The sequence below is a fragment of the Cebidichthys violaceus genome, unplaced genomic scaffold (genome assembly GCF_023349555.1).
Source record: "Cebidichthys violaceus isolate CVI_PGR_0920_01 unplaced genomic scaffold, fCebVio1.0.p SCAF_19, whole genome shotgun sequence".
NCBI lineage: Eukaryota > Metazoa > Chordata > Actinopteri > Perciformes > Stichaeidae > Cebidichthys > Cebidichthys violaceus.
In genome coordinates, this window is record NW_027176361.1 from 11,388,090 (window position 1) to 11,459,116 (window position 71,027).

General features: G+C 43.3%; 4 protein-coding genes across 9 annotated transcripts in view; 1 reads left to right on the forward strand and 3 right to left on the reverse strand.

The window, feature by feature from the left end:
- The first annotated feature begins 13,960 nt into the window (after window positions 1-13,960).
- peli3 (pellino E3 ubiquitin protein ligase family member 3) lies at window positions 13,961-23,865 on the forward strand. Its single transcript, XM_068713652.1, has 7 exons — window positions 13,961-14,042; window positions 14,322-14,519; window positions 16,106-16,235; window positions 17,057-17,158; window positions 18,554-18,778; window positions 21,848-22,036; window positions 23,021-23,865. The coding sequence occupies exons 2-7, from the start codon at window positions 14,347-14,349 to the stop codon at window positions 23,618-23,620; spliced, it is 1,419 nt and encodes a 472-aa protein (XP_068569753.1). The 5' UTR covers window positions 13,961-14,042; window positions 14,322-14,346; the 3' UTR covers window positions 23,621-23,865.
- Window positions 23,866-28,378: 4,513 nt separating this feature from the next.
- rab1ba (zRAB1B, member RAS oncogene family a) lies at window positions 28,379-40,247 on the reverse strand. The gene is made up of 6 exons (XM_068713655.1): window positions 39,964-40,247; window positions 35,897-35,969; window positions 35,713-35,808; window positions 34,038-34,133; window positions 33,623-33,754; window positions 28,379-31,387 (listed from the first exon to the last, which is right to left on the reverse strand). Exons 1-6 carry the CDS (start codon window positions 39,975-39,977, stop codon window positions 31,193-31,195), a joined length of 606 nt encoding a protein of 201 aa, XP_068569756.1. The 5' UTR covers window positions 39,978-40,247; the 3' UTR covers window positions 28,379-31,192.
- Window positions 40,248-40,607: 360 nt separating this feature from the next.
- On the reverse strand, window positions 40,608-53,614 carry si:ch73-40a2.1 (tyrosine-protein kinase receptor UFO). Of its 2 annotated transcripts, XM_068713653.1 has the most exons (15): window positions 53,450-53,614; window positions 52,109-52,143; window positions 50,502-51,120; window positions 49,003-49,158; window positions 48,333-48,665; window positions 47,468-47,657; window positions 46,469-46,560; window positions 45,644-45,757; window positions 44,583-44,663; window positions 44,393-44,485; window positions 43,342-43,463; window positions 42,489-42,598; window positions 41,845-42,004; window positions 41,612-41,748; window positions 40,608-41,150 (listed from the first exon to the last, which is right to left on the reverse strand). In XM_068713653.1, exons 1-15 carry the CDS (start codon window positions 53,553-53,555, stop codon window positions 40,817-40,819), a joined length of 2,682 nt encoding a protein of 893 aa, XP_068569754.1. In that variant the 5' UTR covers window positions 53,556-53,614; the 3' UTR covers window positions 40,608-40,816. The 2 variants fall into 2 exon arrangements, with proteins under 2 accessions (XP_068569754.1, XP_068569755.1); XM_068713654.1 differs by lacking the exons at window positions 48,333-48,665; window positions 49,003-49,158.
- Window positions 53,615-60,187: 6,573 nt separating this feature from the next.
- The window catches only part of ehbp1l1a (EH domain binding protein 1-like 1a), a 36,637-nt gene continuing 25,797 nt past the window's right edge, over window positions 60,188-71,027 (reverse strand). The window contains exons 9-24 of one of the 5 annotated variants that reach the window (XM_068713657.1): window positions 69,876-71,027; window positions 69,739-69,793; window positions 69,299-69,508; window positions 68,441-68,989; window positions 65,604-67,970; window positions 65,310-65,403; window positions 64,995-65,161; window positions 64,851-64,899; window positions 64,261-64,764; window positions 64,110-64,161; window positions 63,894-63,937; window positions 63,680-63,791; window positions 63,297-63,396; window positions 63,033-63,106; window positions 62,177-62,291; window positions 60,188-62,039 (exon numbers count right to left, since the gene is read on the reverse strand). The exon at window positions 69,876-71,027 is cut by the window's right edge and continues 2,225 nt beyond it. In XM_068713657.1, coding sequence (XP_068569758.1) covers window positions 61,946-62,039; window positions 62,177-62,291; window positions 63,033-63,106; window positions 63,297-63,396; window positions 63,680-63,791; window positions 63,894-63,937; window positions 64,110-64,161; window positions 64,261-64,764; window positions 64,851-64,899; window positions 64,995-65,161; window positions 65,310-65,403; window positions 65,604-67,970; window positions 68,441-68,989; window positions 69,299-69,508; window positions 69,739-69,793; window positions 69,876-71,027 — 5,738 coding nt within the window. In that variant the 3' untranslated portion in view covers window positions 60,188-61,945. Of the gene's footprint in view, window positions 62,040-62,176; window positions 62,292-63,032; window positions 63,107-63,296; window positions 63,397-63,679; window positions 63,792-63,893; window positions 63,938-64,109; window positions 64,162-64,260; window positions 64,765-64,850; window positions 64,900-64,994; window positions 65,162-65,309; window positions 65,404-65,603; window positions 67,971-68,440; window positions 69,026-69,298; window positions 69,509-69,738; window positions 69,794-69,875 lie in introns of all 5 variants that reach the window. The other 4 variants (XM_068713656.1, XM_068713658.1, XM_068713659.1 and 1 more) reach the window with 4 other exon arrangements.

Consider the following 71,027-nt stretch of genomic DNA (forward strand, 5'->3'; position numbering starts at 1 on the left):
ACACACACACACACACACACAAAGTAGCAGCAAGGTGGTGCTTTGATGTTATTCATGATCCAACAATACTGTAGCTTTGCTGAGTAATGAGTCATATTTGTAGCTTGCTGGGGAGATGACAGTGTTCGGCATATGGGCCTAAACATACTTGGCGATGTTGTGATACGGGGTGATGCAGATATGCGAGGCCGGAAATATGTAAAACCAGATGGTACGATCGGTGTCGTCCACCTCTGCATTAATGGGTGTGTGATGCAGCCGGGGTTATTAGATTCATATTTAATGTCGAGACGATGTGTGGGGGATTGCCTGTCTAGAAGACAGCTGTTAGCCTGAAGTGATTTATTCTGACAAGTTGGGGATCAAATTACAATGACTTACAATCTTACTCAGAACTGTAGCATTAAAGTTGTCACATGTACATGTGCCTGAAATAATGAAAAAAAAGGCCAATAATTAAAGAGCCTGTGTGACTTTTGACAGAGGGAAATAACACAATATTCCTTATTAATGAAAAGGTGTATTGGTTCACAATAAACCACACCTTTGTTCACTTCAATACACTCAGGTGATTGGTTGCTACAGCCTCAGTAGGTCTGGTATGACCAGTGGGTGACTAATGCTATCTGTTAGCGTAGCTTAGCTAGATGTTGCTACATAACTGAACTGAGTCTTCTCTTCTCGTTCCTCTGGTCACGATAAAATCTTTCACGCTTACAATGATACATTTACGAGATTTATTTTTTGAATAAAGTTCTGCTTGTATCTGTTTTCCTCAGCCAGCAGAAACACGAGACAAACGTCGTAGCCTCCATCGCTACTGCTGCAGGTGGATACATTGTTCTGAGCCAAATTACTAACTTCACGATCAGAATTTGAGCAATTTGGATCCGATAACGTTCGGAAAGTCTAGAAGAGCCGTACTGTTGAAGTATTTTATGCCTATTCAAGTTAGCACGGGGCTAAATCAGAAGTTAGCCAGCTTGGCCAGCGGGAGTCTGCGGTGCATTTTTGGCCATATTGTCCAACTCTAGATCTAACTGACATGTTGAATGTATCTATTTTTTTTAATTAAAAAACCTACATTCAAGTGAGTTGCCATGTTTGTTGGAGTATTTCCGCAACCAACCTGATGATCAGTGGAACCTCGTTCACAACCAGGCGGCAACCTCCGGTTCTGTCGAGTGAAGCTGATGTTGAAGTGTCTTAAAGCTGCATTCTCTCTAGTGTCCATCAGGGGGGCGACTCCTCTGGTTGTATAGAAGTCTAGTCTAAAATGACTCTACTTCTCTTTTGATTTATTCCCTCAGTAAACATTGTAAACATGAGTTTATGGTCTCAATCTCTAGTTTCAAGTCTTCTTCAATACAGCATGATGTTCATTTAGTACATTATGGTCCATTTAGAGTCAAACAGACCATAAAGCAGGGTATGCTTTAGGGCGGGGGGCTACACGGTGATTGACAGGTTTGCTGCCGCTACATCTCTACGTCGCTCCTCCGCATGCTAACTTCTGTTCATTGGCTGCAAAAGAGAACAACATGGCGACAACCGTGATCCAAGATGGCGACGGCGAAATCGCCAAACTTAAGGCTTCATAACGGCGGTCCACAACCCAATGAGTGACGTCACGATGACTACGTCATCTTATATACAGTCTATGGTCAGAACACACATCAAGCCATACAATAAGAAAGAAGGAACATGCTCGTAAAACCCCCTTTTTAACACATAGTACCTTTAATAGCCCTTATATCTCCTTAAATTATTGTTTTAGAGGCCTGATAGTATGAGTACCACTTCAAGCAGTGACCAGTGATGGTAGTAGAATGTATTACTACTTGTAATTGCAGTAGTAGGTCACTAATACTCTCTGTAGTTGTAGAAGCGGTAGCAGAAGTTTTCATGATAAGCCTGTAGCATTAATACCTATTATCACTAGATTTAGCAGTAATAGTGTCAGCAATAGTAACAGTATTACCAGTGCTGCTAGTAGAAGTAGATGATGTAGTAATAGTATTAGTAGTGGTGTTCTAGTACTTTAGTACCATTAACCTCAGTGATAGTAGCAGCAGTGCTAGTAGCATTAGCGCCATTTATTCAAATCAACAGTAGTAGTATTGTTTGCAGCAGTAGTAGCATTAGCATAAATAATAGCAACAGTATCTAGTAGCAGTAAGGAAATCTGAAGAAACAGTTTTTAACTGATTCTTTTCAATTGTAGAAAGATCTTGCAACAGAGTAAAGTCAAGCAAAAAGAGATCGGATGCAGTTTGGTTCAAAGAGAAGTGTGAGCTATTATTATTACTAAGTAAGTAATAGTATGACCACCATAAAGAACTGGGTAGGGAGGTGAAAAGAATGGAAAGAATTTGATTCCCAAACTTCAATAACTACACCCCAGATCATGTCCAAAATGAAACAAGAGATGTTGTGTGTTTGCGTGTGACAGAGAGATGAGGTAACTCAGGCAGCAGCCCACCTGTCAGGCTCTCACGAAGCCCGAGGGGTCAAACTGAGAGGAGGCGAGGCGGCAGTAACAAGGGAGGGCCGATTTAAAATAACACCGAAAGAGTTTTGAGCTGCTGGTAAACTGTTCTCATTTCAAGCTCATTTCAATCTGGAGCCAATCGTCTTTAAGGGCGGTGACGTTTTTCTTCGCCTACTCAAACGTTTTCGTTTAAAATGCACATCACATGACCATTCATGTGAACTGGGCATGCCGGTGTAAACAGGAAGAAGACTGTCTACTCTGCAGCTGGTTGCAGAATATACAACGGCGTATTATTGTACTCCCTATAATAAAAAGAAGTAGAATAAGTAGAATTGATATTTGTTGATACTTAAGATCTACCTCTGTCGTTCACACACGTGAAACAGACACTTAAACAGAGACAGATTTAGTGGAAAAAACATTAAAAAATGAAGTTACAAATCAAAGTTTTACTATTTTACGGGACATTTGGTGAACTTGTCTCACTCGTTTCCCCTTGGTTTTGTCGTCGTCTGTTTTCACTAGAGCTGCAACAATTAATCGATACGTTTTCAACTATTAAATTAATCGGCAACTATTTTGATAATCTAATGGTCAGTTTGAGTAATTTTTTAAGAAAAGAAATGTCCACATTTTCTGATTCAACCTTCTTAGTTGTGAATATTTTCTAGTTTTGTAACTCCTCTGAGACAGTAAACTGAATAATGTTGACATGTGGACAAAATAAGACATTTTAAAGACGTCATCTTTGGCTTTGTGGAAACACTGATCGGCATGTTTTACCATGTTCTGACATTTTATAGACAAAACAACTAATCGATTAATGGACACTGAAGATAATCTTTAGTTGCAGCTCTGGTTCTCCCACTAGGAGCTCTGCTGGGTGGCTGGAAGTTCCTGTTGTGATGGAGAGCAGCTCTTATGCTTTGTTCCTTTACAGTTTCTTAAAAGTTGTGCGGAACAAAACAAGCGAATCAGGGAGCGAATGTCGTGACCTAACCAGGAGGCGAGCGTGGGGCGTCATTGTTTTCAATGGACGCCGTTTCTGCCCGTCCAGACTAAAACGCAACCCTGGAGTTTTCAAACTAAAACCGAGCGGTGTGGACACGTAGCAAAAGCTATAATTTTCAAAACAAAAGCGTATTAGTGTGGAGGTAGCCTGAAGGAAAGGCAGTTTGTTGAGGGTAGGAAGGCTCCATTAGCGGTCGTCTGAGGGCTAGCAGTTGAATGTTGATGTGTTCAATGATACAACACTGGTGCTAGCTGGTAACGCTAACACTAGCAGCCAGTTCATCTTTAACCACTTGCCTTATGTTCTGGAATTGTTCTGGAATTGCATAGTTTAAAAAAATGCTGACTCATTTCCACTTGTCAGGATTACAAACAATGACTATGTTTACATGCACACTCATATTCCACTATACATATTCCGAATAAGACAATATTCAGAATTTGATGTGGTTCATGTAAACATATTGTGTTTGGATATTCTGAATTAGGTCTTGTTCTGAATTGAGCATTTCCTGATTAAAACATGGGGGATATTATTCAGGTTTTAGGAGCATTCTTTCGACATACAGCACATTCAGAATATGCGTCTCAACAGGGTTTCTGCGGCACTTTGCGACACACGGCCTCGTCCCTGTTCACCCCCACAAAGCAACTAACCAATAGTTTGTAAAGCTTAAGTAGAGATGCACGCCCAAAAGAAACGCCCACATTTCTGGTCAGAAGGAGAAACTACTTTTAAACATTATGAACGACTTGGATATCAGTAGGTTTTGGGATATGCGGAAATATGCGCTGACCCTTTCAAGAAGGTGGCTGAAGGAGTGAAAGAGGGAGTTTTGCATAACATTTTTAAAGCAAAGAAGCAAAATGGTACAAGCGGTTCGGTCCGTGTCACTTTTTCCATAGTTGGATGTGATAAACGGCGTGTTAGGGCATCGACCCGTCCAAACACAGCCGATTCACCGACCTCGGTGATGAGGATGCACCATTGGGTCATTTTACGTTAGTCGGAATATGCACGGCTGCATGTAAACGGGACTATTAGTGGAATATACATTTTCTGTAGCCAAGTAATCAGCTTATTAGGAATATTGTCTTTTTTCGGAATAAGGGCAAAAAAACGTGATTTTTGATGCGTTTAAATGTAATGAACGACGTTCTATAAGAGAGCCTGTAGCACCCGGCCGTCATTGGTATCACTCAGAAACCCTATCCCCGCGAGCAAACGGTTTGTCCCTCCATAAGCACAAAACCCTGATCGTGACCTTCAGAGAGCCGTGAGGTTGGTGGTGCGTTTGCTTCTCTGTCAGCTGTTTGCATCTCTAGTTGACTGCCTTTTGAATTGCAGCGAGTAGTGCTTAATGATGAGAGGAGAGAACAAAGGGGAGGGTTCTTAAACGTTTCCCGTTCGCTTTCATCTCCACTGCCAGGGTCAGGCCTGTCTGCTAACAGGGTCATGTGAACCGGCCTCCTTTGATATTCAAATAGAGCCGGTGAGTGCTACAGGTGCATTCTCTCCGTCTGAGCGTTTCCCCATTGCTTTTTTTTCTCTTCTCATTTCCTATCGCCTTACCGCGTCCTAGAAAGCAGGGCTATTTAGGAGCAGACAGGACTGCAGGATGCATACTCCATCACAGCATAGCAGCAGCCACACACACACACACACACACACACACACACACACACACTAATACAGTATCTCTATTGCTAGATGCATAATACATAATCGGTTTATAAACATGAATAAAAATGTATGCATAATGTAGATTTGATTAAAGGTTTGTGTTAAGCTGCTATAATAGGGTTATATGATGCCGTTTGATTAATTACAATTATAGGAACACTGTTGCATTTTGGGACCTATTTCTGTTTGACATCTGGTGCCTATTTCATACAAAATGCACAAAAACTAGTTTGTGCGTAAAATGAAGCGCTTTGGCTAATCCTACAAAGCGGCTAACTAGGATGCTACAGACTGCACCAGAATGTAAACAATCAAAATATGAATAATGATATTTCCATTTTGTCTTGGACTTAATGACCTTCAAAACTAATAACTTTACTTTGTTTTTAGTGCTAATGAGCAAATGTTAGCATGCTACCAGTCTAAACTAGCATTTTCTTGGTGAACGTGTTAGCATGCTGACGTTAGCATTCAGCCTAAAGCACCACTGTGCCAAAAAACAGCCTTGCAGAGCGGTCAGCATGGCCGTAGGCTCTTAAGCCTCGGTTATACTCCCAGAAGGACGTATATACGAACAGCTGCCGACACAACGGACACCTAGTTTTGTTTATTAATTCCGCACGGAGGAAGCATTCCACGCATACGCAGTAGATCGCTGCCACTTGTAGCAAAGTGGCAGTGCTCACAAGTTGGCAACCTCCGGTTCTGCCGAGTGAAGCCGATGCGGAAGTGTTGCATTCTCTCTAATGTCCACCAGGGGGCGACTCCTCTGGTTGTATAGAAGTCTAGTCTAAAATGACTCTACTTCTCTCTTGATTTATTCCCTCAGTAAACATTGTAAACATGAGTTTATGGTCTCAATCTCTAGTTTACAGTCTTCTTCAATACAGCATGATGTTCATTTAGTACATTATGCTCCATTTAGAGTCAAACAGACCATAAAGCAGGGTATGCTTTAGGGCGGGGCTACCTTGTGATTGACAGGTCCCTGAGTCCCAGAGTCGTATCCGGCGTCTATATGTCGCTCCTCTGCATTCCATATATGGTAACTTCCGTTCATCGGTTCTAAAAGACACAACATGGCGACGGACGTATTTCAAGACGGCAGTCAACAAACCAATGGGTGATGTCACAATAACTACGTCCACTTCTTGTATGCAGTCTGTGGGCAGTGTCTAGAAGTCAGCGTGGTCACAACAAATTGGCGGCAGCACAGAGCCTAGAACACCTGCTGATGACAGAATTGACGTCACACGTTGAGGACCCTCGGTTACTTGCGGAAGCAGAAAGACTTTAGTCTCGTCATTTGTAAAAGCTTATGTGAGTTTTTTTTTCTTTGTTTTATCTTAACAAATCAATAGACAGTGAAGCATCTATCTCGCCAATCTAATTTCCAGTCGACATGGAGGCCCCAGCAGTTTGTTAGCAACAGTTCACTTGTTCGTTGTTTTTTTTGACGATTAAAGCAATATTCAGAGGCAAATTTATGGATTGTACACATGAAGTTCAGTTTAGTCTGCTAGTCATGAGGAGCCTGTAAAAAGCAGTTGTATACGGTCTCCTGTGTCTCTGGAGGGAGATTTCTAAAGTCTGAATAATAATAAAAAATAATGATGTCATCAGGGGTAGCTTATCTCAGCTTGGGCTTGAGACTACACATATATGGGTCTTTGTTACCAACTGGAGGTTTGGAAGACATGGAAGGTTTCATCAAAGTGTTGCATTATGGGACATGTAGGATCCAGTGATTTGGGACTTGGCGCGTGATATATCGGCCTCCGTTCCATGCATTTTCTTTATATGTGCCTAGAGACAAAACGGTACATCAATCTCATTCACACATTGCAATTTATCCATCACCATATCTCATAGACGTAGGTAAAAAGTGTTTGATTTAGAGGTCTGGAACTAGATTAGACTCATCCTATAAATATAAATAGGTGAATTTAAGAAAAACACTGAATGGATCTAATTGTAAGCAGAAAGAGAAAAGTGAAAGGAAGGCGTGGAGGCTGGGTTTGGTGGTGGGGGAGGGTAACTGAGCCGTTCATAACACTGGCTTGAAGGATTTGTACAGTTTGTGTTACATAATGTGGAGCAGACATGCTCTCTGGCTCTGTAATGCTTTCACATATCAAAACAGAAGCAACCAGTCTGTGTCTGATTTTGTGTTTCACACGTACATTTTTGATTGAAAAAAAAACAATCTGCCTTTATTGGTACATTTTACTTAAATGTAATATAAACCTCTCTTTGTAATTAACCAACCAAAAGCACAGTCTCGGTTCCAAGAATACATGCGGAGAGGAAAATCTTTATTTAAACAGGTTGAAGATGTAAAAATAGTGTGATGAGTTCTGTCATGAGGTCATAATTCACTGCAGAGTTCATTTGTCAGTTGGAGTATATTTAGCCCTCTGTTCATTTGTTTCTGGAGGAGACAAATTTGACTCTTCCTTTTTTTTCTCTCTTTCGTTTCGTCTCTCTCTCTCTCTCTCTCTCTCTCTCTCTCTCTCTCTCTCTCTCTCTCTCTCTCTCTCTCTCTCTCTCTCTCTCTCTCTCTCTCTCTCTCTCTCTCTCCCACACACACTCCACACACACTCGCCCTGCCCCTGCAGTGGGTGGTGAGAGAGAGTGAAGGAGAGGGAAAGCCAGAAAAAGAACAACAAATGTCCAAGAAAAACAGGATGGAGGGGGGGGAGGGGAGGGGAGGGGAGGGATGGGGGTTTGAGCTCCAATATCAAAACCAACCATGATATAATAGCATGCATATTTTGCATCCTCAAACGGTCCTGCCTCCAAAATGTAAAATCAGGATCAATATGAAGACCTGTTGGTCTGTGTTTTTAGCATTCTCTGTGTCAAAACATCCAAACTGCATCATATCCACCGTGGATATCCTCATGGATTCAGTCATATAATCTTTTTAAAAAAGATAATCTATATATTAACCGAGTTACAGAAGCTAGTGAACAGAGGCTGGACAGGAAGTGATGTCAGGACTTCAGCCCCTTATGTGTTGAATCATGGTCTACTGTTGCTTGACATCATTGGTTGACATCATTGACATTTATTTTACTCCGTCTAGCTTATTCATTCATTTATTGTATTAGTATTATTGTAATCAGCCGACAAATAATACGGAAAAATAAATACTAAAGATGTTTTTGTTTTTTTTACCCGTCATTTCAATTTGTTTTAATATTATTTAAAGGTCTTAAAGGCTGATTCAAAGGCTTATTAATACAATACGTTATTTGTAAAATTCAGCGAATATCTCCTCACGGTCAACTCGCTATCCTTTCCGTTGAAACAGGACATTTCGTTACATTAAAGCATGATTTGGAAATTATAACGACTATATCTTTTTAATAGATTTTGAGTTTAGGACTGGAGTACCGAGACAGCGACACACACACGGTAGCGGTGGGGCTCGCACTACTGTATGTGTGTGTGTGCGTGTTCTTTTGATAATTAACGTACAGCTTTTAGATTATGTATTTATCAGGGAACGGAGAAAAAATGTTGAACGGAGTCACGACTCTAGAGACTAGAAATCCAAGCTGAAACAGCAGCCTGTAGTTCTTCTTCTTCTAGAAAAAGCAAATTAAAACAACAAAACATTTATAGTAAAAATATAAAGTGTATAAGAAGTAATACTTAAGAGATCCTCATTAAACATGTTTGGTTGTATTCAGAGAATATCAGGTAATATTGAATTTTTTTAAACACTTATTGGTGTTGGCCTCGCCGTGTTGTGCAGGGTTTTGTGACATTCCACTGTGGTGTGTGGTGCTGTACCGCTGCGATACAGTGTGTGATGTTGCGTTGGTTGGTTGGTTGGTTGGTTGGTTGGTTGGTTGGTTGGTTGGCTTTGCGTGGTTTACGGGGCGGTGTTATTTGCAGTGTGTTGTGTTGTGTAATGCCGTGTGTGAGTGTGTTTAGCAGCAGCAGCAGTTCCTACCACAAACCCTCCAGCCACTCCACTCTGCTCCTATGGACTGCATTCCCTTTATCTATCTCTCTCTATTATTCTCTCCTTCCTTTGTCTTCCTTTGTCAGACAGCTTTTCTTTGTTTCTCTCTCTCTCTCTCTCTCTCTCTCTCCCCTCTCTCTCTCTCTCTCTCTCTCTCTCTCCACCCCCAGGATGTGGCTGTGGGTTGATTAGAAAATGCGTGGCACAGAACAGGCAATCCATCACCCTGCCAAAGCACGCCACTTCCGCGCATGCGCTCACTCCTCTTCCTCATTTCCCTCCTCTCTCTTCATCATCCACACAGATCGTCCAAGCTTTGGTCTGTGTGTGTGTGTGTGTGTGTGTGTGTGTGTGTGTGTGTGTGTGTGTTTTTTCTCCAGAAAGACCAGCAGCATCTCACATCAGCCCCTCCTTTCATTTTATTCCCTTCACCTCTCCTTGCCCTTCAAACCCACTCCTCCTCTTCCTCCTCCTCTGACTCCCACCTCCTCCTCCGTCTCGTCTAGATCCACTCATCCACCCATGACAGTCATGCCTCTTTTGCTTTTATGGATTATCCTCATGGTGAATCTCAGTGAGATCATTGACAGTGCAGAGACTGAGAAAAGTGCAAAAGAAGCGAGGGGGGAGCAAGTTCACAGTGATGTATTGATTAACCTCTCGCATCAGACGGGAGCTTAATCATTTCTCTGTGATATTGCTGTGGCGATATATCTACTTTTTTAAAGCTGTTTTAAATCACCTTTATATTGAAAACCATTGACAGACCTTCACCATTGGGCTAAGACCTTTTATCCGCCTATCTTCTATGAAGTATGTCAGAGACATCCGTCAGGACGGTTTGTTTCATTCCTGTACACATCTGTGTGTAACAGGTTTGTCTGTTATCAGTTTAAACTAAGCATAGACTGTATAATAGAGGTGGACGTAGCCACTGTGACGTCACCTTTTGGTGTGTGGACTACCGTTTCCAAGCCTGCAGTTTGGCCCTTTGGCCGTTTCCATCTTGGGGTCTCTTTTGCTGGCAAGGTGCATGGCTCAGCGGGGCCATCAGCTAACGCTAGCTAGCTAGCTTTGGTTTGCAAGGTGAATTCACGTTAGCTGTGATATTGATTGGAATGTTAATTTTGTAAAACGAGAAACATCCTTAAAACAAAACCAGAATAAATGAACAGCTGACTCTCAGAGTGTCTTTTACGACCAAAAACTTGAAAAATGCTGTGGTACCAACCTGTCAATCACAGTAAGCCCCGCCCTAAAGCATACCCTGCTTCATGGTCTGTTTGACTCTAAATGGACCATCATTTACTAAATCAACATCATGCTGTATTGAAGAAGACTTGAAACTAGAGATTGAGACCATAAACTCTAATGTTTACAATGTTTACTGAGGGAATAAATCAAGTGAGAAGAAGCACATTATGTTGTTATTTTAGTGTGGCGGAAGCTTTAAATACTACGACACCCATGAGTCTCAGCTCGCTTTAGAGAGGAGGCTAGTCAGGGGCGCAAGTCAGAGCTGTAGCAAATTTAAAATACTTTTTTGACAAAGTAGAAATGTCATCATGTCGTCCAACCACATCTAAAGACAAAAAACAGCTTCCAGGTGGCCACATCTGAAGGCAGTAACGGGTCTCCAGACGCTGTAAGACAAATTGACAAGCACTACGTTCAAAGATTACTGAGGCCTTTAGTGGCTAATGCAGCAGCATTTTAAGCTTGGTGATTGTATGTACCGAAATGCAACTTGGGAGTCGAAGTTAACTCCTCTCAGAGGCTTGTAGCTTGTTACTATAAACGTGTTTATAGTAACAAGCTTAGCTAGCAGCTAACTAGCAACAATTTCCTCACTTTTGTCAGTAGCAGCAGACGCTACCATTGTTAGCCTCCCTTTGGAGATTCCAGCAATATCTAAAATAAACTTCCATGCCAAGATGATTTGTTAATTGTAATGTCACTCCAGGGACCCTGACATGTTTTTACCCATAACTCCCCAATTGGATGGGACACTGGCCTTGTCTTCTGTTCGGGATGCACCAAGCCAATCTCCGGATTGGTAAAAACTCCCTATTCCCTAATTGTCCTAATAGAGACCAAATTGCAATGGTGTTCGGATGATGACGTTTGGCATTTAGATTTTACAATGAATAATTTTGAGGCTATAAATACATTTATTTAGTAAGGATCTAGAGGGCCCTGGAAGTTCCCCACAATCAATACAGCATTCTGCCAACCAGAGCGAGCCCCCCTTTCTATTTCCTCTCTATTCGCTATATCTTCCTCTTGCTCTTATCCTCTCCCCTCTCCCTTCATTTGCTTCTGTCCACCCAGCCTCCCCTGATTCCACTCTGCCTCCACCTCTGCATCGCTTCCACTGCTCAATATCCAGCCAGGGCAACAGAGAGATTGGGTAATGAAATGGCCACTGGCTGCCTGGATCTGCCTCCTGCCGTCCGTCATCTGATTATGAGGAGGTATTCTCCTCATCGGGCCCCATCAGATGGCCAAAATTCGATCAGGCCTAATAACGGCCATGCAGTTCACTCACAAGTAGTCCCTGTGGATTGGTTTGGCGCGGATGGTGATTGAAAAGGACCGTTCCTTAATGCTGACACAGAAAAAAAAAATCAAGACAGGAAAGGAAGGAAGCTTCCAAACATGGGATAGTATTTTCAGTATTATTACGTTCACACTCCCAGGATGATTATCTAATCTGCTCAAAAGGGAGAACAAAGCTTGTAAGGCTTTGTCATGCTTTTGCTCTGCTCGCTTTCCATCGTGTAGGTGGTCTCGCCTACTTTTGATTAATAATAGGCTTGAGCATTAAGAACAGGCTTAGAACCTGTATGCAGAGACGGGGATTGAGCTTTGTTTGACTTGTGTAAAAGGAATGTCATAATGTCCACATAGTGACTCATACTGTATGTGGTAGAAATGATCCCACTCTTTGGAGCATAATATTCATATTTCCTCTACTCTCTTGCCAGTTAATTAAATGCTTGTCAATGACATTTTGTTGTTGTATAATGGATATATGTTATCCCAAAAATTTGATATTTATCTGGTGGTTAGCTGCAAGACTCTAAACGGGACTAGCTTTCTTGTTTCCAGCACTCCTCTCTGGGCTCCATATCAGAAACCAGAAGTCCCCAGGTGTAAATCATCACCACGGGTAAAATTGCACATGCATCTTAAAGTATGAGCAGGGTTCATAGATGCGTATCAGTTAATCTGCCTTTGTGGAAAAAGCTGGATCGCTTGCGCCTATCCAATCATATTAGGAAGGGCCGGCTGTTCTCTTGAGGCCCTGGGTCAGCAAACAGAAAGCACTTCAGTCACATAAAGAGGACGACAATTACCAGAAGAGCCAACGTCACAAAGGCTGGAGCCGGCCAACCGTCCTGTGCTGCAGCAATGACACACATTCAGCCGCTTATTCCTGAATTACATTTGTTGGCTATTTTGAGGAATTTTCACAGGGATGCAAAGCTAAAGGTCTGGAAGTGACCGATATATTAACATGGTCAATAGATAGAGGTATGGAAGTGATCAATATATTAACATGGTCAATAGATAGAGGTCTGGAAGTGATCAATATATTAACATGGTCAATAGATAGAGGTCTGGAAGTGATCAATATATTAACATGGTCAATAGATAGAGGTCTGGAAGTGATCAATATATTAACATGGTCAATAGATAGAGGTCTGGAAGTGATCAATATATTAACATGGTCAATAGATAGAGGTCTGGAAGTGATCAATATATTAACATGGTCAATAGATAGAGGTCTGGAAGTGATCAATATATTAACATGGTCAATAGATAGAGGTCTGGAAGTGATCAATATATTAACATGGTCAATAGATAGAGGTCTGGAAGTGATCAATATATTAACATGGTCAATAGATAGAGGTCTGGAAGTGATCAATATATTAACATGGTCAATAGATAGAGGTCTGGAAGTGATCAATATATTAACATGGTCAATAGATAGAGGTCTGGAAGTGATCAATATATTAACATGGTCAATAGATAAAGGTCTGGAAGTGATCAATATATTAACATGGTCAATAGATAGAGGTCTGGAAGTGATCAATATATTAACATGGTCAATAGATAGAGGTCTGGAAGTGATCAATATATTAACATGGTCAATAGATAGAGGTCTGGAAGTGATCAATATATTAACATGGTCAATAGATAGAGGTCTGGAAGTGATCAATATATTAACATGGTCAATAGATAGAGGTATGGAAGTGATCAATATTGTAACGGGTGTAGTAAGGACCCAGAAGCTGGCCAACAGTTAACGCTGGAACATAGTAAACAATGGTCAGAATTCTTAACTTATTCTTGTAAGTAAATCACATTAATAGTTGGGCTGCACCAATCGGCCACCGATCGAAACTGGACAGTTTTCAGCCGATCGGCCGACAGTTTCCTTTTCAGATATTTTGCAAGTCATATATACACTTGTGTGCCTCGTGATAGTTTTAATCGGCACACAGCAGCACAAACAGTAACGCCACACACACACACACACACACACACACAGCCACACACACCATTTCGTCCTTGTGAGTGAAGAAGACATAAATTTGCCACAACCAGCTTGTCTGCTGAGTCCCTCACTATCACGGTCCTGCTTTTAACGGAGCTAACGGCGAACATTAGCGTAGGTTACATTGACTTGCATTGTGATGCATTCAAGCTATTCAGTAAAAATTTGTATTGGGCTAAGGTAAATTAAACGCCATCGTGATGTGTTCAAATGCAATCTTGGAGAATGTTTTTTTTTTTATTTCCTAATTATTGCTGGTTTTATGGAAATAGTTACTAAGGATAACTATACAACTCAACCAAAGGTTTCCAAGGTACCCGCTGAAACACGTGGTGATCTCATTATGACCTCATTTTCCCACAATCTATGGTTGTAATTAATAATGGATACAAGCTGGGTGATTATGATGTCATTTATTGACAAAACTCGTCAGAGCTGCACTTTATCTATGATAAGTTTGACCCCAAAACCATCTCAATTCAAAATATGTTTATAACGATATAATGTGATTATGTAAATGTAACTTTTCCCATCTCTCTCTCTCTCTCTCTCTCTCTCTCTCTCTCTCTCTCTCCCTCTCCCTCCCCAGCAGCGAGCCCCAGTTGTGGCCGGTGGGCATGGTTTTGGAGGGCAGCTCAGAGGCACTGTGTCCCCCCCCATCTCTGGAGCTGCGCCCGTCCTGCAACAAGAGCCAGCCCTCGCCTCCTCTGGGCTCAAGCTCGCAACCCCACGACGGAGTTTTCCCTGAGGACAAGGAGCCCGTCAAGTACGGCGAGCTCATCGTCTTGGGGTGAGATATTGAATTGCCAATCCCTGCTGAAGCGCTTTGTGTTTAAGAGTACGAGCTTGTGATATTCACGTGTGAGTTACAGGAACCCTGAACCAGGAACCAACGTGAGCCGGATCTAAGTTATATTCAGTCTGATTGGGTAAGGTAGGGTCCCGTTGTATTGCTAGGGACTCTGGTCTGGGTGTGTCCTTTGGTTCCTTGTCCAAAGACATCTAGTGTCTAAATCTCAAGCGCTGCCCTGTCACCAAGGTCTCAAGTAGACCCGGACTGGGTCGGGTTCTGGGAACTAAGATTAGGTTGAATATAAGAAGCAAGAGTGAAAGGAGTTCATTTGACTCACACGCAACGATACCATTGACACACTGAGCCACGGTGTAAGCCTAGCCTCCAGATAGACATGTTATACATTGCACATGTGTGTGTGTGTGTGTGGTGTGTGTGTGTGTGTGTGTGTGTGTGTGTGTGTGTGTGTGTGTGTGTGTGTGTGTGTGTGTGTGTGTGTGTGTGTGTGTGTGTGTGTGTGAGAGAAGACTATTGTCTCATAGGACGGTATGACGCTGTTACAGCCACAGACATATGCTACCACTCCTCGGCTATCGATCCACGGATGATAAACACTGGGTGGATGAGGAGAATGGCTTGGTTCACTGTCAATTTGATCGCAGAGAGAGGTGGGGGTGGGTGGGGGGTGGGTGGGGGGTGGGTGGGGAGGGGGGGGGGGGGTTTGGCTGCCACCGACATTTTACAACATCCATCCAATCATGGCCTCTCTGTGGCTGGAGAGTGTTGGTCGTTCTAAATGCAGCATCATATGGAATACTCAGGGCTGGTGATACCGGATCGCTCATCCAACCTGAAACAAATCCAAGGATGTTATATTTTGACTTCCTGTGGCATTAGACGTTTTAGAGAGCGTGACCAGTTTGATGCACATCTAAGTGAACACAATGTTCTTTATAAATACTAATCTAGGTTCAGGAAATCTTATTCCAGTCAGCCCTTGTTGACCTGACTGATCAATTAAATATGGACATTCGATGCAGTACATTGTATTCCATAAATGTGAGGCTATTGGGTGTGATAACCTAGCTCAGCAGTTAGTTGGTTGGATTCTTACATGAGTAATCATATTCAGTGTGTAGATATTAATGGCACCTTATCAGATCCAGGAGTGGTCACGTGTGGCGTTCCGCAGGGATCCATCTTGAGAACCAACAATGAACCTAACAATCAAAAAAGTAAGGATCTGCCCGTAATGATACAATTTAAATGTTCATTTACACACACACACACTGATGGCGCAGCCTTTGGGAGCTATTTGGGGTTCCATATCTTGGCCAAGGACACTTCTACATGTGGACTTAAGGAGCCGGGGCTCGGAATGCCGATCATCATCCAATTAGTGGACGACCCACTCCACCTCCTGAGCCACAGCTGCCACAAATAGGACAAACAATTCTTAATGCTAGTTTAAAAAAAACGATTGAATTTGGACAAAGTGAGTAAAAGATAAAGCATGTATCATCCATGTAACCCAGTTATCAGCATTATCACAATTAAGTCCATTTTCTTCCTGTGCTTCACAGGCACAATGGGTCGCTGGCCAATGGGGACAAGGGTCGCAGAAGAAGTCGCCTGGCCCTCTATAAGAGACCTAAAGCCAACGGGGTCAAACCTGATGTTATCCACAACGTCTCAACCCCTCTGGTGTCAAAGGTGAGTTCACAGCACTGATCAAGACAGTTCAGGGTGTCACTGAAACTGAAGAGGTGTTCTCCCTGACCCAGGTAGAAAGGAACCAGATTCTATATTTCAGGAAACAAGAAAAATTGATTGAAAAAGGTAATCCGTAGTGAAACTGTCTATTTCTTCTGTAACATTGGAATCTAACACTGACGTATTAGAGTGAAGCTTAGAATGTTGTGATATATTATGATGTCATCACCCTTAACAAAAGATTTTGGGTTATTGTGGTTATAGAAATGTACTTTATGGTGCTGTTAGATTGCTGCTCGGCCTATTTTGCATATAAACATGTTGTGAGTTTTGGAACATTTATCTTTTTTGAATATTTGTTCACGTTTGGACTTGAATATTAGTGGAGCCTTATCTTTATCTGTGAAGAAATATCTACAGAAAAATCTGTAAGAAATTAATAACTTATGAATAGACATGCAAGAAATATTGATTTTAATTTTTTGTTTATTTATTTGTTTTACATGTTATCCAATGCTTCTAATTAACCAGAAGGAAACAAACCTAAAGACTGAATACCAGTTATTGGCAGTTTGAATACTGGTGTATACTGTTAATATAATGTACATACATATTGTAGAAACAGCAGTGTCACACAGCACCATGACACCAAATGATCTCTCTCATAACAATAAATCGGCTGATGATATGATATCAGTCATTTCATGTAGCGGTAGCGTCGTCCCTCTAGAACAGGAAACGTCCTCTGCCAGATTGTGCTGGAGGCCAGACCTTCAGCTCTCCTTGTCATGTGACCTGGATAATGTCTTTTCCATTGGCAGGCACTCAGCAACAAAAGCCAGCACAGCATCTCCTACACACTGTCACGGAGCCACTCTGTCATTGTGGAGTACACCCATGACACCAACACAGACATGTTTCAGGTCAGTGTTTGCACACACACACACACACACACACACACACACACACACACACTCCATGCCAACATATTGTAAGCTATTTTGTGAAAAAAACTCAAAGTGAACTTGAGTTCCTCCTGGTAAGCAGTGATGCAGCGTTTGTGTCCGGGGCTTTTATTGTGAAAGGTAAGAACGGTAGAAGTAATGCCGCATTCACGTGGAATGGGGCACTTTTAGTGGCTGACGGCAGGACGGTAGAATTAGGCGAGGCTGTTCCTTTGTCTCCCCGATTTTTTAAGTGTTCAGTCAAACAGTAACTGAAGCTGTCGGGCCTGTAGAGTCAGAGAACAGCGGAGCAGAGAGGGCATCAGGAATGAAGAGGAAGACAAAAGACTGAGGAGATCAAACATGCAGGAGAAGATGAGTCAGACCTCGTCTGCTCTCAGTAGCTCACAGTTGTTTTTCCAACCACCTTCTCTCCACTTCAAGGAGATCCATACAAAGCCGTGACTCCGGCAGACACGATCAACATGTCTGTCTGTCTGTCTGTCTGTCTGTGTTTAAGGGTCATGTCACCCACATGGTCTATTCTGTCCATGTTTATAGACATGCTAGATATGTTTCTTCCTCCGCCTGGATACTAATATGTATATGCTTCATATTACGCTGCTCATAGTATTGGAAAATGACATCAATGACGTCCTTTCTTCAGTTCAGCGAGACATTCAGCCTGTTGTTGGGTACATTTCTTTACAACTTTTTGCAGCCTTGGCCATCAGCTCCAACAGCATTGTACACAAAGAAGTAATTACTGGGTTCTTGGAAAGCAGCAACATCTCCATTGGTTGCTTTTAGACGGCTAGTGTGCGCGTAGGCGGGAACAGCTTCCGCTCGCTGACGATCAAGTCAGACAAATGTGGACGTTTTCACAATCTACTGATCAACTTTGAGCTACTTTGAGTTTGTGATCACTTGTCTTGAGTAGTCGTTGTTGCTGAACTGTTTGGTTTTTCTGCGCGTTGCCAGAACTGATGGCCAGTGCTACAAAAAGAAAACCCAAGAAATGTTTCAGCCTAGTTGTAATGAACTGGAATGACTTTAGGTTGTTATTGGTGTTGGTCCTGGTCAGCCTCCTCAATCATACTGTTTCTAATTGGGGGAGGTGTGGAGCCTATTCACTGGATTGTAGCCAATTAGTTATCATCAGGGGAAACCGACCAAATTGAAGAAAAAGTAGCTCAAATGATCTCAAAAAGCCCAGAACTATCTTTACACACTGTAATACCAAATAGCATTGAGGGAAGCTACTGATTCTGTCAGTGACATGGATGATGTAGTATCTGAGAGACGACCACCGCTAATAAAACCTGCATGGGTCGTTGGGTTATGATATCGATTCCTCTCTCTGGGTTCTCTCAGATCGGTCGGTCCACAGAGAGCATGATCGACTTCGTGGTGACGGACACGGCGGGCAGCAGCAGCGGTCAGGGCGGGGGCTCAGCGGGGGAGGGCGGCGGCGGAGGCCAGTCGGCCCAGAGCACCATCTCCCGCTACGCCTGCCGCATCATGTGCGAGCGCAGCGCTCCCTACACGGCCCGCATCTACGCCGCCGGCTTCGACTCCTCCAAGAACATCTTCCTCGGGGTGAGTGTTCTTCCCCTCGTGGGCGCCAGGCCTCTCCTGGCAAAATACCCGCTCGGGGACCGGTAACCACGGCAACCGTGGTGAGAACAACATCAGGGACGTGACTGTGCCACCCACGGGTGACATCATAGCTGTGAGGACGGGTGTCAGTGTATGTGACCTGGCCCAAGGAAGCCTGGGAGAGGAAGGAGCAGTGTTCTCCACGTGTGTGTGTGTGTGTGTGTGTGTGTGTGTGTGTGTGTGTGTGTGTGTGTGTTAATATACTGCTTCTGGTCATATGTAACTGTCTCCAGCTATTGGAGATGTGTCAGTGAACATACATCATGTTATAACATATAGTGCATCAGGACATACTGTACACTGTATCTGTGTTGCTCTAACTTATTTAGCTCCTCTGCTATGATAATAGATAATTGAGATCTGTTTACGACCGGCTCGCTCATTTCTCACCCTGTTGGACCTATTTTTAGCGACCCCGAGCTCTTACTATGAATAGAACAATATTATCATAATCGGTGGTCAAAGCTACAAAATTTAACCCCCCCCCCCCCCCCCTGGAATGAACCAGAATTACCCTGAAATAGCCATTTATGAAAACCCCATCTGAATATTGGAATGGCATTTTAAAAAAAAAATTCCAATGAACTAAACAGAGAGTATTTATTTCCCCCTGTACTGTACTCAGTTATCAGACTCTTTGATATAAAAAGCTTCTATACCTCTGCGGATAGCTGGCAGGGCGGGGCGGTCTAAAACGTGACATCGAGGGGCACCAAAGCCACGCAAGCCAATAATAGCCTCATGATTGCATGACGTCATCCCATGCAAGATTCATCAGGAACCCCGACAACTAGGCCAGCAGTCAGGGAGATAACATCAGCAACCAGTGCTCAGCTCAACACACACACACACACACACACACACATCATGACGGAGGCTTGTATAACTCCACCAGCCATCAGGACGACATTCACGCTGATGTATGGAACAAATATTGTCCTTTTTTATTAAAAGTCAGGCTCTGAGGTTCACCTCTGAACTGGTGGATGGATGGGATTATTGTGTCATTGATAAATAATGCATGAGAATTTTCATCACTTCCTCCTCCGTCAGACCCTTCCGGTCCCGAGCTTGGAGGAGGAAGTGACACGCATTTCCTCCGTCACACACTCTGAGGCTGTGATCACATGATGAGTCCACTACATGAACTGTGTCTAAGAAGTGGACGTAGTCATCGTGACGTCACCCATTGGTTTGTGGAATGCCCTTTTGAAGCCTCGAGTCTGGTGATTTTGCCGTCGCCATCTTGGATCACGGCAGTCGCCATTTTGTGGTTTTTTCGCAACCAATGAACAGAAGTGACCATATTTGGAGAGGAGTGACGTAGAGACGGCGTATACCGCCGTATCTTTTGGTTTAGTTTAAGGCATTCATTTTAAAGAGATCCGCTTTTCTACGGTATATACCCACCTAACAAACAGACATTTGGATCCACCTCTCGCAAATTGGAATCAAATTGCATACCCACGCACCAGGGGTTCACACAAATAATGCATGGAGGTACTCCACCTAATGCAGAAGACACAAGCCGGGCATTTGAGTTCAGCGGTACCATCTTTCTGTGCTTCAAACAAAGTGCAGTCCAACGATCCCACCCACTCTACGCTGACACCCAGCTAATTTGAAGCGCACCGAGGCCTTTCGTCTTCTTTATTAAAGCAACACGACATGACATTTATCCTCGCCGCTGCTTTCTTCCTGGTCTTCTGTTTTATTTCTGACACATATGCAGCCTCAGGCAGTGTGTCCTGCTGTCTGCCATAGTGTCTTCTCTGATACTATCAGCGTAATGAATATACAGGCAGGGGATTTTCAAATGCGAAAAACAAAGATTTTGCCAAATTGTAATCAAACACACACCTCTGACCCCCAATAATACACTGCTAGCTACTACGACCCATACGCTAAACAAGTTTAGTTTTTAATTCATTTCAGCTCTGGTTTTGGTCTCCACCAAAAATATGTGTCTGTTTAGCTGCTAAATGCTCCACTATGTTAAACAGCTCGTCTCTAAATGTGTCTCGTCTGTTGTTTGCTGCAGAGCAGGTAGAGTACAGTGGAGATCAGAGCTTTTTTCGCTTAGCTAAGCCGATGAGTGTAGGAGACTGAACCCTAACAGCACATTCGGGACCCATAAAAACCAAAACAATGAGCCGAAAGAGGCTAAAAAGAAAGTGCAGAGTTGGTGATAATTCGTCTTTACGGGTTTGTCTTTACAAGTGACACCTTTCACATTACACAGCCATTTGACCCAATGCTCATACGGTGTAATAAGAGCAGCTTTAAAGGACCCATGTGTAGGATTTAGTTGCATCTAGCAGAGGCTGCAGATTGAAGAGCCAGTGTTTGGTTTGTCCATTCTGGGCTACTGTAGAAACATGGACGTGCTTCCTGTCGACATATGAAGGGCTCATTCTCGGCTAAAGAAAACACAACGATTCTTAGTTTCAGGTGATTATACATTATGAAAACAGTTATGAATATTATGTTCCATTTCTGCTAATAGCTTCCCCTAAACGCTACACACTGGACCTTAAAATTTGCAAAAGGTTTTTTTAGCCTCACACATTAATGTTGAACACATTCAGTGAAATTCTTCTTTCCTCCAACAGCTTCAAAGAACTTAATCTCCAGGCGTTTCTTTTACAACTGCCTCTGTCCTTTAATAGCTTTGTTTTGTTTTCTAATGAAGCTACACACTGCAGAAATTTGCTGTTTCATTCCATCGGAGCTAATTTGTGTTCATAATACATCCTTTCTTTCTCTCAGGGACGGGTTCTTTCTCAAGCGTGGGCGCATCGCCGCGCATTAGTCAGTACAGTAGTCATTCTGTACTGAGCTAAATATAGCAGCAGAGAACAGCAACGTCAGCGGTTCTTCTAGCCAGCCACCTCTGACATCTACCTCCACTATCATCCCTCTGTGCCTCTAACTTCTACGTCTGCCTGCTCCGTGTGTGTGTGTGTGTGTGTGTGTGTGTGTGTGTGTGTGTTGGTGTGTGTCTCTCAGGAGCGCGCCGCCAAATGGAGGACGTCGGATGGCCTGATGGACGGCCTGACCACCAACGGGGTGCTGGTGATGCACCCGGCGGGGGAGTTTGTGTCTGAGCCCGCTCCGGGCGTCTGGAGGGAAATCTCTGTTTGTGGAAACGTCTTTGCCCTGAGGGAGACTCGCTCAGCCCAACAGAGGGGAAAACTGGTAAGATGAAGAGGGCTGACGGAAAAATGAGCTGTACGTTTTCTCCGATATGGTCACAAAGTTTGAAGTTACTAAACTTGATATGACCTGCGGGGATGAATCTGTAGAAATTGCTTCCTTAATGTAATGTAAGGAAGTGAACATCCTGGCTGTCCTATATAGACTTTGCATTACTTTAAAGAAGGTAGGAAATGAAGTCCTCTATAATGCTGTAGAATCTTGTCCCTTTTCCCTTTTGGTGTGAACTTCAGCAGGGGACAGTAGCTTCTGGATTTGGAATCAATTCGTCACCACTTTGTCCTAGACATTTCCTGACGGGACCCGAGGTGTTGTAAACCGCGCTGTTATCGCGAACGTGTGAACTCCCTCGATGCCAGCATGATCACATTGCATCATAAAAAAAAAAGAAAAGAAAAGTCTTCGCTGAGCTTTCCTCAGACCTCCCACGATAGGAGACACTTATACCCCAAACGTCTGTAGGTCCCTGCTCAGGGGGCAATGGCCACTGACACTCATACGGCCCGCCGCCACTTCCTTCAAGTTGTTAGCTGCTCACCAGTATACCTTCATTATGTCATGTGCAAATTTAACTTGACGGGGAGTGGGAAATGCAGTCTTTTGTATGAAGTGAGTACAGCCGTAGGAGAGCTGCTGTAAATGACCGTAGACGTAGAGAGCCTCGTTGTCGCCTTCAACCACGTGCAAGAAGTCAAACTGTCACTGGGTACCATTCTTAATTGTCAATTTGATCTGTAAATGTGATGCGTACGTGTTGATGATGATGGCATTTTGAGGGAAGCCACTTACAATAGATGAGTGTCAACAGTCTGAACCATAACTAGTGCAGCACAGTGCCATCATGTGGTGGTACGGAGGGGAAGTTGTCCCCAGTTTAACGAACCCTTCCAGTGTGGCCCATAACCAATCACTGTGTCTTCTTCTTCTCTTTCCCCTGCTGTTTCCATCTTCTGTTCTCCTCTCGAGGTGGAAAATGAGTCAAACACCCTCCAGGACGGCTCTCTGATTGATCTGTGTGGGGCTACCCTGCTGTGGAGGACCCCCGCCGGACTGCGCCACACCCCCACCCTCAAACAGCTGGAGTCCCTTCGCCAGGAGCTGAACGCCGCCCGGCCCCAGTGTCCCGTGGGCTTCAACACCCTGGCCTTCCCTAGTCTGGCCCAGCGCGAGATCGTCGACAAGAAGCAGCCCTGGGTCTACGTCAACTGCGGCCACGTCCACGGCTACCACAATTGGGGCTATCGCAAGGAGAAGGGTCCCGCCGGCCCCGGGGGTACGGCACCAGCCAGCACCGGGGAGAGGGAGTGCCCCATGTGCCGGCGAGTGGGCCCCTACGTGCCGCTGTGGCTGGGCTGTGAGGGAGGATTGTACCTGGACGCCGGGCCGCCTACTCACGCCTTCTGCCCCTGTGGCCACGTATGCTCAGCAAAGACAGTGGTGGGGTGGAGCCAGATCCCGTTACCCCACGGCACCCACGCCTTCCACGCTGCCTGCCCCTTCTGTGGTACCTGGTTGACAGGGGAGCAGGGCCACATCAAACTCATCTTCCAAGGCCCCGTCGACTGAGGACACCCGGGAGCCACAAGTGATGGTGGACCGGTGAAGAGGTGGGACGCGCAGAGTAAAGGTCGCGTGCTAGAACAAAAATCTGAACACTCAAGTGTTGGACGAAAGAGGAAGCACCGATGACAAATACAAGAAAAGGACAGCTGACATGATGAACTGAATGTGCCATGCAATTATAGATTGCCATGGCTTTAAATGGAATATGAGGTGTGTGGAGAATATGTAAATAAATTGTGTTGAAATGAGCAGGCGTTGAGTGATCTTTTGTTCTTCTTCCCGTCACATCATTTGACTGCACGACAGCAACGCTATAAAGAAACAAAAAACACGCTGGAAGCCGACTCAAACGAAGGTGAAAACAAAGGCGAATGGTAAAATGATTACCAAAACTGTCCAGTGTAGAGATCGATCTCAATTTAAAGGTGACCTGTGGAATCTTCTCGTAAACAAGCCTCTTAAAAGTATTTTAAACCCAGCATTGTTTACGAGCTCGCAGTCTTCTTCTTCACTGTCTCTGTTGGCGTACTGCAGTATATCTCGGTGTGTTTCTGCCACCTGTTGACCAGTGGAAAGTGTGAAACCATTGGTAGGACTCGTGTGTGTGTGTGTGTGTGTGTGTGTGTGTGTGTGTGTGTGTGTGTGTGTGTGTATACACTACAATACGGGGACCCACTAAAAAAAGCTGCATAGAGTGACTAGTGGTCTAGATCTCAACAGTGAATCTTGATTCAGGAATTATAACATCTTCACCATGACAGGTGTAATCTTTATGCTCTGCGCGTCAAACCAAAATGATCCCAAGAGTTGGGAGGTGGATTCAAAAGTACAAAAGAAAACAGCTGTGTTGTTGTTTTCTTGGGCCATTTCTACTACATCAACCATTCCTTGATGTGCGCGCAACATTTTCAGGTATACTCTTAGCACACAACTCGGTGATCGCAATGCTACCATAACTGCTAGAAATGATTTTTGAACAAAAAGACGCAAGTTGTTAAAAAAAAAAACGTTCTAGTCACAAGGCTGCTCTACATATCTCCATCAGCTGCAGGTTGCTGGATGAACACTGGACGCCTCTCACCCTGGGAGGAGCCCCTCTCACCGGCACGCACGCCACACCGTGGCAAGCTGCAGCCTCCACGGAGTGTCTCTAAGCCTTTGCTCCCAGTTTGCAGCGCCCCCATTGAGCTAAAAATAACTCAAGGTCACCGAGCAACCCGTGCCTCCCCATCGTGGGGGGGGGTGACAGCTCAGGAGAGCTGCACGTCACCTTTTCAACACCTAAGGAAATGTTGAAAACACTGACAAAACCTTCAATTTGTCCAGATTCGAGAGCTCCACAAGGAGCCGCACCGTTACACACGCCTCCAGCGCTTGACGTAGGTGCACATGGTTGCATCTTCTGGATCGGATGTGAGCACATATTGCTTACCATGTGATATCTGCTGAAAAGGTCGCGCTGCAGAGCGGATGCAGAGGGCAGCTGCGATCCCACCCAGAGCTGCCGCAGGGTTGTTTTTATTTGTTAAATCGGTGCCAGACCCTGGTCAAATCCAATGTCAAGTATCTCTTCATTTGCCCTCCGTTTGACACAGTGATGTACTACAGCCCAGCTGCCCACACCTACACATGATCTGCTGGGTGTGTGTGTGTGTGTGTGTGTGTGTGTGTGTGTGTGTGTGTGTGGTTCTTTTAAACGCCCCATGGGGAGAGGCAGGGGTACAAATCAAGGGTGGCCACCATGTGGATGACAGGCAGCCGGGGGAGATCTACAGTGTGGTATGGAGAAGATGTGCTGTACGTGTGTGTGTGTGTGTGTGTGTGTGTGTGTGTGTGTGTGTGTGTGTGTGTGTGTAGGAAACGTCCCTAATGACTATCGACAAAAGGACATTGTAAATCATAACAATTTTAGATATCAGTCAATGCGCAAGATATCTCAAGTACTGGCCGGGTTGACGTCAGATCTGGGCTGCATGGTTACGGTCTCATCAGGACCGTAATATGGAGCTTTTGTGGGACTTGATGTGGAAGTTGCCAGGTAGCAGCTCCCCCTGCTGTCGAACACAGTGTCTGTTTCCATGCCACCACTAGGAGTCGCCAACATGTTCACAGCCTACACCTGCTTTAAAATCATTTCATTTTCACATTTTCACGTGTTTTATTACAGGGGGGTCAGGCCGTCACTTTGCAACCAAATATCAAGTATGGATTATTATAATGGGGAAACTTTTTTTTATTTTCATTTTACCGTTTTATGATGAGGGATTTTAACACAGAAAGTGACCCAAGAAAACCATTTCCCACAGTCACACCTGACACCACAGGGCTCCATACGTAGACCTAGAACACAATCAGGTAGAAATGCAATATATTTCTATGGAATCAGTGAATATTAACATTTAATAAATAATTGTTGTGCTTGGGCTCTGCTGCCTATATAAACACCATTCTTCACAATATTATACAATTACCTTTGACCTGTAAAGTATACTGTAGAAAATAGTACTATTATTAATTTTTTTAATTTAATTAAATTTAATTTCATTCTGAAACAGGCTACATTTTACTAAAGCAACAATAAATACAATGTTTATTTGTGTTGTCTAATAGGTATTGGTAATGTTTAGGTTCAAAATATAATGTAGCTTATATTGCTTATATTAAAGATGAACCAATTATAGCCGGCCTCCATGTCCCCAATCCCCTTCAGCAGCTGGGCCCTAGAAAGATTAACTCACTTTGTTGGAACTCATATTGTCCCAGAAAAAAATGAAATATTGTTATTTTAAGACATTTTTTATGCCACATTTTGGGAAATGTAGGATCCAGTGTTTTTGGAGCTTGACCTGTGTCATGGACTCCAGTCAGGATATGTCAGTCTGTGCCAGCTTCATTTTTAATATCATCGTTGTTTTTGGAAGTGTAATTCTAAAGTAACCCTTTACAATCTCCAAAATGTTTATTCCAGATTTATAGAACCAAAAGAAATCATATGATCCTCAAATTCATTATGACAGTTTCACACATTGATCACATTAGACTTGATTATCATCTGTTGGTATAATTGGTATAATTACTTGATACTAGCTTCTTTCAGATTCCTCACAGTCTACATATGTCCTGTAGTTCTTATCTGTCCTCGGTGTTTTGTTCAGAACCAGTTTGACTGATGTCCAGCAGCTGGTCAGAGGTGATTCTACAGCCGTGCATTAGAACCAACGTAGGTCCACAGTAAGGATTACAGCGTCTGTGGATGGTGGAAATATTTGTAGAAAAAAAACGTGATATTCTATTATTGTTAAGGTGGCAAATTCCTTGACAAAATGTTTCCTTGTAGATTCGTGGAGTATAATCATTTTTATTAAAATTATTGATATATATGAAAAAAACATTTAGAATCGCAGCAGGGAGACAGAAGATGAGCCCAGCGCTTTTTTATTACCAATGTATTCAACAATATTATAATATATTTATATTTATTTGCTGGTTCAATCTCATAAATGTGTGAATATTTCCTATAAAGTGACCACTTTCATCTCTCTGATCCCCCCCCCGATGAACCCATGACAACAATACCAGACCAGCTCTCGTGTTGACGTTGATCTTTTTCATCATTTTATTATATATAGTATATTTATAATATGTACAGAAAGAAAAAGAAAACAAAAACATGATCAAACTCAGCAGGGAGACGGCACCAGAGTGAACAAGCCGAACAGAACAGAAGACAGAAGGTGAGTCGACAGGCGAGCTCCTGCTGAACAAACAACACCTAGTGAGCGCCTCCATGACGCCTTTGAACAGCGACGGACAACGTGTGCAAATGACGTGGAAAAATACCCCCGTTCAAAACCGAACCCATACAAAAAGTGAACTTAAGGAGAAAAGTGTTTCGTTTCATCAGAATCACATTCATAAGCAAAAGCCCCACCCTGCGTCTCTCTCTTTGACCCCGCCCTCACAGGAGACCCCGCCCTACCCAGCGCCCCCTCATACTTCTGTGGACTAGACGACACAGAGTAGCATTCAATGAACACATTAAAACCAGTAGAATAGCAAGACTTGTTGAAACAAAGATTTAAAAAAGAAAAATCATCAAAAAAAAAGGAAATCAGTCATCAAACCCCAAAACATCCGCTATGTGTGTGTGTGTGTGTGTGTGTGTGTGTGTGTGTGTGTGTGTGTGTGTGTGTGTGTGTGTGTGTGTGAGAGAGAGAGAGACTCGAGTGTTGAGTTTCAAACGATTGCTTGTTTTGCATCTACTCAAGTGAGACTGCCGGGATGCCAACATGTGTCCAAAGAGCTCAGGAATGTTACATGCTAACCCCCCCCCCCCCACACACACACACACACACACACACACACACACACACACACACACACACACACACACACACACACACACACACACACACACACACACTACTGGTTCCTTCCCTCACCCTCAATTTCAGATTCCAGTCCTGCACAGCAAACAGCATCTCTAGTTTAGCTCAACAGGGCTGAAAAACACAAGGCTAAAAATACATCTGTTGACAATAATGCCACCAGTCCCAGTCCCACACACACACACACACACACACACACACACACACACACACACACACACACACACACACGACTCGTCTCCAGGTGATGCTGACGTCACAGTGCTCAGTCTTCTGACCGAGCATCAATCAGTGACACGGCGTCACCAGTGTGTGTGTGTGTGTGTGTGTGTGTGTGTGTGTGTGTGTGTGTGTGTGTGGGGGGGGGGGGGGGGCTGCTGCTGTCGACACGATGTGGACTCGTCTGTGTTCAGGTCTCAGGAGAACTGTGTTGGTGTTACAGGCGGAGGGGCGAGTCGGGGAGGATCTCGAGGAATTCGTCGAGTTGCAGTGAGGGGGGGGGGGAGGTGGGAGTTCATATCCGGTCAGCAAACCAAGACCAGTCAGTCCCTGAACCTCCGGAATGCCCGCCCCCCCCGAACATAACCCGAGTGATGAAACCGACTACGGAGCAGCTTCTGCTCAGCGTGGATCTCCCTGACAGATAACAGAGACCAATAGAAGAGTTCTCAGAAGGCCCTGATGCTACTTCAGTACCGCATGTGGATCCTTTAACCATTTTATCCAGAACCTCAGACTGACGAGGCCTCATAGAATTTTGGACTTGGGTGTGGAGGCCCCTCTGAGGGGGGGGGGGGGCTCTCCTCACATTCCTTCAAGTTCCCCTGGAGACAGACAGCTATGAGCCGCTTCAGAGCTCCAGGCACGTAAACACCGTTACCACGCCAACCGCATGGCCTGTGTCTGATCCAAACAGAACCTCAAGTCCAGTTCACATAAAGGTCTAGAACAACTGCTGCAGTTCGCTCCTCTCAAGTGAAATAACATTATTCTGCTGAAAGATCTGTAAAAAGACGGTAAATGGAGCTTGAGTTGTGAAACACCTTTCTGAAGACGCGTCTAGACAGAGGACAGAGGACAGAGGACAGAGGACAGAGGAAGTCTTCCAGAGTCCAAATGCAGACAGGCGTGTTAAACCAGCGCTCGTGTTGAATGTAAAGGCCTCGGCATGATCCTCGGACAGCGTAAACACACTTCCTCGTTCGTTTGAACCGAGTCATTTGTGTTACGGACTGAAATGTAAGAAGGAAAACACAAGAAAGGACAAAGTGGAACACTAAAGCTTCTGATGCACAGAAGAAGAGGGAAGAGGAACCCCCCCATCCTCACACACACACACACACACACACACACACACACACACACACACACCACGTCTCCTCCTCGGCTTCATCTGCAAAAAAGAATGTGGTGACGTCACATACGGAACACGAGAGCTTTGGGTTATTGTAAAAGTTCTATCAGGAGCATCAATGAGAAATTAAAAATGAAAAAAAAAATAAAAATAAAAACCACGACGATAATAAAAGTCATTGTAAGATCAATGCAGGATTTTGCCGATCCTTTCTCTTTAAGTTAAACTGAGTGCCCCCCCCCTCACTGTTCTTCATCTGTACACAGTGTTATCTGCCCCTGGACTGTAATATGTAGTGTGATTCCAGGAAGTGGCTGAGCTTAATGTTATGCTTTCTTTTATAGATTAAATGAAGACTACAAAACAGAAAGACTAACAGCGCATATTGCAGCTCTCACAACCACCGCCTCCAGCCCAGCTCCAGAGAGCCTGTGCTCCTGTATGTGATCTCATTACAGGTTCAGACAACCTCCCCCCCAGCATGTGTGACGGGAACCTTTTCAGACTAAACCTATTTATTTCAGCTGAATCGCCGCAAAGTACATCTGCCCAAAGCGTTTCTGTTTCTGTCTTCAGAGGGAACAGCGAGCCGGAGAGTCAGACACCAGGTCAGGCTACCCCGTTAGCGTCTAGCTGGCTAGCTAACCGGTTAGAAGTTAGTCCGCTGCGGCTCGCTAACTAGCCGCACGACTAACTCACGATGCTGCCTAGCTTGTTTCTGGAAATGCATTCCGCTTTGCCGCTTTAGTACACTACAAATGAAATGCTTGCCGGATTTTCTAACAGCATCTAAAAAAAAAAAAAAAAAAACCCACGGTGCACCTTTAACCCGACAATCAAGCTCACTGAAAGCAGCGGTTGGCTAAATGTGAAGAGCTGTAAAAGAGTTGTTTTTAATCACTCGACTGCTTCCGTCTTCTGTAAACAGAAGCTTAGAAAGGTGCGTTCAGACGGGACGGGACGTGCAAAGTCACTGGGAAGTCTTGAGTGGGCATAAATAAGATTTTACCCACAGCAAGAGCAGGAGATCAGGTATGTGGCTCAAATTCACCTGAAAGACGTAATGCGAAAAGTCCCGTCTGAGCACATCTTAAGAAAGTGAGCGTGGAGGCTGAGGAGGAGGAGGAAGCTCACCGAACGGGCCTTCACCGGATCTTCATCAATAAATAGCAACGGTGCTTCCTACAGTGTGTGTGACTCGAGCACACTGCAAATGTGTGTGTGTGTGTGTGTGTGTGTGTGTGTGTGTGTGTGTGTGTGTGTGTGTGTAGGTAAATAATTCCAGTTTGGACCTAAAATGAGATCAACAGACAGACGCAGCCTGAAGAGAATTTGGCCATATGGCTGATATCTCTTTTAACCTGTACCTCCCCACTACAGAGTGTGTGTGTGTGTGTGTGTGTGTGTGTGTGTGTGTGTGTGTGTGTGTGTGTGTGTGTGTGTGTGTGTGTGTGTGTGTGTGTAAACCTAATCTCCATCTGCCTCCATTCCAATCTAAATCAATACCCCCTCCCCCTGTCCATTTCCTTTCTGTCCTCTTGGCCTCGGCGTCTGTCTGTCCCTCCCTCACAGCTTTCCTCTCTCGGTTGTCTGATCGGTTCCCCAAATGAACTCTTGTAAAGTTTCAATCTGCTTCCTGGTCTAAACACTAACAGTTTACTCCTCTGGTAGGCCAACCGTCACTCAGGGAGTCTGGGTAACGGGGTGTTTCTGGGGGAACGGTGCGGTGAGGGAGTGTTAGAGATTATGGGAGGGAACACAGAAAGGGAGAATTCAGTGGAAACGGTGGAGGGGGGGGGTGGTGGTGGTGTGGAGGGGGGGCGAGGGGGTCTCTTAACAGCAGCCCCCTCCGGACTGCCGGACGGGGGTGCTCTCGATCTTTAGGTTGGGCTTGTCTCCGCCGGCCGTGGCCCCGGGGCCCATGCGCTTCTTGATCTCCGCGGCCATGGTCATGAAGGCCTGCTCCACGTTGGTGGCGTTCTTGGCGCTCGTCTCCAGGAAGGGGATCGCCAAGGAGTCAGCGAACTCCTGCCAACGAAAAGAGGCTCCAAGTTACAGAGTGCATCAAAACAGAGAGGTGAGAGTGTCTGTCAGACACACAACAGACACACAGTTACAGAAGCACACAGTTACACACACACACACACACACACACACAGTTACAGACGTACACAGTTACAGACGTACAGACACACACAGTTACAGAAGCACACAGTTACACACACACACACACACACACACACACACACACACACACTTACAGACGTACACCGTTACAGACGTACAGACACACACAGTTACAGAAGCACACAGTTACACACACACACACACACTTACAGACGTACACCGTTACAGACGTACAGACACACACAGTTACAGACACACACAGTTACAGACGTACAGACACACAGTTAAAGACGTACAGACACACACACAGTTAAAGACGTACAGACACACACACACAGTTACAGACGTACACACACACACACACACACACAGTTAAAGACGTACAGACACACACACAGTTACAGACGTACACACACACACACAGTTAAAGACGTACAGACACACAGTTACAGACGTACACCGTTACAGACGTACAGACACACACACAGTTAAAGACGTACACACACAGTTACAGACGTACACACACAGTTAGACGCACACACACAGTTACAGACGCACACCGTTACAGACGTACAGACACACACACAGTTACAGACGTACACACACAGTTACAGACGTACACACACAGTTACAGACGCGCACACACACACACACACACACACACACACACACACACACACACACAGTTAGACGTACAGACACACACAGTTACAGACGTACACACACAGTTACAGACGTACACACACACACACACACACACACACACACAGTTAGACGTACAGACACACACAGTTACAGACGTACACACACAGTTACAGACGTACACACGTACACACACACACACACACACACACACACACACACACACACACACACACACACACAGTTAGACGTACAGACACACACAGTTACACACACACACACACACAGTTACAGAAGCACACAGTTACAGACGTACAGACACAGTTACAGACGCATACACACAGTTACAGACGTACAGACACACAGTTACAGACGTACACACACACACACACACACACACACACACACACACAGTTACAGACGCACTACAGTGGAGGACTGCCAGCACACATGTGTAGTTGATGCTCTTGTGGGTTTTTTATGATTAAGAGGAGACACTACACGCAGAAACATAGTTTTTCATGCTCTGGTCATTGTCTCCTCCTCATTTAGGTGTGTTGTTTCACTACTTTGTCTCTTTGCACCAAAAGTTACCATTAGATAATGCCTCATTTGCATATTCAAACATAACATTTCAGAAACCTTGTAATGCAAAAGTATTAATGTAGGTGATCAACTGGGGAAGTGATTTATTTCCCTATTCACCAGTAATAGAAATTAACAATTCATGAGTGAGACTGAAATCTCCACTTAGTTATTACAGAGGGCTTTGTTCATATATCATTCATAGCCTGATTTATACAACATTCTATTACTGAAACATGGTCTGTTGACAGTATTTTATGATTTATAGAGTGATACAGAGAGAAATCCCCTCAGTAAAAACCCATTACTCCAAGTTCAGATGTGTGTTTTGGAAACAAACCCTTTACCGGTCTCAATACCGTCGTACTCTCTGGTCTATTCATTGTGCTGTGGAAGCTCTCTAACAACACTTTAAATGACATTCATATCACCACAATAACACACTATTTTCTGGTCATATCTTTAGGGCGATAAGTTCATATAATATGACAACAGAAGCTTCATTTCATTCAAAAACCTCAAAAGAAGCTTCCAATGTAAAAGAAAATGCCATTCAGTACAGCCCTAAAAATATAAACCAATTATTAAGTACTTTTAACAATAAATACCATTGATGTTTTTTAGATTGCTGTTATTAATAAATAACATTTCCTGCACAGGTGTTTCACATTATAAGACCTCTAGTAGTGCAATGGTCATAATCCTTCCTTTTCCTTGTGGGCTTTTAATGTGAAAGATCAGCAGGAAGTGTCCACTCGTGCAGCTTTACAGCAATCAAAGAGATGGCAAAGTAGAATAGATAGATACCCTTAGAGATAGACAATACAATACCCTACATGTTTTTCACTGACTGACTGTGTAAAATGGGCGTCGCTCTCTAACGGACACGTTGTTAGGAAGCAGCCGTACCTTGGCTGTTGTGTAGTCCACTACTTTCTTGGTGGTCAGGTCACACTTGTTGCCCACCAGCAGCTTGTTGACATTTTCGCTGGCGTAGCGATCGATCTCCTGAAGCCACTGCTTGACGTTGTTGTAGGACTCCTGCGTGGCGACGGGAAGGTGAGCGGGTCAGTTTACAGCTGTTCAACACCATGTGACTTGGAATTTAGGGTGAACTGCCCCTTTAAGTAAAGTTTGTTTTAACGGTAGTTGATTTAAATGAATATACTTCTATATACATCATGCTGGGAGCAGAAACACATTAACACGTTTTACAGTGGAGCAGAGCTGGTAACACAACCTCAACACGCGTATGTGTTTTTACTAAGGACAGAGTAACTGAACTATGATGACGTGTCGGAGTCATTTCCTCCTCTGAACCCACCTGATCCGTCACATCATATACAACTATGATGCCGTGGGCTCCACGGTAGTAACTGGAGGTGATGGTGCGAAACCTCTCCTGACCGGCAGTGTCCCACTGAGAGAGAGAGAGAGAGAGAGAGAGAGAGAGAGAGAGAGAGAGAGAGAGAGAGAGAGAGAGAGAGAGAGAGAGAGAGAGGCAGAGAGACAGACAGGCAGAGAGACAGGATTAGAAATCGATACCACGAAACACTATTTCATGAAGAATCTCAATAACCAAATGAATAACAACTCTCACAACCCTTGAGGCAATGTGATCTCATGTATTGTATTTATGGAGCAGAACAAAATAAACTTGTGCTTTTATGCAGCTGAGGCTGCAGGTGTATGCCAGACTCCTAACGGTATGATCAGCTCTATTTCTGTGCCTGTGAGGGACACAGTGGATTCTTTTGTGGCCGTCGATGATTTGATGTGAGCGCTCCTTCATCTGACAGAACGAACCCAACCCGATTAACGTGACTTAGTTTAGGGAGGTCCCGCTTGATGAAGCAGGTCTTTCATGGCAATGTCGGACTTCTCTTAAACCCCATTTAATAATGTCGCACACCAGGACACACGGGACATCCAGGCGTGCATAACGTCCATGTCCAACATTAACGTGGGCCCTTCAATAATCCCGTGATGTCCTCAGACTTTGTAAATCCAGACGAACAATATAAATAAAGCTCGTTTTGAACAAGCAGCGCTGAGTGATCACACCTGGAGTTACTGTCATGTCGCCTCTCTTGAGGGGAATAAATCTGAGCGCTGCTGAGGAAGAGACACTAAATCTAAGTATCGGGTGCTTTCAGGGGTTGGAGGCAGAGCGGTCTCACGTGATTGGTCTGCTTGAGTCAGGGGGCTGTACACCAGTACCAGGATCAGGATCAGGATGAGGACCAGGACCAGGATCAGTATGAGAATACAATGGAAACTCACAGAGGAACCCAGTACTAAAGCCTCACAAAGTTCTAAAAGCTTCAGGCGAGAGAAATATGGAGGGCTACCTGTTTTATATAATAATTTGCTGAGTTTACATTGAAATAATGAATATTATGTATTGTATGTAATATATATATGTAATATGTGTGTATTGGCTACATATAAACATGCAGCTTAAATGATTTCTCTGTCAACAATAAATCTGTTTCAACGTGTTTTATTTTTACAGTCTCTTACAGTGTTTTTTCCCCCAGACGAGAGCACTTTGGAGTTGCAGCAGGTTTTTTCAGCTGAGAGCTTTGGTTTCGTCTGGTTGCTATGATACGAGGGAGAGTAGGCCTACTTGCTCTGGATGAAGGCCGAAGCAGGTTTGGGGAAAGAGGGAGAACCCGTTGGTTTATGGGTTCATGAGATTCTGAGCAAAGTTCAAGAAGTAAGCTACTTTCACGGTATTTGTCCCGCCCCCCCTCCAACGCTGTGATTGGACGGTGGGGTAAAAGAGTGACAGTGACGAGTGCAGTGTTTTACCCAAAGTTGAAACAAAACAAAAAAGCTGACTAAGAGTGTATAGTATGAGCAGAGTTACAGTGTGTCTGTTGTGCTTGTGATGGCAGAGCCTGTTCCCTTAATTAAACCAGGATCCAGTTACGGCTCGGTGTGTGTGTGTGTGTGTGTGTGTGTGTGTGTGTGTGTGTGTGTGTGTCTGCACTCACAATCTGCAGTTTGATGGTCTTGCCATCCAGCTCGATGGTGCGGATCTTGAAGTCCACTCCGATGGTGCTGATGTAGCTCTCAGTGTAGGTGTCGTCCTGCGGAGAGGGAGACAGGTCGCGGTTTGGAACCGAGACGTTTAGAGGAACAAGAACGCGTCTTGGAGGGTGAGACGGAACTACTTACGGCGAAGCGGAGCAAGAGACAGGACTTTCCTACTCCAGAGTCTCCGATGAGCAGGAGCTTGAACAGGTAGTCACTGAAAGAAGAACAATCCAGGTCAGCACAGGTCTCAGCTACTGAATATGCATTAAAACACCTCACAAATTGAGTTTGTTGTTTTTTTACAAAGCCTCAGTATTTTCCTGAAACAGCTGGTCACTTTAGTTTTTAGTAACAGTTACTCATAGTACATTTATGGGACTATTTTCAGCGGCGGAACAAATTAACGTTTGTCAACACATCAGAGGGAGAGGATATCTCATGCTTTGACACACACACACACACACACACACACACACACACACACACACACACACACACACACACACACACACACTGTTGCTTTGGCTTGTAGAAATAGTAGAGTAGAAAAGACATTCCCATTCAAAGGTCAGTGCAGTAAAGAGTACAGTATGACAGAGTTGGCTGGACTTCAGTCAATAACAATACATTAAAATAGGCCTTATATCAGTTATTAGGATCGTCTTGAAACAACAGTATCTTTAATGTAATAATTTCTGTTTTGACTAAAAAAGGTCTTAACTTAAGATCCATTTAATAGCTTTTTCTAGAGCTTTCTCAGTTGTTGTGCTTTTTAAGCTCCAGAAAATAAAACCTAGTGAGGGGACCTTGAGTATAGAATTTAGTTTTTGTCCAGCTACTGTTTCCAATTCAACAAAAAAAGCCAAAAGTGAAACAATGCTAGGGCCAGGCAGCAATCCATACTCAAACTGTACTGTAGGAATGGCAGGGTTAACAGGGGCCAAGCACACACTTCACACGTGGGCCCCGGGGCCCCCTCCAGCAGGCTGATCCGGCCCTGGAATGAGGACTGTCTACCGCACCAGAAGCTCTACAAACTTATTTTGAGGAACATAAAGCTTGTCCTCCTGTTCCTCCGAGAGGAAAACAACATCACATGAATTTGACACACGGGACCGACAGCTGTAGAGAATTGCCCAACGCCACTGCTATTCTTGTGTCGCGGGAAAACTGAGACCCGTCGTGCGTCGCAGCCTGACACTCAATCAGATGGTAAGATCCCACGAACATTTGATCAACAGTACTGTTGCAATCAGCTCAGTTCACATTTCTACACAGCTATGGATGGTGTTGATGTGGACCGCTGCTGAGGGCCACCAGGTGTGTCAATCAGGTATCATTCACTCAACAGGCAATCCAGAGAGCACCATGAGTGCACAGCCTTGTTTGTACTTAAAGTCAGTGGTAAGAAAAAGGCGGTTAAGTAGTGCTGAATTAATGAGTAGAGCAGTGTTGCATTTGAGACTTTGAGTTTTATTTTGATACGTTTTCTGATTCCTCTGGGGATTATCAATAGGTTTTTAAACTTTTTTTTCTTTTAACAAAAAAAAGCCAAAGTTCTCAAATGTTAAATGTTCAAAATAATAAAGGGAAAAAAAGCCGTACAAGCAGGGCTAGAGAGTAAAGGTTTCCATCAGTGGCAACCACTTTTGTAACATTTAAATAAATAGGGACAGCAAAAAAAAAAATGGCCCCCTAAAAGAACTGTGTTTTTAGTATTTGTAGCATGAGTGATATTTAAAAATATCGCTGTTACAGTCAGAACCGGAACCACATCACTTGATCATGCATCATTGTTGTATTCGGTTTTTAAGCCCTATTGTATTTAAGCAAAACTGTAAATGGCCGTTTTAAGACAACAAACATTGAGGCATTCCAGAACGTTGGCTTGAATAATAAAAACGTACTGTTCTGTTTATATTGAGCAATGGAAGACCTGTTTTTGGCAACAGGGTCTGCAGTTATAAATAGATGAGTCATTAACAGAGGGGTTTTAATAACAACCTATTAAGTCTACTCTGCACTTGTAGATGGTAACAAGCTGTTACTAATTGGATTGTGAAGACGTGTAGTCAAATGATCCGATGGAGAGAAGATTCCTGATTAACTTAAGAGTTACCTGTAATGTTGGAGGAGAATAAACACTGGTAAAATGTTTTTAGAAGTGCTCTATGAAGAATTATTGAATGATTTGATAACCTTTAATACATCTATTCGTTACATGCGCTTTACTAGAAAGTGGCACCAAATCTTTGAGGATACCAGGTGCACTCCTACAATCCAGTGTGTAACAGTAGGCGGTACAAAGGCATGCCTAACGACAGACAGGGTTATAAAGCAAACGTACTGACAAACAATGCTTGTCTGCCAAGGGTGTGGAGGCGTTAGCGTAGCTAGTTAGACAGGGTTCCATCAGGACTCAAAGGGAAGTCTCAGCCGTCGGCTCCGGGACGTTTCAGCACCGGCCGACAGATTGAGTGACAAGCAGGTGTTCCTCTCATTTCATGGCAGCAGGTCGGCTGTCAAAACATCTGCTACAACTGTTACACCTGTCAAACATCTGATACACATGTCAAACATCTGCTACACGTCAAACATCTGCTACACATGTCAAACATCTGATACACATGTCAAACATCTCCTACACATGTCAAACATCTGCTACACCTGTCAAACATCTGCTACACCTGTCAAACATCTGCTACACCTGTCAAACATCTGATACACACGTCAAACATCTGCTACACACGTCAAACATCTGATACACACGTCAAACATCTGCTACACACGTCAAACATCTGCTACACATGTCAAACATCTGCTACACACGTCAAACATCTGATACACACGTCAAACATCTGATACACACGTCAAACATCTGCTACACACGTCAAACATCTGTTACACCTGTGAAACATCTGATACACACGTCAAACATCTGTTACACACCTCAAACATCTGCTACACCTGTCAAACATCTGCTACACCTGTCAAACATCTGATACACATGTCAAACATCTGTTACACACGTCAAACATCTGCTACACCTCTCAAACATCTGCTACACCTCTCAAACATCTGCTACACCTCTCAAACATCTGCTATACCTGTCAAACATTTGCTACACCTGTCAAACATCTGCTACACCTCTCAAACATCTGTTACACACGTCAAACATCTGCTACACCTCTCAAACATCTGCTACACCTCTCAAACATCTGATACACACATCAAACATCTGCTACACCTGTCAAACATCTGCTACACATGTCAAACATCTGCTACACCTCTCAAACATCTGCTACACCTCTCAAACATCTGCTACACATGTCAATATATATATTGACATATAGCATTAGCCCATATAGCATTATATTGACATATAACATTAGCCCAGCCAAGCGGCGCAGCGGTGAGTATTTTATCCGATAAATTAGCATACATAGCAGGTACGACAGCATTCACCATAAGGACCTGCTAAACTCGTTTTAACGAAATAGTTAGAAATACCAAAAGTAGTTAAGTACATCTACAAATGATTGACATGCAAATAGTCCACTCTGCTCGTAACGTGAAGCATTGTTGTAAACCGGAAGACATTTCTAAAAACTGGAATTTTACAAAAGTAGAAACCAAACGCACTTATGGCGAATTTAGAGTAACGTTACCGGGCGTCTGAACGGTGTAACGTTACGTACAGTCACGTTATGCACCGGTGTGTATAAAGGCGACAAACCTGTGTGTCCATGCGAAAAACAACAGGTTAACGTTAGGCTGTCAATGGACGATACAGGTCATCTGTTCCATTACTTCACGTAACGTTACTGTCAAGCTAAAGGGCTTCATTAGAGTGTCTGGATTGAGCTATAGCAGCGTCACCTCTCGCTGGTTTTACACACTGGACTATTCGTCTATTTGTCCCGTGAAAAGGTCGCGTGGCACAGCCGACACGGTGAGGCACGAGCAAACCTGTCAGCTGACGTTTTAAAGAAAACTAGTCCGCGAGACTGACACATAAAGAGAAGCCGTCCGCGCCCTGCTCACGGTAGTCAGCTAACGTTAGCTAATGTTTCACAATACATTTATCGACAGCACAATTAGCCTGCATTATTAATACAAGGTTAAAAAACAACCCACACCAACATATAATGACTTCTAACGGCAGTCGACAGCAGCCGCCTCGCAATGGAGCGTTAAATGTGACTCACTATTCTGGATTCATGGTTTCACTCTGGATGTTTTTCTGTCGGCGACTCGACTCTTCCTTCCTATTCCGGCGAAAAAGATGACTTGTAGGTCCGGGTATCCGAGGCACTTAGATGGCTGTTTTACCGTCTCCGTTGTTGTCCCGTGGTCGTTCCACTGTGTTCGGCCTTTATCGTTTCATATGTCCTTGATTCTAGCGGACATATCCCTGTTTCCTCAGGTTAGGCTGCTATTTTACTCCTGTTTTTTTGCCTTTCTGTGCCCGTTGCTTGCTAGCGGCTCAAGATGGCTGCGCAGGTGCGGTAGTGACGTGACGTGACGTGTCGCTACTCAGAAACCAGGACGACTCCACAATTAGGGCGGTGCTGGGAATTGTAGTTTATCAGACCAAGTCGGTTAAAAACAACAACTGACGTGACGTAGCCTGCACTCATTGGGGACAACATTATACTGTTTCACAGCAAAACGTCAAGCAGCTACTAGGTGTCTGGGTGATGTAAACACAAAATGGCCATAATTATCAAAGATACTTATTCAAAATATTCTAAATTAAATTAAATATCAAATTTGTTCTGTCATGCTGTATTGCAATTTATCATGTTCATAAAATTAGTGTACTTTGTGACAATATTGTTGACTTTTTTCATTTATTTCATAAAATAAAGGAACTTCCATAAATGTATGTATTTTTTCTAGTAACAGATATACAAAACAGAAATACATAAAGTTTAAAAAGTGCAAAATAACCTGTCGCTCACTCTATGTCAACTTCCATATTTAGTACCACACATCTCTGCCTCTACACAGTTCATGAAAGGTCCACTATCGGTACATTTAGTAAAAACACTGTTGTTTTCAGTGACCGTCGTCCCCTTTATCTGCTACGGCAGCAGCAATATATTTAAGGTAGCCATCCTCTACTTCCACATTGTCATCTCTGGCTGCAGCAGCACCCACAGGACTGAGCTGGTAGACATTTTCCCATCTTCTTTCAGAATCTGTTTGTGGTTCCTGTGAGGAGGCAGCGGCAGCAGCAGCGACCTCCAGGCCGTGGTTCATGTAGCAGGCCTCCTGGCTGGCCTCCAGCGCTGGCAGCTCCGACAGAAGACCTTTCAGCATCTCGCCCAGTTCCCCGAAGCCGGGCCTACGGCTCGGCTCCTTGTCCCAGCAGCTCTGCATGACTTCATAACTGTGTTTGAGGCGAGATGGAGGAAGGAGAGGGAGGAGGCAGTGTGAGGCATATGCAACTATACATACTGTACAAGAATAACCCCCATGGCTTAAGACACAGCAATATCAATGTGTGACCCGTCGTTACAGGTTTCATCTTTGTGTTGAGTGATATTTCATTTATCAGAAAAGTCTGGGGGAAAAGTATAATATATTTATGCATATATATTGAAATAGTTGAATTGATATGTTAACATGCTTCCTTTTCTATTGCCCTGAAATGTTTACTTTTAGATGGTAGACAAGCTGCAGCCCATTAGGTGTGGCAGTATGTAACGATGTCTTTGTCAAAGAAACAGTCCCTATATATTAAGATATACTAATGCATAGCATGTATTTAACATAATTAACTTCCGGTACGCCCGGCTTTCTGTTATTTTCTATAACCAGGAGAGCCCCTGAACCGGCACAGGAACTCACAGCCTGTGGTCACAGTCCTCGGGGGGCTTGAGCCTGTGTCCGGACATCAGCAGCTCCAGCAGCTCGTGGTTGTGAACTCCAGGATAGGGAGTCCTCCCCCGGGACACGATCTCCCACACGGTCACCCCGAACGACCACTAAAGAGGACAGGGACGAGAAATCACACGTTCGGTCAATATCACAACCCAGAAATGAGCCGGTGACGGTGTGACCGTCTGAATACCCGGACTCACCACGTCACTTTTGGTGGTGTAGACGGACTCAGACAGGCTCTCCATGGCCATCCACTTGATTGGCAGACGGGTAGCTACTTTTTGACGGTAGTAATTGCTGCTATAGATTTTCTTGGACAGGCCGAAGTCAGCCACACACACCCTGAGGTCGTCACCCAGCCTGGGGATAAAAAAAATGAAATAAAAATGTTTTAGAATCAGAATCAGAACCGTTTATTTTGCCAGAGCATGTTGCACATACAAGGAATTTTACATGGTGGATGGTGCATGACATTAAACAATAAACACAGTGCAAAAAGTAGAAAATATAAAAAATGTACAATAAAATATAAAATAAAGTGCACAGACAAACAGTACCTTAAACAAGTGTAATGTAAGTATAATGTAAAGATGTTTTAACAAATTAATTTAGCATAATCAGCACAAGTAATGCTCTCTGGAGTCAGGGTCAAATAACACATTGAGAGTTCTGTTACACACAGCGTCTCCTCTGAGGCCCTCAGTCCTTGTTAGCGCTTTGAGCTGCTTCCTTCCCAGATACCAGCCATGGTTGAATACCAATGGCTGAGGACAGAGACACAGTCATATACGAACAAGGAGTCCTTCATTTTGAAGGCCCCCCCCCCCCCCCCCCAATGACTCACATGCAGTTGCGTGCAGCCAGGTCTCTGTGCAGGAACCCCTGCGTGCTCAGATAGTCCATCCCTGCTGCGATGTCGATCATGAAGCGCAGGAGACTCTGATGGGGCACAGACTGGAAGATGGGGGGAGAACGGTGTGTTTTGAACACAAATGTGCAGATGTGAACATGTTAAAGTGTGAGGGGCGATAACGACAATTGCCCTTTTTTTTAACCAAAGTCAAATCTTTGTCATTGTTTTTACACAAAATGAAAGGAGCAGTACATCCTTTAGTGTCATCTAGTGATGAGGTTGCAGATTGCATCTAACTGAATCCCCCTCCGCTCACTCCTCCCTTAATAAGCATGTTGAAGAACTACGGTGGCCCTCAGGTAACGTAAAAACGTGAAAGGCTCTCTCTGAAGCCAGTGATTGGTTTGTCCCTTCTGGGCTACTGTAGCAACATAGTGATACAACATGGCGGACTCTGTGAAGAGGACCCGCTCTCTCAGTAGAAATGACAGTTCTAAGATGACAAAAACATTCTTAGTTTCAGATGATTATATACCAATGAAAACGTAGTTATGAATATTATATTCCATTTCTGCCAATAGATCCACTGTAAATGCTGCACACTGGCCCTTTAAAGAGAGTGGTGGTTTCATTTCCTTCATGAATGTTTGGTTTTTGTGTCTCATAAGCATTTTGAATCTAGAGCTGTCACCATCTTTGGTATGTTACGTGCTAGTTACCATGGTTACAGGTGTAGTTCTCCATCATGGTTTTCTTTTTTTTCTTCTTTTTTTGGAGTAAGATAGTCAGTAGCAACCTTTGTCCTTGTGTGTATCCGTGCATGCATGCGCTGACTGCATCTCACCATAGGAATATCGCCATATCGTGTAGCAATGAGGAAGCGGCGCAGGTCTCCATGTTTCATGTAAGGCAGGATGACCAGAGGGACAGGCAGAGGAGAGTCCTGCTCTCTCTGCAGAGTAACCCCTGCAGCACACACACACACACACACACTCTTTAACGAGGCTGAGAATGATCAACTGAGTCTGTGGATACAATATGAAACCTTTAAACGCCTCTAAAAACAAACAAACGTTCCCCAAATCAGGTTTACTGACACACGATTTAAACCTTTTTGATATTTTTGTTGAAATTGTCATTTCACCCTGATGATTCACCCAAGTGTTTGTTGTTTACGGTCATTGTGATCATTTTTTGGGGGAGGCCTGAAAGGCGGGGCTGTCAGTGTTGCTGACTTGACAACTTTCTTGTTAGATTCAGCAACTTTTGGAGCTAGTGCTGCTCGCTACTTTCTATTGCAGAAGAGTTGGCAACATGGCTCTGGGTATTCATGTTGGATCAAATTTAAAAAATATAGTGTAATCTTGCTTGTTTGCCAAGAGTAGCAACCCTAGCTTTAATGATGACAAAGAAGTTTTCAGCTTTTACATTTGTAAAAATGTTATATAAGTTGGTTAAGGCCTTAGAAATGTTTATATTGAATCATGACCCGAGCATAACTGTGGGCCTGAATTGCAAATTACCCCAAAATAGCAAACATGCTGTAATATGTGGCAATGGCTAATCTGATGAGCTACTGATTTACCCAATAACTACTCAACAGAATATGTTGTTTATACATGCGCTCTAGAAAGAAAAATGAATCAGTTCTATGATGTAAATGGTAAATGGACTTGTACTTGTATATCACTTTTCTAGTCTTCCGACCACTCAAAGCGCTTTAAGACTATATGTCATCATTCACCCATTCACACACTGTTCAAGGTACCACCTGCCCATCAGGACTATCTAATTATAACCATAACCATGGTGTAGACGTGACAATACAAAAACGACTTGACCATGTAGTCATGGTCGTCCTGACTCCTTGAATGAAATGAGGTAGTTTATCTTACCGAGTAGTCTGACCACATTTTCATGATCAAAGTTCTTCATGATCTCTGCCTCTTTTAAAAACTCATGCAAGTCTTCCTGGCTGTGGATTCCAACTATGAGTCAGAGAAATGTAGGTCAGAGAAAAAAAATACAAAAATAAGAAGTAACAGAGTAGAGTTCTGACAAAGGGTTTGATTTCAGTACACACACCTCTCATGGTCTTCACGGCCACCTTGATGTCCACGCCTTCGTCTGGTGTGAAGACGCCTTCGTAGACTGAGCCAAACTCTCCTGTAGAACAGAAACAAAACGACTGAATGTCAATACTGACTTTAACATGCAGAATCAGGTAGCATGGCTCTAAGGACAACAATGTACATTGTTTTTTTTCACCACTTTGAAGTGTCACAGCAACATTTGGATGGCTTGCCATGACAATTTGTGGTCATTCATGGTCCCCAGAGGATGAATCCTAACGACTTGGTGATCCCCTGACGTTCCTTCTAGTGCAACCAGCAGGTCAAAGTTTGAACTCATTCAGTAAAATATTTCTACATCTACGTGATGGATTGGGACAGAATTTTGTACAGACATTGAGGGTTCCCAGAGGATGTATCTGTAATATTTTGTTAATCTCCTGAATTTCTGACAAAATGTGGTCATTTACCACAACTACTGTTGGATGGATTGCCAAGAAAATTGGTAGAGACAGTCATGTTCACCCTGGGAAGAATTGCAATAACTTTCACTCAATTGAACATCATTCACTCATTCACTATTCAAAGATGTCTAATTGTAATGGCAGTATACTGTGTATAAAGAAGACGATTGGCTCTTTGCAGTTGCAAATTAATTGGCCATTTAGGTCATTCTGGCAGCCATGCATAGTGGCTTTTGATTTGGTTAGCAACGTCCCTTGTTCCCTCATTGTTGGATATTGTATTCCTCTACAGTATGGTTAGGAAACGATCACAATCATGGAAACTTAACTGTGGTTGCGGTATGGTTTAAAGGTTACAAAAACACTTTTCCCACGTTTTGGGAAAGAATGTGGTTACGGGTTTTTGAAGGAAACCTTCACTGCTGGACTGTGACGGGACAGGAACTCTGTTCTCCTACATGAAGGTCAACTGGTCTGCTTTATCTAATCAGGAGTACTGAAGGGTTCAAGTCATCTGCAGTATATTCACCCTACTGAGAGTTTGCACAACGACTATTCTAGATTGGGAAGCTATGACGGAATCATTGTTGATGAGGAACCATAAACTGACCTTTGCCAAGCTCCTTGCCCAGTGTGAGCTTGTTTCTCTCCACCAGGACCTCCTTAAGACTGGCCAGCAGCCTGCCACTGAGCCCCTCCAACAGCTGGACCACATCCTCCACCGCTGAAACAAGTAGGAAGTCAAAGGATTCACTTCTCAAATGCCAAAAAGAGAATGAAGTCAAAGGATTCACTTCTCAAATGCCAAAAAGAGAATGCCGAGCTCCCTTAAAACAGGCATTATCAGTAACTTTTAAAAGGAGGCTGGTCTTCCTCAAGTACCAACATGAAGGAAATGATATGAATAAGTAAACAATCTGACTATGTTTTACAAGATAATTAATTCAGCGACTAAAATGTGACAATTAACTTTGATGAACTGAAAACACACTGTGAAAGGGTTAAAGTTGTAAGACGAAAATACCGATAACTACTATACTGGACAAGGCCATGTTAGTGACCTGTCAATCACAGTAAGCCCCACCCTAAAGCATCCCCTGCTTTATGGTCTATTGACTCTAAATGGACCATAATGTACTAAATGAACATCATGTTGTATTGAAGAAGACTGGAAACTAGAGATTGAGACCATAAACTCATGTTTACAATGTTTACTGAGGGAATAAATCAAGAGAGAAGTAGAGTCATTTTAGACTAGACTTCTATACAACCAGAGGAGTCGCCCCCTGATGGACACTAGAGAGAATGCAGCTTTAAGACACTTCCTCATTGGCTTCACTTTTCAGAACAGGAAATTGTCATCTTGCGTGGATAAACTCATATTTGTATGTGATTAGATTAGTGTCAAAAGCATTGAGCAAACAATGGTGCTTACAGTTGGACGTCTGGGGTGCAGCCTCCACCTCCTGTGCACGTCGGTAGGAAAATTCAGCATTTATCGGCAAAAGCTCTATATCCTGATCAGACCTGTAGGTAAAATTATAACTTTAAGTTTAGTCATCATCACCTTATGTTTAAACTGTGTAGGTGGGTTTTCCACACATATGGGAAAATATAGAACTATGTTTGTCAAGTTTACAATCATTGAAAAATAGGTAATATTTTGTCTTTGAGAAATTCTTATCTAATGTCCCTACAGAAGCTGTCAGCTGAAATACAAATTTGGTGGAAAAAATATGTTGAAATACAATATAACCTTGAGATTTTCTAGAATAAGATCGAAATAATTGAAATATGATTAAATTACGTAGCAACTTGCAATGCTGTCTGCCACAACATCTTTGGTTAGTTTTGATAATACACAAAACCCTCTCATTGTGTAACTTTCTCCCTTCCATGTTTTCCCCATCTTCCCCCATGGGTTCCCCAGTATGCTGCAGTCTACAGTTAGTGGAGCTCCCCCTTGTGTACACTGAGAGTTATTGCAAAAACAAACTATAGCCATGTTTCCGCTTCACACACAGTCAAGGATGAATGCACAGCAGGAGATTAAATGCATCATGATAACATCATGTCTCCAAGTCACAAACTGAAACTTAACTTAAATTAAAGTGACCACCATAGCGTTGATTAAAAATCCTGATTAACATGTTCAATATTAAAGGAACTCTATATGGCATTCAGAGCATCAACGTAGCAGCAAACTATTAACAATGTAAACATATCTTGCAGTAATGCTAACTGAGCAGAGAGTGAAGTCACTAAAGTGTGCGTATTGTAATCCAAACGCCTCTTTGCTCTGTTCTCATACCCGGGCCGGCCGGGCCTGCTTTTAGTGCATGTAAGTGCATGATAATACATGTGACTGTGCCCCACTGGCTAACTCAAGCCCACCGCCCTGCAATGCTCTCATACGGGGGAAGCGTCCCTTTACCTGAGCTTAGTGTAGTTGCTGGGCAGGACATACACAACGATGGGGATCACAGCCAAGAGCAGCAGGACGCCAAATAAAACACCGACTGTCAGCCACACGGAGAAGCGACTCTGCTGAGGAGCCGGCACTATCTGGTGCTCTGAGACGTTTACGTCCGGAGTCACAGTGATCACCACAGGTGGAACTTTCCCTGTGCAGAAAAAAAAAGAAGTGTTCACTGTGGCGCCCAAATCAACAGGACAACTTTCGACATTCTATTTACTTTCAAGATGCACTTTACGATTTTTTTCATTGTAATAGTACCCAGAGGATTCATCTTCCTGGGACCATGAATATACACAGCAAATGTCAATGTGGTTATGAGTTCTCCAAACATGTAGGTGTAGACCATAAACTGTATATAAGAAGTGGATGTAGTCATTGTGACATCACCAGTTGGTTTGTGGACTGCCGTTTTGAAGTCTCGAGTTCGGTAATTTTGCCGTCGCCATCTTGGATTATGGCCGTCGCCATGTTGTTTTTTTTACACACGATGAAAGAGTGACGTAGAGACGCCGGATACTCTGGTAGATAAATTAAGACCATGGCAACAAAACCTGTACTGAATTGAGAAAGTGTGTGTTTTGCTGCGTATTACTTTTCTATTGAAAGAGGAAGAATGTGTTTTATTTGAGTTGCACAGTCCTGCTTTAAAAATGAGCAGTCTAAGTCAGTTAACTGTTTGGAACTGAAACCAGATTTGAACTCTCAAACTATTTTTCTCACCACACTGGCTTTCTCTTCCCTGTTGAGGAGGTGGCCTATATTTCACTGACTTTTCCTGGACCATCTAACGTGTTGGCGACATCTAGTCGGGCTTACGTACATCTATGTACGGTGACAGTGGCGGAGGATGAAGGTGGCGCCCCCCGCAGGGCGGATACGTCATTCCGGGCTTGCACCGAGAGTCTGTAGCCGCGCTGCGGATTCAGTTCTGCGATGCTTACCGACGTGTTGGTCAGCCCTGCCGAGTCTGGCAGGAAAACCACATCGTCCCCACACCCCTCCCACCGACGGCCAGAATCCGCTTCCCTCTCGCACTTGATGCAATACTGCACTTCCTGTCTGCCGCCCCGGTCATGCGGAGGATCCCACGTCATCATCAGCACGGAGTCATTGTGGTGATAGACCGTTAGATTCACAGGGGCAGAGGGCGGCTCTGGAGGACAAGACAGGGAAGCAAAACATGGTCAGACTTTGCAAAATCTGCAAAAAACATGCTATTAGAATCACATTAGATGAAGACTAGATGAAGTGCACAAGAATTGATCAATTTTACAATAGATACATAATCAAACTGCATTTTATCTATTACAGTAGAAATCGGTGACACTGACAAGTTAAAAAAAATAAGACAAATGGCGTCCATTATTTTCTGCCACTGTGTCTTTCCTGATACTACCAGCGGGGGCGCCAAAGTTGAATTTACTATAGTGGCTTTAATGTCCACTCCCATGCATTGTTTTTTATAACAGAAGAACACCAGTGCTTCTTACTGGTGCAGCCGAGCTCATCGGGGTCAGTTGGCAGGCGGCTGAAACCCTGCAGACAGTCGCACCTCTCTGATCCCTCCCCACGCGTCTTGCTATTCGGCGGGCAAGGCCGGCATTCTCCACTCTCATTGGCTGGTTTGTAGAAGCCCATCCTACATGCTGGTAAAACAGAACTAGTGATTGTTTATTTCCTACTGCTGATACTGGAGGTGTTTGTAGAAGCTTTATGTTCCACTAGTGGCAGAATCTGGCAAAGTTGGTCAATTTGTTTGTCTAACACTTTGATCCGGATCTAAATGTTTCGAGAACTAATAACCAGATGGCCAGGACATTTGCTGTGCATATTCATGGTCCCCAGAGGATGAATCCAAATATTTCCTCTTGCACCACAATTAGGCAGGTTATATTATAATTGTGCTCACAAGCTGTATTTTCGCCAATAAATAGGGCCAGGTTTAGGTAAGAGCTTGTGACCAGAATGTTAGCGGTCCTTGCAGGATAAATCTGGCAGGGACCCTTGAGCAAGGCAGTAAAGCCCCAGCTACAGCTGCTCAGATGACACCATAGTTGAACTGGTTAAGTTTGAATGGTGCTTTTTGATCCGATTACTATTTTTGACAAGGAAACGTTAATTTTGCTTAAGTGTGAGATATGTAGTGAGAAATGTAGTGACCGGGACATTTTACAGCGTAAAAACAAAATACTTTATGACAGACTATGTAATGCAACTCTTTTTAATTCACCACAAACATATCTATGACATTTCTGCACCAACACTTCTTGATACTCACTTATTCCAACTACAACATCAGTAAAAGTTTGCATTTAGGATTTGTAATAAATGGATTATTGACTTTTCTCTTTTTTTTGCATAGTCATAGTTCCAAAGAGATTTGAATAATGAATAATAATGTTCAGCCCAATCCTTAAGAATATCATAATTGTCAGTATGTTTATGGCTCTGGTGTCACAGGCAGCAAGGCTTTGTCTTTACAAAGAGTAAGCATGACGATGAGAACGATATCCGTTGAGCAATGCACTGGAAATAAAACTGAAGGAGAAGGAGGAAGATCATGGTGAAGAGGATGTGAAAGTCATTTATCCAATATTATTCATGCCAAGATATTCATGCTGTGAAATGTTTGCGTCAGCACATGTCTTAAAATAAAATGTAAATGTTGTCATGTTATGGTGACATCTGTGGCAGCTCATATAGAAACCAAATCATAATTTGTTGCACATTGAAAACATGTGTTCAGTTGACTACATGTCCAGTGGATGGTTTATTTAATGGTTTAAATAACCTAATTTAAATTGGGTTATTTTGAAACATTGTCAGATTATTTGTGACGGCTAGCAGTACAGCTAAAGCTGTAATAACAATTAAAACATGTCACAATAAATCGTAAAGTAAAATTTAAAAGATAACAATCATTTGTACAACAAGAATTGTGCCAGAACAGCTGCTTTTTGGAATTTGAATAAACTGTAAATCTCCATACCTTGACAGGTGTCATCCATGACTTGATGGCCGACTTCACAGGTGCACCCCCCCTGCAGTGGACCCCAAGCTCCGTCCACATCACACTCTCTAACAGGTGGGGAAACCTGGACAGCTCCCTTCACGCAGGAACCCGTCAACGGACCCGACTCGGCCCCGGTCCCCTTGAACAAGGCCAGGTGGGCCACGGTGTCAGGGCACCTCCTGTAGTACAGTCTGACGGATGTTACCATCACACATTTTCCTGAGTAGGAGAGGGCCAGCTGGAAGCCGCTCCTGATGACGGAGCCCAGGCTCAAAGCCCGGCTGCGGTTCAGATAGCTGGATATCTGGTTTAGAGGGACTGTGTCAGGAAACGGCTTGGAGGTCTGAAGGTCCAGGACAACCCGAGCATCTTGAACTCTTGCGATGGGTGTGTTTGAGTCAAACAGGTGAACTTGTAGCGGGCCGAGCTGACCAGACGGCTCCTCTTCTTGGGCAAACGAAACATCCATCAGTAGACGGTGGGCATCTTTCCGCTCCATCCACTGGCTTAGAATAGTTCTCGTTATGCTTCTTCCACAAGCTTGGAGCACGGGCACCGGACTCGCTGAGCCCACTCTGAGCTGAATCTCACTCCACTGGGACGACGGGAAGATGCAAGAGAACATCAGTGAAAAGCTGTAGAGTAGAACTACAGGTTCTCACAAGAACACGGAGCAGAGTCAACAAGCTCATTAAAGACAGATGCTGCCTTCAAACGTGATCTTGTTTACCGCGTTGGTATTTTTGTCGTATTCACAATGCCAGGAGTGGATATTTTATAAAAGCTCAGAGTTCACGAGGTGTTTACTGATAATTTGATGTTTGAGGAAAATGTTGATATATTTCCTTCTGTCTTTTTGACTTTGCATTTCCTGCGTTTCATTAGCCGTTCGCAACTCTAGCTTGCTAACTCTAGCTTGCTATCTCTAGCTTGCTAACTCTAGCTTGCTAACTCTAGCTTGCTATCTCTAGCTTGCTAACTCTAGCTTGCTATCTCTAGCTTGCTAACTCTAGCTCTTAGCCTTGGCGGCTTCTCGCCGTTAGCGTCTATGTTGCCGTTGTACTCACGACTTAACCAACTGAGCGCCAATCATATCGTGTAGCAACTTCCCATGTCGTAACCATGTGTACAGCATAAACACCTAAGATATAATTGGAATAACTAATTCATAAAATATGCATAATGATTTAGCTGGTGATGTTGACCATGTTCTTCTAGAGTGATTATTAATTTACTGGGATGTTACATTTCTTTTTTTCCCAAATTCATATCATCTTACATTTTTTTTTTTTAATACCCAAAACATGAGCTACAGCCAGCATACAACCATCGTTTAAATGAGTTAAAATCATTCATTCGTCATTAAAATGTGTCTTTCACAGTCATTAAAGTGCTGAAATAAACGAGTCACATGTTAGTAAAGTACCATATTGCGGTTACAATTTCATAAAATAGAGTAAATACAAAAACGCGTGTTCACACAGCTGGCAATTCAAAATGAGGTCAAACTGTTGTCGTTATTAAGCGATTCATTAAAGTGTGTTTTTACAGTACATGAAATGAATACTTGTCACTCAACTTACTTCTGGGTCAGCGTTCCATACCAGCCTGGTCTCCACTGAACAAAGACAAAGAAAGGTTACTCTGTCGACTTTGTGTAAAAATGACAAACTGAAACACATCAGCAGCTCATTTCCAGCAGCGCTCCTTTAGTTTAGGGGCTGGATCCACACTTTGCATCCCTTGTAACATGACTCAGTACAATTATTCCTCTATTTCCCAAGTGTTTTCAGCTCGTTTTCATCAGGGTGGTGCCTGACTTTGCTTCCTCTTTCTAGAGATAAAACTCTATTTCAGTGGATTCATTTGCTCTCACAAAAATGGAAATTAGAATGTTTCAGTAAAGGAGAGATGTTAAAACGAAATCCAGAGATAATCTATCACAGTGGCTGAGCCGGCTGATAGCAGCTATTGTATTGTATTGTATTGTATTGTATTGTAAATAGAGATATATAAAAATCATTTAGGGCTCTTCATGGAAGTTAAGAGATAAAAGAGTATGCTGTGAAAAACATAGATTGAGAAAATACATTTCTTGTGTCAAATTTAAGATTTAATGATAATAAATAAATAAATAAGATTTAATAAAAATGATTCAACAGAATGTTTGTCATATTGCATGACTTGTATTTATACGTGTTTCCCTTGTTTTTTTTATGTACCAAGTGATGGCTCAGACTATAAAAGATAATTTGACATTCATGGTCCCCAGAGGAGGAATCCTAATAACGTTGGCGGCCCGATGACCTTTCATCGAGCACCACCAGCAGTTGTCCAGATAAATAAGTCACGGCACTTTCATAAGTGCATAAGTAAAGGTGATATTCAATGGGGGTGAACCACAGATGGAATAAACAAATGAAAACGTGTGAAAGTAACTAAGTACATGTGTTTTAATTCTTTACTTAAATACTGTACGCTATCCTCCGCCACTCGCATCTGTCAGCCACAGAAAGTTGTTTCTTTACAGTCCGTACATTTTTCCGTAGATAACATATGATTGGTTCACAGATTATAATGCAGCGTAATAAAGTGACGACTGAACCTCGACCTGCTGCAACATCAAAATTCTGCTTTAACGACAATGCATCAATAGTGATAACCCAACTACTCTCTTAAAATAATAATGAAATATATGATAAAGCCTGAGGGCAGTTCTATTGATCCTCTCATTTACAGTTAAAAGATGATAATATATTAATACTACAATATATTATATATAAAAGTACTTTTTTTTTTATCACAGCCAGTTTTTCTGGCACTCTTCCTAACAACGTGCCTCAGACTTCAAATACACGATGACGCCAGCACATAAGCATGTTAAAGTTTTAGACGTGACATTGTTCAAACACCTGAAGACTCACCCTCCTCTGCTTGATATTGAACGTCACAGCCGGCCTCCCACGTCCACATCCACAAAAGGATTAAAGTAGGCCAGACGCACCTCCGCGTAGCGTTACACACAGCCATTAGAAGTGCGTTCCTGCCACTGTGCTCCTCATTGACTCCGTCTGTGTTTACATCTATGATTTGGCTCAGAGGAATGTCGTAATTAAAGTGCTGAGATAAGCCTTGCTTCTCAGGACAATACGCCCACCCCCACCCTCACCCTCACCCTCACCCCCACCCCCACCCCCACCCTTTGGACCTTCTGAGTTCCTGTATTTGTGTGCTGCTGCTTTTAAAGACACAATATACTCCAGGAAACACCAAATACACCAACCCACTAAAAAACTAAAGTACAACGATAATAAATGGTATGATGTATCCCTAAACATGACTAACATGCACATAAGTAACTATATGTGCTCTCTGTATGTTAAGCACTATCTCGCTAAAAAAGATACCATTTTAAATGATTTTTGGCGTCTTCAGAAGTTATGAAAATATTTTTTGTAGTTTGCTTATTGGCATAATGCTTAAAGAGGCATTCAAACATGTTTTTTGAGCAGTAAGCTAAATGACATGAATGGACTGGGATGAAAAGCACCAATGCTGCTGGTGTTCATATTTCTAACCAAAATTTAAAAAAATCTGTATTTCATGGGTTGAAAATGACTCCACATAAAGAGTCGACCGGTCGGGACCAATCTACGTTGTGAAATTTATATAAAAGAACTTCGCAAGGAAACCATGCGAGGAGAGAGGAAACGAGGAAATGTGTTTTAAGAGATACGAGACATCCTTTCCTCAGTTGCGTCACGTGAAGCGACGTCTGTTTCTGATGACGCCGGCCTGTCAGTCGGCTTTAACAGCTGGAGAGACTTTTGACAAGTTTGTGTCTTAATAATAGTAACTAATAATACTAACAACTAATAAAGACACTTCATCACTGCCAGAGGAGAGGTGTGTTCTCTCTGTAGCCTGTTACCTCTTTAACAAACTGTGTTCTGTTTACAAGCACAGGATCGATTTCTACCTGCAGAATGCATTTGTCATATTTATGAACTATTTGCGTCTCTGTACGTTTTGAAATTTTGATTGTGACGTCATTATTAAATAACCGAATCGAAAAAATCAGATCAGTCCGATCAGCTGCAGCGTCCAATCACATAACTGATGAACAATGAGGGGGCGTGTCGGCCGTTGAAACACTTCCTGGAGGGCTGTTCTCCTGGATCCTCACTCATGGCTCCTCAGAGATCCCTCCTCTCTCCTCGCTCCTCGCTCCTCTCTCCTCAGAGCAGAAATAACAGCTTTGGGACGGCCGTCAATATGGCGGAGCAGAACAAGTTCCGGTTCAAGCGAGGAGCGAGGAAATTACTAATACAAGACTTGGGTTGTACCCCAGGAGATGTCACTGAGCAAGTCCTGCCTCAAACATGCATCCACAGCCGCTGACATGAAGCTAAAAACACGCTGTGTGACGAGCTACAAGTAAAAGGTTTTTCAGCGCTCCAGTGAAGTGTTAAACTGACCCGCCAGATGGCTTGTTACCACAGACTGTATATAAGAAGAGGACTTTAGTTATCGTGACGTCACAGGACTGACATTAAACCAGGTTAAGTGAAGACTAAACTCAAAGATAGGTTTAGAATTAATCTGGCTGAATTCAAAACTAGGTTTAACATTTTATTGCAACAAGACGTTCTGATAAACTATGATTTAATCCAAATTAATTATAGTCGTGCGACCGATTCAAAGAGATCTACTGCAGTCAGTCTTTTATTTTGTGTTCCTTTCTGTCCAGTATTGGGCAAGACTTTCCCACTTCCTCTTTATATTGTTTCTTTTCCTTAGAAAAGCTGACGTTTGGGGATTTTTGCTTTTAGCCTATTTTTAAAGAGCATCAGTCACCCACGATTAACCTAAAAAGACTGTAAAACTGTAAATATGAAGTAGTTGAATTTGACTGTAATGTAAAATGATTTGAAATCTCATATGAACTTTGCTGAGCTGTCTTTTCTCCCTCCATCTCTTTTGGTTCCACTATGTAACCAGTGTTTGCTGCCCGTGTGAGAGAGAGTTCAACTGGCTGGACTTTCAAAGACGTTCCCTTGTTTTCCTGCTCTGACCATGTTTGCAGCTGTTTGCAGATATAGATTCAGGGATGTTCCACACTTTTCTAAGGTCAAGACTCTCACAGTCATCAAGGTTATCATCACAGCATACCAAGGAACGAGAAACTGGCATTTCTGTTCAGTACGGATCAGTCTGGGGTACATTGTTCTTACAGGGGCCTTCAGAGGTCTGAGGTGGTTCGGGTTAATGTGGATCGTGAGCCCACAGAACAACAGCACTAGTGTTTCCTTCAACCCCGCTTTTATTTTGGATCCCCCTCTTGCCTCTCAAAAAGGAGGAGCAACCTGAAAGTCCTGCCGGCATCAGTGTGTTCAAGTGTCAACTTATTGTCTGTTGTATATATCGACTGTATTAAGATCCAATGTGCTCACAGCAGTCAGCTGATTGTCTGTTGTCCAAACCTTCTTTTTTTTGGCCAGGCGAAGTGAAAACTGCATTCCGGCACTCTCACCTGTCATAAATAATACGTGTCTAGCACTTTAAAGCAAGAAACTGGTAAATATAAGAACACACACACAGCCTCACATTGTTCCTGTTCATACTATACTGTAGGAACACCGTGATACAAACTTATATGTCATCCAACATAAAAAAAACTGTACTTAATATAAATATGTGGCTCTTAAAAGCAGCTAAAGGCCTATTATATTAAAAGGAACATAATTATAATAACCAAAAAAGTGTCAGTAAAATGTGAATATATTTGAAAAACATGATTAAAAAAAATGTCTGTCTAACTGTCAATCCCACACTGTAAATATAATTAATATAAATATATATTTACTTTTATTGCATACTATATTGTATTTTCTATTGCATACATAGTGTACTAAGATATTTTTAATATACATAATATACTATCATGTACTGTGCATTTTTTTGCATTTTTATTTTTTATTCTATCTTATCTTATTTTTTTATTGTTCTATTTCTCCAATTGCAATATCTGCTCTGTTATTCTATTGTACTGTATATATTGTGCATTACCATACATAATATTTTATATTGAATTTATCATCTGTAAATTGCTGCTGCTACAAACTAATTTCCCCCTGGGGATGAATAAAGTTTATATCTATCTATCTAAACTGTACTATGAACATTTCATGACATGTTTTATGATATGATACTCAAACAATAATCAAAGTATCAAGACTATATTTTGCTTCGCTGAGGTGTCACTGCTTCCAGCTTCCTGTGCTCTCAGATCTCGTCTCAGAGGCAGCTGAGCTTAATAAAGAATATGTAAGCAAGAGAAAATACATCAACAGATTCATGCATGAAGTCTGTACAGCAACATCCTCACACAACAAGGGAAACCAATGACAACTATTAGAGCCACTCTACCCAGTGAACTGCAGCTCTACTCATAAGAAAGTGTTGACTTGTGTTGCATCATAATGGATAAACCACATCATGTATGGAGAAGCCGTCCACATCCCCACAATAATACTGTCACGTATAGCAGCCATAGACTGTATAGATAGCGGCGCATCTTCCATCTGTATGAATGAATGTTGGATGATGTCACACCACATGTGCTTCACTCTACAGCTAACCTCGGTCACAATAAGAATGTGAATAAATTATCATGAATCTATAATCGTATTATGTCTGAATCCTGTCCTTTAAAATGTATCAGCTGTTTCTGACTCATTTTACATGTTGCTGTCCGCTTGGCCTGTTTATTTTCTCTCTCTAATTTCACCAGAAGCTGCTGCGTTGACTTGTTATTGAATGAATGATGTGAAATCGAAGAACTCTCATTACTAGAATATCTCTGGAACACTGTGGTCTAAAAAAGACTCACTTCAAAGAGCCTCGGCTCTTTCCAATGAGGCTCCGGCGCGTGACCCTTTCAGAAGCTTTGTTGATCAGCAGTGATTTCTTCTCAATCAATCCGACAGTGAATGTCCTCAGAGGTTGATCAGGAGTTGTTGTTGCCGTTACCTGAAAACTATTGAGTAGTTTAATACAGACAACGACTACATGTTCTACGATGAAGAAGTGGAAGGGAAGGAAGAAGAAGAAGAGGAAGAGGAGGAAGATGATGAACATGAACGTGACCGACTTCTGAGTTCCTGCCTTGAGTTGAGACGAAAGATGACTTCTACTCTCTTTAGCGCTGAAAATCTTTTCTCTGTCCGTTTTGGTGTGGAGTGTCCTGAAGAGGCTCCGCCCCCAGTCCCCCAGAGGTCAGAAGAGTCCACCAAGAGGACCAGGCAAGAGGACCGCATGGAGCAGGTAGGCAGAGGAACGGTGAGGACGACCACAAGGATGCAGCACCCTCCACTTCAGGACTCTGATCCTCCACAAAGAAGAGCCGGATAGAGGACTACAGATGGTCTCTACCCTCTACTTCAGGCCTCAGCTTCCCCACACACAGAAGGTACTGGCAGTCGGCTGAAGACAGCGACTCGGATTGAGACCGGCAGCCTGTTTGCTGCAGGATTGTAAAACCTTTGTCTGGCAGGACCGATGAAGCACCAGACAGCCTTCCCTCGCGTCTAGCAGGGTTGGTGATAGGTAGCATCCTGCAGCAGAGCTTTTAAATATCTCCATTTATGGATTTTCCTTTTGAGTAATTATTGATGATGCTGGATGCAGAAACCAGAGGTAGGTTAAGAGTGATGGTTGGTATTCTGTTGTGTATTTTTCTTTATAAAGTCGAGATGTCTTTAGCAGACAAAGGTAAGTCAACACTTAATAACAACATGAACACAGTTAATTAACAGTTATTCAAAGATTGTTCATTTTACTCACTCTATCTCTTCTTTATAGTTAGGTGAAGGGTTAGGGTACCAGACTAAAATTACTAACGTTAAGAAAAGGTCTCCAAGTCTCTTTTACTCAGGTATCGAGGGCTGTAACACAGGAAGCAGCATCCAGGATCTCCTAGACAACAGAGAAGATGTGTTCACTCTGGACCAGATGAGAAGGATGGAGGATCACAGGACCAGATGAGAAGGATGGAGGATCACAGGACCAGATGAGAAGGATGGAGGATCACAGGACCAGATGAGAAGGATGGAGGATCACAGGACCAGATGAGAAGATGGAGGACTACAGGACCAGATGAGAAGGATGGAGGACTACAAGACCAGACGAGGAGGATGGAGGACTACAGGACCAGATGAGGAGGATGGAGGACTACAGGACCAGATGAGAAGGATGGAGGACTACAGGACCAGATGAGAAGGATGGAGGATCACAGGACCAGATGAGAAGGATGGAGGATCACAGGACCAGATGAGAAGGATGGAGGACTACAGGACCAGACGAGGAGGATGGAGGACTACAGGACCAGATGAGAAGGATGGAGGACTACAGGACCAGATGAGGAGGATGGAGGACTGCAGGACCAGATGAGAAGGATGGAGGATCACAGGACCAGATGAGGAGGATGGAGGATCACAGGACCAGATGAGGAGGATGGAGGACTGCAGGACCAGATGAGGAGGAAGGAGGACTACAGGACCAGATGAGAAGGATGGAGGACTACAGGACCAGATGAGAAGGATGGAGGACTACAGGACCAGATGAGAAGGATGGAGGATCACAGGACCAGATGAGGAGGATGGAGGACTACAGGACCAGATGAGAAGGATGGAGGACTACAGGACCAGATGAGAAGATGGAGGACTACAGGACCAGATGAGAAGGATGGAGGACCACAGGACCAGATGAGAAGAATGGAGGACTACAGGACTCCTCTGCGCTTTTGTCTCACTCCTGGGGTAGTTTGTTTCCGTCTGCTTCTTCTGTGCCGGTGGGTTTGGGAAGCTCTTCACACACACAGGAAGCTGTCAGCAGCGCTTTGCTTCCGCTCAGAAGTCAAGAGAGAGACGGACGGTTCAGGTCGAATGAGGAATATGAATTCTGAAATGTTCAGTTTGTTACATTGAACAAACTTTCTAGTGTGAACTCTATTACTGTATGTTTGTGTCCTGAATAGTACGATGCAATACATGTAAGACAAACCTTCTCAATATATCTTTATATTAGAAACAATATAATCTTATGATTCAGAAACCTGGCGTCTATGACATCTGACATAAAATAAATATTGTGCAAATTCTGATTTAGTGTGTTTTCAATTTTCATTTGACTGAAATGCATTATTTGTATTACCCTATTAGTACTAATACAACTGTACAGTACTAGATATAATACTCAAAATATTACAAATAAATATATGAGTTGTGTAGAGCAGTGATTCTCAACTGGTGGGTCGCGACCCACTTTTGAGTCGCGGATCCGTCTTCAGTGGGCCTTTGCCTGAATTTTTTTTTCCTGTGCTTTTATTTTGAAGGGGATTTTTTTATGCAGCGCAGTTATTCACACTTCTTAACAGTATTGGGCGTTAAGACGATACTTTGAGACAAAGTTAGGACTAGCTGGTGAGAAAAGAGGAACGTTAGCAGCTAAAGACACGGATCCTCTCAACAGTTCACAGAAAAAGAAGGAAGAGGGAATGTCGACACAAACCTGACTCCAAATACATGCTGATGCTGAACAAAACATTTTTAGAGCCAGTAAAACATAATACAATATGAAATAAAACTGCATGAGATGTTAAATGCATTCAAATCTTTTATATTTTCCAAACTTTACAAATAGTGCAACAGTAACTAAATAAAAACAGCAATCCTTCTGACAGCTTGAGACTCATTCACACCAGTGGTGGTGAGCGCGGCTACAACCAACCAACGACCTCTAACTGAAGTAAAAACAAGGAGGACGCTTCCTTTAATTCACTCTGAGCTAATGTTAATATCACGGTCAAAATCGTCTGTAAAAGGTATTTTCAAAATAAAAGGCTGGAGTCGTTGAACGTGTTTAGACAACTTGAACCTCATCAGAACATTTTCTCGAACAAAAAGGTGAAATACAAAATCCTACATGTATAAATATTGCTATGTCAGAGCTGGTAAATGCTACTGTGCTGTGTGAACATTCTCTACACAGACGGGAGACGCATGCTGCATGCTACATGCTACGATGATGAGGGCCGTTAGCTTTGGTTCAAATATCTGCGTGGCTGCTTCTCCAGCTGACGACTCGAACAAATAGTAAAACTTTAAATCTACCCAATAAGTTATTTAAAATGGCTGCTTCCCTCGCCTTTTATCCCATCAAACAATATGACGTAAACATCTCAAACACAAGAACTCTGCTTCTCGTGTCCAAACAGCTTCTGTAACAGCAAACGTATCCAAACACGAGTCCAATGGAATCACTATGGAGAACAATGCAGCACATCCTCCAGTAAGGCAACTGTGGTGACTAACTGTTTTCACACAGCGGACTTTCCTCTGGGGCTGGACCCATATGTGTGGTTCTGTAACGTTAAAGGGACAGTCCACCCCCCAAAATCAAAGCTACACGTGTTTCCTCTTATCTGTAGTTCTGCTCATCAGTCGGGATGGTTCTGGTGCCGAGGGGGACGCCATGGACGTTCACGTCTCACTCTGCCTTCTGTGCAGTGATACGGTCGCCGGGGGGGGGGGGGTAGTTTGGTAGAAAGAAAATAGTTCCTACATCTAACTGCCAAGTGCCACCTGGTTCTTTTTGGAGAGAAGGCAGACTCACACCAAAACTATCTACATTGATAAATAGATTAAGGTGAGAAGAAATGTGTTTTTTAATTTTGGTGTTTGCTGTAAATCCTTTTTTTTTTTTTTTTAATCCTAAACCACAGTCATTCTTTAAGCTAAGTCTTTCTTTAAGCCTAAACTGAGACTTCTCAGCCTGTCATGACTAACAGTCACCAGGAAACACTGAATCCCTGTAACTATGGAGAGTGAATATGAACTATGCCACTAGACTTTGGTTATCAGCGGGTCTAATCCCAACACGCTCAGAACTACATCTCCTGTTTTTGGCATCTCACATCTGTATCAGACATCTCCAAGTCTCGTACACACTTTCAATCGATTCACAGTCTGTAACAACAGTCACTAAAAAAACAACAACACACACAGCACAGAAACAGCAAAAGTAAACAGTCCAAACGTGCAACCCTCTTCTGCTCGGTGGGTGCTGAACCTCCTGTAGGGTTTAGTTTAACGCATTGATTTGTGGGAAAACAACACTACAGCGCCACTTTCAATATTTTGATCTCCGGTCATAAAATGGAGCCAAAACGGCACATTTTAAGACATTGAAAAGGGAAAGCGAACCAAAAAACTTAAAAGTTGGAAATACATCCGCCTCATATTGGTTCAGAAGGACCCCCACTGCGTCTGAACGTCCTCTTCAGTCTGACAGCAGGTGAAAAGAGGACCGGACACGTCTTCACACCCTTCTTCCGTTTGGTGGCCGGAGAGTTCACAGAATCACTGCATCACGCACTTCTCTTTCTGCTGTTTGGCGTACTTCCTCCTCCGCTGCTCCAGGCCTCGCTCCAGACGCTCGTCCTCCTCCAGAGCCCTGAGGACAAGGGACAGACGGGGAGAGTCACGGGAGCTGCTGCATCATCATGTAAGTGTGTGTATGTGTGCACAGCTGGAGAGCCGGTCAAAGACTTTATTCGCCCTACAGAACAGCAGAGGAAGTGTGTGTCTCACCCTCTCTCTTTGGCGTCCATGTTGTGGACCAGTTCGTCCCTCTGGTTGACCAGTGACACCAGCTCCTGGAGCAGCAGCTGCTCTCTGTGTTTATGGGCCTGAGTCTTCTGCCCCTCTGCACCACAAAGACGGACAGGGAGACAAAGAATAGTGAGGAGGGTGGGATGACTTCACGCAAAAGGAAATCAAAGAGAGGAAATTCCTCGTTACTGACATCACAACTATGTATTGTGATTATGCATCCTCATCTTTGGGGGGATAATAATGTTACCGCTCTTAAAGATGGTCCAGATTGTTTGAAGTGGGGTTGCACGGGGGCAGCAGCAAAACCTGTTCTACACACCTAGAAGAATCTGTCTCAGTTTAAGTTCACGTTGTATGGAGAATTTATATTTAGAATATTAGTTTGTTTGTGTTATCGTGTGACTTTTGTGTTTTGAAGGGTTAGCTCGGATTTGCCACAAGTCACATGATAACACAGAGAAACTGACTGATGGAGGCAGTGACTGGTTTTGTCAAAGGAGTCTAGTGCCTTTGAAGAGAGCCTAGATAACGGCTTCAGTTCCCCGTCAGAGAGGGCTGTCTGACAGCAAGGTAAAGTATTCTAAATATAGTGTACTCTGACACTGATATTGATTTCTTTTAGGTGTTTAAAATACGTCCTCAGCAGTACATTACGTTGCTCCTAGTGCTGGTTCTCCAGTCTGTTTCTCCAATCTACTGTAGGTGATACTCTGACACTGGTACATCATAGAGAAGCACTACAGGCTACAGCCGGAGCGTTCGACCTCAGCGCTGGGTGTTGTGGACTGTGTTGTGATGTAGAAGCGGTGTGTGTTTAGCAGTAAAGTCTCACCTTCAATTGCCATCATGTCCCTCAGCTCTTTGTTTAACAGCTCAAATTTCCGTTCCAGGTCTTGTTCCTCCAGCCTGTCGATCACAAGAGATGCATGACAACATGTCCGACATCTGAGGAGAGTGGTCTCAAACTTCCCTACTTCTCTGCTTTATTTGCTTGCTATTTTCTCAAAGCTCGTAAGTGAGCGTTGAGCTCATTTCTTTTGTTAAACTATTGTATGTGTTTGAATGTTTCCAGCAGTGTGTGTCGTGGATGTCTTACAGTAGCTGCAGATGGTCCTGCCTCCTGATTAAAGCGTTCTTCTTGTTGACCAGCATGAACCATTCCTGGATCAACCTCTCCTCCTCCACCTTGTCACTGCCTGCAGGAGAAGATCACATTAGTATAACCTCCTTTGTTAGTCATAGTCCTTCTCTTTCTTTCCTACGATGGAATAATGGAGTTTCACAGTGACTGAATAATATCTATACCACAGCTGTTTAATTAGTGCCTTCACATTACAAATTATTCCTTGAAATGATGTTCTTCCCTAAGGTTAATCATTTGTACAAATTCTACTCTTGTTCCCTTTAAATATTACTGTCACCCAGAATTCCATGTGCTTTTCATTTATTGCGCACCCATCTGAAGTGGGAGGAACTTACCCGTTTCCAGGAGTTGTCTGAGTTTCCTCTCCACCACACCTGCTCTGTTATCAATATGACTTTGTTCCGATTCCAGGGCTTCTATCTGACTCCGCACATACTGGCTGGGGTCCTGGATACATTCATAAACGCACAAATAAACACAATTACCTACCAGACAGTTAAGAGTCACTTGTAGATATTCAACCCTGCAATGAAACAAATGGCGACTGACTTGGCCCTCTGGTCGTCCCTCCTCGACTTCAGCCTCTGTTCTCTCTGTGAGACAAACACAAATACCTCTTGTATGAATGAAGCCATGCTTAACAACTTTAGTTTCAGCAAAGGAAAAACATTCCAAAACACCATGTCCAAAAAAAGGTGTTTAACAGTTTTTTTTAAAAGGTGGATACATTCATATTTATGTTAACGCAGATATATGGAATCTAACCGGTGTCTGACTTCCTCCGAGTAATCACACTGTCTTCTTGGCCTGCAACAACCTGCAGACAAAAACAGTTCCTCATACATCACAGATAAGAGAAAAATGCAATGACGAGAATAAAAAGGCGATAAATGAATAAGGCAATTAGGAATCATACCACCGATATTTCTCCTTCTTCTAATGACCCACTCCTCCGCTGTGACCTACGCTTCTTGACCAGATCTGCGTCTTTGACGTGAGAGAAACCAGTCTTGGACAGGAAATGAGTCCTTGGGGGTGCCACTGGTAGCTGAGCCCCAGCAACCTGCAGCCGTTTGGTTCTGGGAGGAGGTACGACATCCCTGGTTTTAATGTCCGCCGACTCTGAGGTGCCCGCAGTCCCGTTGGTGTCTAGACTTATACCCTCCTCCTGCAGCCTCTGGGTACAGTAGCGAACGGTCGCCTCGGGGTCCTCTTGACCTTCCAGGTCCCCTGCTACTGCATAGCTTGACTCGCTGCTATCCCTCGCTATGTGGAGCACACTGAGCTGCTGGCCTGTGAAATGGGTGCGGATCTGGTTGAGGTAGGTCATGACAATGAGGCGGTCAGGCACTGCTAGCATGACCATGTCTGAAGGCTCCATCAGCCTGGAAATGCCAAGTTCGGCAAAGCCATCAAAGGCCTGCAATTTGTAAAAAAAATATAGATCAGATCAACCAACACTTGAAACAGTTATTATGCAATGTTGGTCTTTTATTTAACAATCACCTTCTTATTGTTGTGCTTGATGTCATACGGCTCCAGCATCTCAAAATTACTATAACCAAAAAGAGAGGACACATAAAACTAAGTTAAGAAAAATACAACACTCTTTCTCTCTTTAGGCCAACTTATTTTCAACAGCTTTCTTACATATTTTCTGGTTGGAAGTGATGTAAAATAGCACAAAAGGCAAGGCCGTTCCTCCAGGAGGTGCTGAAGTTGGTGATCTTCACTCCCTTGTGATCCTGCGTGACGTCCTGACACCAGTCCAGTAGAGACTGACTGGATGTCACTAAGCTGGGAGTGGGCGAAAAGCCCTAGAACACACACACAATGACAATATTGGGGAAGGATTGTAAATAAGTCAATGATAATTCTTCCCTCTGAGCGACATTTTGCACATTATTCTCAGTTATTTGATCAATTGTTAATAGATACATATTGATAGGTGCAGCTTTAACATACTTCCAGAGAGGCAGCCCCATCTGCAGGCCTTTTCTGAGGTGTTGTCGGTTCATTGGCTTGGTGGAGGCAAGCAACTTGCGACTTCTCCCTTTGCCTGGAGAAACACACAGAAACAAAGCAAAGTGAGAATTGAATTCCACAATTTCTTTGATAACACGTTTGTCTGGTTATTGATGATTTTGTAAACCATGTTGATGAGACCACACCATGTTAGATAATTAGGAAATGACAATTTCTATTGTGTAGAGAGTTAGTTGGTTGTAAGTATTCAATATGTTTACGGACTAATCTTACCTTTCTTCCTCTAAACAACCAGCATCTACATCTACAGACACAAAGCCAAAGTCCAACTCTTCGTCCCTCATTTCCTTCCTTGAGTTTATTTCCACTGGTTCACTGTCTTTATCATCCTCTACATGTAGCCAGTCATCCTGAGAAGATGCAACAGTGGAAGCAAGAGACCTATCAACCTCTTCTCCCAGGACCTTTTCAATGTCCGCTTGCTCAGACACACACTCTGCAGCCTTCTCTGAGTCATCTGTGGCAACAGGTTTTTCTGTAAAGGTCCAGCCTTCAATGATTTCATCCAGTCCTTTCTCAGTATCTTCTACAGCATTTACCTGAGGAAATTCTTCTTCTCCCATTGCTTCCAACACTTCCCGTTCCAACTCCGATGCCCCATCATCTTCTCCTTGGATTGTGACGAAACCCCCTTCAGAGATCACACTTGAATCCAGCGATGTTGAGCCTTCCTTAGTTTCCTTGCCAGTGGCAGATGTATCCTCTGGGTTTCTCTGAGAGAATTCCATTTCTAAAGGGAATACATTGTCTGCCGGTATTGTGCTGTCTGAATAAGTTGCACTGAGACGATTCTTGGCCCGTGGCAATGGAACTGGCAAGCTTGACTGTTCATTCTGTTGGACTGATTCATCACCAGTGGTGTCAGTTACTGTGTCTGGCAGGCAGGGAGGTGGTGAATCAGAGATTTTAGTGGCATCTGGGAACGAACCACTGAGACGTTTCTTAACTCTTGGTTTTGGTACAGGTAAGCTCGAAGCGCCTGGTGTCTTCTCTGAAATATGACCATCCTCTACTTGAGCCCTGCCCTCGATGATCAATCTACTTCTCCTCAACTTCACGTGAGTCACTACTTCTATGGATGAAGAAGGTTGATCACCCAAAGGTGATAATTCTTTAGTTGTTGAGGAAATGGATGAAGGACCATCTTGCTTTGCTGCCTGTCCCTCTTCTCCATGGGAAGGCTTGGATGTGCTCGCCATAGCTGCAACATCATCTGGGAGGGAGTCACTGAGACGTTTCCTCACACGTGGCCTTGGCATACGAAGAGATGTTTGTTTGTCTTTCTCTGCTTCTGCTATCTCTGATGATCTGTTGATGTCAATCGTATCAACAGATGTGTCTCCAATAATATTTGATTGCTTTATTTCTTCCCTAACAGTGTTTGTTATCTGGACTGGTTTTACAGACTCCTTGTCACTGCTGATTTTGCCAGATTTGCTTGAGGGCAATTTCTTGCCACGTTGTGGAAGACGTATCTTCTTGATGATTGAGAGAGAAGCAGTTTGCTCAACATGAAACATCTCTGGTTCAGGTGTTGGTGTGATGCTCTCAATTCCCTTTGTTTCTGAGGGAAGAATTACATGAGAAGAGGCCTGGACAGATGTATTAGTGTCTTTCTTAAGCCATTCTGAAGTATGAGAGGTTTGCTCTGTGTGCTTTGAGCAGACCAATTCTGTGTCTGTCTGTAGAGAGGCACTCCCAACAAAATCTGTTTCTTGAGAGTGTTGTTTGATTGTTTGGTCTTTTCTTCCTACTGGTTGTGAAGGGATCATTTCAGTGGCTGTTTGACCGGGTTTATCAATGCCCTGTAAAGGTTCAAGAGCATCTGAGACAACAGAGCTTTTCTTACATGGTTGAGGAGGAACAGGATCCATAGTTTTCAAAGCAGAGCTGATTTGGGCTTTCAAATCCTGTTGGTCATTAGTTTTTGGAACAAATGTCTCTCTAGTCACACTGTCTTTTCTCCTTAGAGGCTTGCAAGGGGCAGTTTTCTGTGGAGTTTCAGGTGGCAAACTACGATCTCTTCTTTTCACACGAGGAGGCGCAACAACATCCATGGATATTTTCACAGATTCAACTTCTCCTTTCTGTCTATAGTCACTTGTGTATGAAGATACTTGAGCACTAATACTTTCTTGAGCGTGACCATTCTGAGGTACACAAGGAACGCTACTAGCTCTTTTCTTTATCCGGCAAGATGGGGCAGTGGCAGGTTGTATCTCACCAGTAGCATCTTTCCTGAGAGATTGGATTGGAACAACCTCAGGGAGGAGATTGACTGACACAATAACAGATTTTTGTTTGCGGTCTGGGGTTAAACTATCCTTCCTTCTGAGTGGTCGTGATGGAATGGTGTCTTTTTCTTGACCAAACCTTTTCTGTTGAGGTTCTGGAACTATTCTCTTGGGCTTTCTGCCTCGGACAGCAATGCCAGCATGTGATCCATCTGGACTAATGTTCTGAATATATGAGGGTTTGTCCATGAGTTTCTCTCCGTGAACATTGGAATCTATAAGTGACTGATTTGATGTAGGCTGCAGGGAAGTGGCAGAAATTCCTTCCGTGTTTGTTTGTTGGGGGCTTAAGGAAGAGAAAGGACAAGCTTCAGAATTTGCTGTTTTTTGCCATATAGTTGTACCATGCACCTTATCTCCAACCAATTAATATGCTCAACTGAATGAGACAGTCAGCAAATCATATGACAAATTGTAAAACAAAACTGACTGTCATTTTCAATATTCTGCTTTACTTGTGTACATGCACACTATCATTGAAACAACACAGCAGCATATAAAGCACATACTTCATAGACAAAGTCGCCCTAAGTCTACAAGACTTAAAAGACGCCACTAAAAAAGTTAACATTACCCATTCCATATAACAATGCCAATCTTTACGGCCATCACAAATAGTTGACCATCACAATTTCCTGAGTAGCAAGCGCTCATAAGCAGAACAAGAGACAATGTTATCACCAAAAACGTAGAACATATACACTATCACACCGTGCAACCAAACACTTTACTGGGTCATTGTCCCCCAACACTCACCCTTTATCCAGCTGTGATGAAGTTGACTCTGTTTTAACCTCATCCTGTTCTGTCTCAGTCTGTTGCCTTGCTAACAAGCTTTCAATGTACACTGTACGATGTGAGTCCTGCCCTGTGTTAGATATTTCCTTTGTATGCCATTGATCAAGAAAGGCCTCTTGTTCCTCTACTTGTTCACTATCCTCCTTTGAAATTTCAGTGATATCTGACTCAGTCAGTGGTGGCCATTTCTTTATGCTTGCACAAACCAAAAAGCTGTCATCACTGTCAGTAGTTGGTGATGGAGACGCTGATCGATCACTTTCCAAGTCCAACATGTAAGGCTCAGCACTTGCTGGATTGTCAATGTTATGTTTGGTATGAATGTCTTCAAGCTGGCCCTCTATCTTCTGTATGGAAGTAGTGTTGCCAGCGAAATGTGTTGAAAACTCATCTGAAGGGGTCAGTGTCTTGTCTTTCAGATCCATAGAAGAGGCAGCCCTGGGTTGGTGCTCCACTTCAGCTAAAGTAGAGCTAGACGGCCCCAAAATGGAAGCTACTGTTTCATAACTGTGAGACATGGATACTGGAGTGAGTGAATGAAACCTGGAACCATGCAAAAACAATGGTTTTAATAAACATGTAACTAATTGTAGAAACCAGTGAGTACTGGAGAAAGTAAAATAAATTCCCATGCAAATGCTGTAGTTATTTTCTTTACCCCAAACTTTGAAATGTCAAAATCTAAATAGAAAAATAGAATGAGCATGATGTATGATAAAGTGGAATGTGAAATATCTCCATTTAGGGTTACCAATAATTGATGCACACTATGACGCATGCTTCACACTATTAGTTTCAGGCCAGTCTTACACTTACCCTTTGTGGAAAACACCAACAATAGCCTTAACTAATCCTGACGCCTCTTCCTCTTTTATTGACAAAGAGGACTTTGCTTGTTTTTCTGTAATCGTTCCCTCTGCCTCCAATACTTCCCAACCCAAGACTCCCACTGGCTCTGATGTGTCCAATGGTTCCTTCCCTTTTGTCTGGGCTACCTCTGCTACTGTCCTCTCTACTTGTGATTTGCTGAGGACCCAGAAACAACAACTTACAGTGTGATCCACAGAACTCGGGCAGCAGCACGATCAAAAATCTAATGAATTACAGCATTCACAGAGATACTGAAGTTTACCATGCACTGTATTGTCAAGTTAGAAAAACTACTGTATATATGTCAAAACAGTCCATGTTAGGCAAGCACTAGACTGACCCCTTTCACAGCAAACAATGCAAGAGCACTGGACTCTTTTACTTACCCGTTATCTACACAAAGGTCTATGTTTTGCTTTGCACCGCCTTTGAATTTCTCGTCTGTCATAAAAGCAAACATAGTAAAATACACAAAAAGAAACAAGATATAGAAAGGTACTTTTTCACACTGTGAATGGCTCACCATATGCAAGTGCTGTGCTGGGGAAGCTAAGAGATGTGGAAGGAACACCAGGCATTCTTGGGTCTTTGTGATATGACTGAGTAGACTGTGCATTAGGCAATTGTTGTGGTGTATGCTTCCCAGTAGAACAGTGGACTTGAATGATCACAGTTTCTTTCTCTGCTGAATTCAATTGTGAAATGCTAGGGAGCCCAGGGATTTGAGTTAAATGTGGACATGATGGAGCCATTGCTACCATGTACTTCATTTCTTCTTGGTCATGTTTGGCTGGGAATTTTGCAATGACACAAATCTTCTCATTCTGCAACTTCTCAAACAAGGACTCGCTGTGTGTTGTCCTAATTTGTATATTTATACATTGAGAGCTAAGCATCCTTGCTGATGGGAAACCTGGGATGCATGAAACACATGGAGCAGATGTGTATAAGCTGACCATATTTGGTGGTCTGTTTACAACTTGAGCAGAAGGAAAACCGTGTACTCTGGCTTCTTTTGGGCAGGATGTCACTAATGTCACCATGCTTTTCATGCTGTAGCAAGATAGCTGGTCCTGTTCAGTAAGTGGCAAAATCATTTCTGCCCTTTTCTCGTGAGACTTTAGCAAAATTGGTTTTGTTTCATTTAGCCACCCTGTGTTTGGGATTGTAGTCATGGATGCAAATCCTTTGAGACTTGAAGCACTGGAACAGCATGGTACAAAACGTATCATATTGGGTTCAATCTTGGATTTGGTTCGAGGTGCAGAGGGGAACCCAGGGATTCTAGATGCTTCTGGACAAGATGGCACTAAGGCCAACATTGTCTTTGCAGATTCTCTGTCTTCATTTGGACTGTGCATTATGAATACTGTCTCCTTTGATGGTTTATTACACAAAGTGTGTGGATCAAAAAGCCATTGCAATTTTGAGGCCCCTTCAAAGGATGTAAATCCAGGGAGATTGGATACTTTGGAGCAAACAGGTACAAGACTCAGCATATTGTATTTGGGAACAGATGGGAAGCCTGGAATCTTTGATGCTCCTGGGCAAGAAGGAACCAAAGCCAGCATGTTGTTTGGTTTGTCTATGTTAATTGGTGAGCTGTTTATCCTAAACGGAAGGTTCTTTTGTGGTCTGTGCATCAATGAACCCAGTTCAGCACACCATCCCACTT

Coding starts and splice junctions, on each gene's coding strand:
- peli3 (XM_068713652.1), top strand. CDS start 14,347: ATGGTTTTGGAGGGCAGCTCAGAGGCACTGTGTCCCCCCCCATCTCTG. Junction 18,779..21,847: donor CCAAGAACATCTTCCTCGGG/GTGAGTGTTCTT, acceptor TGTGTCTCTCAG/GAGCGCGCCGCCAAATGGAG. Junction 22,037..23,020: donor CCCAACAGAGGGGAAAACTG/GTAAGATGAAGA, acceptor TCTCCTCTCGAG/GTGGAAAATGAGTCAAACAC.
- rab1ba (XM_068713655.1), bottom strand. Junction 35,809..35,896: donor GTCTCTTGCTCCGCTTCGCC/GTAAGTAGTTCC, acceptor CCCTCTCCGCAG/GACGACACCTACACTGAGAG. Junction 31,388..33,622: donor TGGACTACACAACAGCCAAG/GTACGGCTGCTT, acceptor TTTCGTTGGCAG/GAGTTCGCTGACTCCTTGGC.
- si:ch73-40a2.1 (XM_068713653.1), bottom strand. CDS start 53,555: ATGGCTGTGTGTAACGCTACGCGGAGGTGCGTCTGGCCTACTTTAATC. Junction 44,486..44,582: donor GGCCGTGAAGACCATGAGAG/GTGTGTGTACTG, acceptor TCTGACTCATAG/TTGGAATCCACAGCCAGGAA. Junction 43,464..44,392: donor AAATGTGGTCAGACTACTCG/GTAAGATAAACT, acceptor TGTGTGCTGCAG/GGGTTACTCTGCAGAGAGAG.